General features: G+C 36.1%; 2 protein-coding genes across 2 annotated transcripts; both read left to right on the top strand.

Annotated features, from left to right (window-relative positions):
* Positions 1-34,457: 34,457 nt before the first annotated feature.
* Positions 34,458-38,636, top strand: LOC149196845 (uncharacterized). Its single transcript, XM_089408456.1, has one exon. It carries the CDS (start codon positions 34,458-34,460, stop codon positions 38,634-38,636), a length of 4,179 nt encoding a protein of 1,392 aa, XP_089264582.1.
* A 9,507-nt stretch (positions 38,637-48,143) lies between these two features.
* On the top strand, positions 48,144-50,082 carry LOC149196844 (36.4 kDa proline-rich protein-like). The gene is made up of 2 exons (XM_089403798.1): positions 48,144-48,668; positions 49,395-50,082. Exon 1 carries the CDS (start codon positions 48,248-48,250, stop codon positions 48,665-48,667), a length of 420 nt encoding a protein of 139 aa, XP_089259924.1. The 5' UTR covers positions 48,144-48,247; the 3' UTR covers position 48,668; positions 49,395-50,082.
* The last annotated feature ends 22,007 nt before the right edge of the window (positions 50,083-72,089 follow it).

The following is a 72,089-nucleotide window of genomic DNA, read 5'->3' as shown; positions in this document are numbered from 1 at the left end:
AGGAATCAAATTAGATCACCATGACTAGATATATTAATTGTACCTAAAGATGTATCTATGTATTAAACATTCTTATAAGGTAACATGTAGGTTGTAAGAATATAACCATACTACATTCATAGAAGATCTTACTAGCAAGATAGATAATATTGATGCACAAAGTTTCATAAAACCTATGTTTGAGACATGTTAATCGAGCAATTTTATGTGTGAGGTATAATAATCAAGCAAATCATTGCAGCAATTACATCAATGTAAAAAATTTTGTTTAATGCATATCAAGGTGACATAGGATTACTATCAAATTATAGTGACCACACATAGGAAATAATTAGATGTTTATGAAAATGAAATAATCTCATCTTCTTGAAATTTTTAAAAATAATGGGTATAGCAGACCTCAAAGCCTCAAGGCCTTTCACAAAGCCAACAAAGTGCTTAGGGTTAAACCTGCTTGTTCTGCTAAGGTTCATCTCCCGTATATCCAAGGAACCATAGATAGGATTTCCCATACTCTTAAGAAGAGTAATCTCTCTTCTTCATTCAAACCTCTTAGTACCATTAAAAATTCTCTTAGATCTGTTAGGGACCCTATTGATCCTAAGGACACGAAAGGGGTCTACCATGTTCCCTGCTCCTGTGGTATCCCCTACATTAGATAAACAGGTAGGTCTATTAAATAGAGGATTAATGAACATGTTGTTGACATTAGATAGAATCATTCCCGCACATCATCCCTTTCGGAGCATGCAGAGAAATCGAAACACCACGTCTGCATTGAGGAATCCAAAGTCATTGCTAGGATTGATCATTTCCACCACAGGAAACTGAGGGAAGCGATTGAAATCGAAAGGCATGTCAATAACCTTAATAGGGATGATGGATGGAAATTAAGTAAAAGTTGGATTCCAGCTCTCTCCTCATGACTCATCCTCCTTTTTTCTCCTTTCTCCGTCTGTTCCCTCCTATCGTTTTTTTTTTTTTAATCCTCTTCTAGTCTTCTTCCCCTATTATCCTTATTTTTCTCTCTAACTTCATAGGTCTAATATGATCAGTATATATATATATATATATATATATATATATATATATATATATATATATATATATATACATATACATACATACATACATACATACATATATAGATTATTTCAATTTTTCTTTTTTTTTTTTTACAAAAGAATTACACTTTTCGCCTAATAATAAAACTTATCCATTAATATTTTAGTTAACCTTTAGATTTATCTCTACTTCCCCTTCGCTTCTATTTAAGGACAAGTTATCCTCTAATAAGGAATAATCATATTAAATGGTCAAAATTAATAAATACTCTTATTTAAGAAATTTATTTATTTATTTACATTTTATTTATTTATTTATTTGTTTATTTTTATTTTATTTTATTTACTTATTTATTTATTTCTATTTTTATTTTTTTTAAATATATTACTTTAGTCTTGAATTATTCCCAACAACCAGTTTTCAATTGAATATATTCTATTTATTAAGTCAAACAATAATATATATATTAACTACTTTCATATAATATTACCATATAAATTGATATCATTAAATTAATATTTTATAATATCGAAATTAAATAATTAATTATCACATAAAAACTAGTTTTTTAACTAAATTTTGAATAATTAAACAGATAGTCCCTTACCTCTTTCTTAGATAATACTTTACCAACGGCTAGTTCCTAACGACTAACTCTGGGCAATGATGCATCCATGCTATTTATTCCTTCAGATCGATTGATTTCTCACCTTGTCTTGAAGATGAACCACATTAGTTGGTTTGAAACGTTGACCAAATCCTAACGATGTGATTAATCCAAAAGACTTATATCTACATTATGGATCAAAAAAGTCTTAGGTCTAACAATATATATGTGTGTGTGTGTGTGTGTGTGTGTGTGTGTGTGAAATGAAATACAAAGAGATTATTCTATACTAACACTCTTCTTGAAACGATCTTGTATAGAGGCCTCCATCAACCCATAGCAAGTGATCTGGATTAGATCATTATATTTTTTCATTCATCTTGATGATTTCAAGATGGAAAAATCAGAGGAATCGACTTACAAAAGCAGTTTTAGTGTCAAGACCTAGTTTGGAGAATTTGGGTCAAAAAACTTCGAGGGCTAGTTCAAGGCCTTAAACGACATTTTTTGGGGTAATTTTTCTTGTTTGAGGGAGTCAACCCTTAGTGTTATTCTACAATTTAAGACCTTTCCAATGGTGTAAAAATTGGATCAATTAGAATTCAAAAGAAAAATTTATACGTCCCAAAAGTTGACCTATCGTGTTTAACCACCATAATTTGAGAATATGTCATCTGAACCCCTGTTACTCCTGAAAAAGGGGCTAACCACACAGATACTATGATGATTACTCTATAAGGTTCAAGTTATAGCTCTTATCTAGGGTTGAATGTGTCAAATTTAACCCTTAGTTGGCTATTGATCTATATTATAATTGGGTCATTAAGATGAAAATGGTTCAATTCTATTCTAGTGCATTTTGTTCCATAGTAGAGAAAAGTATATGAGAATGGATAGAGAGAGGAAACAACATAAAAGGTTTGTCTTCTATAGCAACTCATGAGACATAGGTCTCACTCCTTTGTATTTGAACCAATTCCGTTTAGAGAAAGAGAGAGCACAGTAGCCTCATCTTCTAGTTGGGTTTTCTCCAAAAAATATTTCCTAGATTATATCTTGGTGTTATTATAGTTGTAGTTTTTCTATATATTCTTTATTTTTCACATTTTATATATTGCATGCATGAGCATAGAATGATAATTTAGTAAATCTAGAAAATGTAAGAAAAATTAACCCTCATAGTATAGATTTTGTATTTGAGTATATTTTTATTAGATTCATTCTGACAAATTTTCAAATGGAATATCCATGACAATTTACTAATCATCAAGTTTCTTGCAACCCAAGAATAAACGAGGAACACATGAACTAGGATTAGAATGGTTGATTTATCCATGTGACCTCACCTAGCTAAACGTTGCTACATGGCTTGAAGGTCCATCATGTTCCACACCACCATCTAAACTTTGCTCCTTGCATGATTAAGCAATGGATGTGCTATGTTGCAGTAAGCTCTAATTCAAATTGTAAATCAAGGTTTGGGCCTAATGAATGTTATCTTAAATTGTGGGCCTCTACCTAAGAGGTTGAGGCCTCTTAATGGGTTACACTTATATTTTATCAATCTTACATAGATGAATAACTTGCCCCATGGGATTCACTAATATCAAAGTAGATGATATGGACCTAAAACAAATTCAATGAATAATTTTATAATGAAATATAGTAGCACCTCCCTATTATTGGAAGGAGGTTTGTTGAAAATCATACACCCTTGCAATGGATCATGCCTTATATTTAATAAATTTCGCATGGATGAATGACCTAACACGCGAAATTCACTCATGTCAAGTTAGATGACATGGTGATGTGAAATACGTTCAATAACTAAATTTCTATGGAAATACAGTGACACCTCCTTGTTATTGCAAGTAGGTTTGAAGAAAACCATATACACCTATCCATCCAATTGTATATAAATGGTTTGTATCTCTAGCAATCCTAGTAAATACATCCCTTTGTCACATAAAGATATAACTTGGCTATGGGGGTCCATAAATAAGGTCATGAGATCTTGTTTTTCAATTTGTAGATCTCTCGCCTAGTATCTATCCAAACCCATCCTATAATATTCAAATATCTTATTCTTAAATTTGAAAATATTAAATAACTATTCCAAGTATGGGCAATGGAAGATACAATGGTTTCTATCTTAGCAAAAAGGTGAAAGGTGTGTGGGTAGTCTAGTGTCTTTAAATATGTTTCTCAATTACTCAAAGCCATTGTCAATTTTTGGATGTAGTGGTTGGGGGTGACGCTTGAAACTTTCTTGATTGGTGGGTTTTTATTCTATTAAGGCGTAGCCTCTATGATAATGTGATTTATATAGTACAAGAACAATCAGACAATTTGTATTTCTTTTAATAGTTTGAAAATTTTATGAAATAGATGGAAAAAGGATCTAAGTAAAAATACCTTAAATCAATGTAGAAAAGTACGAACATTGAAAATGTCCTTACTCCATCCAAAAACACTGAATCACTTGTCAAATAGTACCACCTTCACATAGAGCATGGTGTGTGATTTGCACCATAAAATAATCCATTATCCATTTTTTATTAATATATTCATGAATTTATAAGGAATTCGAAGGTCATGAGAGGGGTCAACCTATGTAAAATATGGCTATGAAATTATAATAAAAAGAAACAACTAATTTATTTTTGAAACACCCCATTACCACACCACCAACTACTTATAAATCCTTATTTTTTATTAAATTTAAGGAACCCAATTACCAAAAGAAGTACATTCCGTGAACTGTCATGCTTTAGACATAGATAGCCCAATGAGCAAGCTTTGCACTCCGTGAACTGTCATGCTTTAAACATAAATAGATCAATGAGGAAGATGTGCAACTCAAGCCGTGGGACCCTACTGTGCATGTCAAACATATGCGTCAGTCTCCACTGGTGTAAATCAATTGTAGAATAAAAATTCCATGATAACTAAACCAATTGAATGATGAGAGTATAACTCATTAAATTTTAAAATAAACTCTGTGTTTAATGGATATAAATAAAAGTTGCTAATATTTTGGTGGATAGCATTTTCACTATTAATTAATAATTGAGATAGGATAAGTTTTATCATTAATTATATTTTAATAAACCATATTAATAACTAAAGATAAATATTTAAAACTTACCCTTTTTTAAGTTCATTTTGGCATTCAATGGATGTAGATAAATGTTTTCCTTTGTTAGGCCCATTTGGCATCCGGTGGATGTAGACAATTGTTTTCCTTTATTAAAAGATTCTGTATGGAAATTTAACTTACTGTTTGTCATGTGAAAAGATTTCACAAATGAATACAAATTAGCTTTCAATGATTTGGTTCTAATTTTCTGTAAGAGGGAGAATGAGTGACGATATGGTTGATGTGATGGGGTTGTAGTGTCAGGGATTTGGTTTTGATGGGCAGAAAGACTGATGACATGCTTGACTTCATTGGCTTTAGTGTTGCAAAGTAACTTGATTTAGGTTTGAATACGAATTCTTTTGAGTTTTATCGTTTCTATATGGTATAGGCAATGCCATGATACGGAGTACCAAGGGCACCGTGGAATTCAGATTAGCACGTAAAAAAAAAAATGGTATTTATGAATTTTTTTAAGCCAAGTTGTATGAGTTTGGGTATTTATGGTTTTTTTTAAGTGAAATTGTACGAGTTATTATTGTAAGTTTAATTTTTGGTTTGAGAAATTATGATTTTGAATATTTAAATTATTTAAAAATAACATTCTATTAAACTTAGACTAATAACTTTCGCATCAAAAATAAGTTACTATTTATTCTACATTTCCTAAACATATATATATACTTCTTAAACATACATACATATATAATTTAAAAATATATATATATATTATTTAATTAATTTTTAAAATAAATTAATTAAATAAACTAAAAAATTTACTATTTTATATATATGGTTTGTTCTGACTCAATATACCGTTTGTTGACCCTCTAAAATAAGTGTAAATTACATAGTGTTTATATGGATGAGACTCCCGAGATGAACAAATATTGAACCTATAATATTGATATTAAATAAGTATGAAGAGCATTCATATTAGGTATTTGTGCATGTTAAAAAAGCTCAAGTTCATTTACTTCTCGAGTCACATTAATCCGTGTTAAGGTTGAAGGTTCAAATTTACATTTATGGATTATTGGTATGCTATATAAAATATAAAATATTAAATTATCAGATATTAGATTTAGATATTAAATTAAAAAGTTTTTAATTATCTAATAAAAATAATAATTATTATTGTTGTTATTATTATTATTATAATTATTATTGTTGTTATTATTATTATTAAGAAATAAATTTATTTATTATTTTAGTTTATAATTTGATATGAAAATATCCAATGCTCAATTACCACAGTGTTAATATTTCAAACACCACTATGTTTAAGCTTTTTAGTCTTAAAATGTGGGCTAAAAAGCTACATTCTTCTTACCCAATGCATATACTGTACATAATTTTTAAATACATAATACATTATATATAATTATTATTATCTAAAATATTAAAATACTTCAAATTTCTAATTAAAAATTCATTGAAATTTGTTTTAATATTATTTTAGAAATATTTGTTTATTTAATAAATTAAATCTTACTCATGAAAAATGAAATATTAAGGAATTTAGACTTCTGTGATCCATAACATTGTTAAGATAATCTTCGGCAAAATCACATAACCAGACTTTTGTCTAAAAATAAAGAAGACGCGTTTCGAACCAACCAGTGTGGTTCATCGTCAGGACAAGTTGAAGATCTAAACAGGCTTGGCTCGATTAAATAGAGTGTGCAGAGACTCCAACAGCTATAAGGTAATGGCTAATTTGACTTAATGAACCTGGTCAAACTACTCAAATATTTAATTAATGTTTAAAGAAATAGATAAAATAGGTAAATAAGGAGTTTATTTGTTAATTTAAGGATAATATTAATATTTTAATTATAATGGTCATTATCTAATATATATTCAATGATTTAATATTATTCAATTATTATTTAATTAAATTCGATATATTAATAATATTATTTCGAATATTAAGAGGATCTATTAATTATAATGGTCCTTATATATATGTTTTTAATTGATTTATTATTATTTAATTATATTACTAACTAATTATTATTAATAATTTAATAATACTAATAAAATATATATATATAATTGAATTCATTTGTTAGTTTAATATTATTTCAATTATCATGGTCATTATATAGTATATATTAAATGATTTACTATTATTCAATTGCTATCTAATTATTGTGTATTAATTCACTACCATTTTTTATATAATTTAGTTACATTGGATAATTATGTAATAATTTCTTAATGGTCCATTGGTAAGTTAGTTATTTATTATTCAAAATATAATAGTATTAAACTTATAATATATGCTTATCGAATAATCAATAACTCCTAAATTAACAAATTGTTAAAACATTATTCTTCCTAGAGTTTTGTTATCCTAGGAAATGCCATAATTAAGGGTAAGGTCCAAGTTAATTCATAATAGTATTATTCCTTTAATGGTCAACTAATCCATATCAGTTCAATATTTTTTATTCAAAAATATTAGAGGTAACTTAGCCCTTAGGTAAATTATTACTTATAGGGTTGAATGATTATTCTTAAGAATATAACTAAAATCATTGGTCAATCATAAGTTATCCTTAAAATCTAAGGTAAGGTTCTATTAATAGTCGATATTTATTCAAATATTATTTATCTAAAAGATATTAAAGTCAATTCGGCTATAAGGTCAACAAATTTATAAGGATTAAAAAAGGGGGGGGGGGGGGGGGGGGGGGGGGGGGGTCGTATTAGACAATAGTTAAAGGGAAACTCAATTAATCAAAGAATCAATTATCAAGGTATAATTACTAAATTTAAGAAAATAGAAATGCCTAATAGTATCATAAAAAGGTTAAGGTTAATACACTTATACGCCCGAGATTGATTCCACACTAATCAAAACTCCAGAATAATCAGACAAAACTGTTAAAAGAAAATCAAGGAAAGGGGAAGATAGAAACCTAAAACCAAAAGACAGGGGAATGAGGAGGCTAGGAAGATAAGGCTGGGACCCAGCAACTGCTGATCTTCCATCCATCATCCCTATTATGATTTACTGGCCTTTTCTCGATCTCCAGGGCCTCTCTGAATTTTCGATGGTGAAACTGCGCAACTTTGGCAATGACTTGAGCCTCCTCTATACATACATGATGCATAGTCTTCCCAGCATGCTCAGCCAGGGCCGAGGACTTGGTCCTACCATGTCTTAAATCCGCCGAATGCTCGCTGATCCGTTGATTGATAGAGCGACCAGTCTCACCAATATAAGGGGTCCCACAGGAACAAGGAATGACATAGACGCCCTTCATGTCTTTAGGGTCAATCGGGTCAATCTGGTTATGTGATTTTGCCGAAGATTATCTTAACAAAATGAAATATTTCTCTTCAAAGTATAGTGAAACAAAAAGTTATTTTGATAATTTTTTGAAAATAATTCATTATCATTTATAAAATTTCTAAATTTATATAAATAATCACGAAGTCCGACCTTATCACTAATTTTAATGAAGTTTATATAAATAATCACGCAAGTCCTATCTTATCACTAATTTTAATGTTTTTAATGTTTGGAATAGATTCGCAGGAGTCTCACCAGTCTGCTAGTTAATGACAGCAAATAAAATATTATACAATTTTGCTGGATATTATAGTCAAACTGGAATAAAAAGATGGTTCAAATATGACAAAACACAAAACCTATAACAAGCCTTGGAGGTTACATCATCTTTTGTTTTTTTATATATCAGGGAACCTTCAACCACTATACACAGTTCCAAGCAAGCTGTGCATCGTGGGAAACACTCATCAAGAATTTGCACGGTGCTTACGGATTGCGCCGAAGCTGCTCTTCATAAAACCGTACTATATTGTGGAAAACAAGGGGCAGAGAATCCACGGCGGTATTTAGGATAATGCTTTCACGGATCACACAGAGAGGTTCAATGGATTCTTCTATGCGCCATTCTGTAAAGTCATCAATGAGACAAGCTCTGAGATAAGTATTACGTTTGAATGATGACTGAACATGCATCATCGCCGACACTAAGATTCTCATTTCGAATCAAATATTTTGTTCCCTGATTCGTGCTGTACTATGAGCGGTATTTCACAGTTACAGAAGTTCCACAGTTTTTATGTCACATGATACCAGTACTGGCCACTGAAATTTTGTGAATGATAGTTCACTGTATGAACATGGCTGAAAATGGATTACAGCTAAAGGTGAGTGAGTATGAATATTAAACGTGGTTAATATTTTTAAAGTAGAGATATTACATTAGGGTAAAATATGCATTTGCTCAAACCCATTTTTATTTTAATATTTTTTTAGGTTAGGTTATTCCTGAAAAAGAATATTATAATTAAGAAATGTTTAATTAAAATATAAAAAAATTATAATTAAGAAATGTTTAACTAAAATATATATCATCATTGTTGGAATTTTTTTTTTATTATTATTATTGTAAATCCGTAACGATAACATGTGATTATTGTGTTAAACTAATCTTTCAGGAATATGTAGAATATTAACATATGATTATTGTGTTAAACTAATCTTTCTGGAATATATAGAATATTATTTAGTTTCTATTTTTGTTATGAGAGAAATTGTCTTGTAACTGAATTGTGTTATTATATATGTATTTTTTTAGTTTTTTAATAAATCATTAGTGTTGTTATGGTTATGTTGTTATGGTTATCTGAACTTTATGTATACAAATTCATGAATATGAAAAAAAAATGGAATTCATTGAGCTAAAAAGGCAATTCAATGATTTTAAGTCAAAAAAATCTCAAAGGCTAATTAGAAACTTGAAAAGGAAAACAAGATCTTTAACGATCAGGGAATAAATTTACAAAGCAATATGGAAAGAGGGAAACAAGAACTAGTCACATTGAAACAGAATTAGAGCAAGCTAAAGTGGTAGAGGAAAAAGACACGGGGACAAAGACAACTAAGAAAGAAATTCAGATGGAAGAGCTTCAACCAACAATTGCAAATCGGGAAATGAAAGAAAATAAAATAAGACAACAAATGTTAGAGGTTAAATCCTGGGCTCAAATAGTAAAGAAACCATCGGTTGAGCAAAAAGAAACCATAGAGAGACAAATAAGAGAAGAAAAAGATAGACAAGACAAGGCCGCAAATTTCATCGTCAAAGGTTTGAAGGATTATGGAGAGAAAGAAAGAACAAATATTTTAACAAAGGATTTTCTCAAGGATGAATTAAAATGGATAGGTTATATTCAGTAAGCAAATAGGATAGGTAGGAAAGCAAAAAGCAAAAGGAATAGACATGTGAGAGTTACTTTAAGAAATAACTATCCTAAAAAGTAGAGGGCTATTTAGAGGCACTCACATTTATCTAGATGATGACTTGACATGGGACCAACAAGAAGATGGAAGGAAAGAATGGGAGAATGTGAAAGTAGCAAGAGAAGCAGGAAAGTGGGTGTGGCTGAAGAATGGGAAATCCCAAATCAGCGAATGCTTAACAAATCACAAATAGCGATCTGGCCCCCCCGGGAATATCTAAGCATGGTAAGCTAGAACTGCAGAAGTTTCCCATGTAGGAAAGGACCGGGTTTGGGGCCCATAAAAAAAGGGAAAGACATCATTATTCTTTTAGAAACGAATGAGCATGAGGGAATGGTTCTAGAATATGAAGGTTTCAATAAAGTCTTAGTATGGAATGAAAGAACATGAACTAGTAAAGGGCACTGAGGGATCACAGTTCTAATAATAGAATTGTGGGGCATAATAGTAAAAGTGGAAAAAGAAGGTCCAAATAAGAAATTTATATGGTTGAGTATAAGTAATAACAAGGTATCATTCCGGTTGGTTGCATGTTACTTTTCCCCAAAAGATTCAAAGTTTTACAAGAAGACAAATCTAGATAACGAAGACCCTTTTTTTGCTTTGAAAAGAGATATCTATGCCTTCAGGATGTTAGGAGATATAGTGTTAATTGGGGACTTTAATGCTAGGACAACAAACAATCAGTCTATTCAATTGGGAAGTGTTGAAAATATGGACAACAACCTTCTTTGGTTAGAGGAGATTGAGGATCACGAGTGGACAAGGACCTCTTAGGGTGGGAATGGGAGTGTGTCCCACTTTGGCATTGAATTGTTAAGTTTGTGTAGCCTCTGCGACATGGTTATTTACAATGACATGAAAGCTTGGCCAAGATCCAGTGGTATCACATGTAAAAATTACAACGATCAAAGTGTGGTGGATTATGTGATATGCTCTAAGATCTTGATTTGCAATTTTTCAGATTTCAGGATTGGGGCTTGTCCCATCAAGATGAATTCAAACCATTCGCCTCTATTTATTAAGTTGGGCATGAACACAAGTGAGCTAAAAGAAGTGCAGACCCATCAGTCTTAAAAGGAAGCACATGCAAGTGGAAGAATCCTCATGAACGAGGAAAATTAAAAACTCTTTGCAGTGACTCTACAACAACACTTTCAGGTGACAAAAAAAAATTGATGTCAAAGAAGATAGTGCAGGAAAAGAGTGCTTTTGCAGCAGTATGTTGATCCCTCTAATCCATAAAGCCTTAGAGGGGGCCAAAAGATCTTGACCTAAGAAGAAGGGCTCAAACACTTTTCCAACTAATCCTTGGTATGATGAAGAATGCAAGGCAGCTAAAAGGTCGGTTAAGAACAAGACAAATAGTGAAACCCTGAAGAAGTATAAAAATTTGATTGCAACAAAAAAAGAAAGCTATGTGGTTGTGAGAAGGAAGGAATTAATTACTTTGGGAAAACACAACCCCAAAGGTTTTTGGCGGGAGCTACAACAAAAGACAAATAAAACAGTCAATAATATACCAGTTGTGCAGTGGTTAGATTATGTAAAGCTCCTTTATGAGAGAGATCAAGAGATACATAATCCCCCCATAATTAGCTCTACAATTGAGTTATTCTTAGTGGAGGATGTAAAGCAAGGTATAAAAAATTTAGCAAGTGGTAAGGCTCAAGACATTGATGGTTTGCAAGCATAATTTTTAAAGTGGGTGTGGATATCTTGGCTCCAATCATTAAAGGGATATTCAACAAAGTTACGCAAGGCAATTTTCCAATTGAATGGACTAGGAACATGGTTATCCCTCTTTATAAAAGTGGATACATCAATAATCCCACTAATTACCCCACTATTATGTTCAACCCTCTTCTTGTAAAATTGTTTGGGAGCATGTTGGAGCACAGAATCAACAACGAGGTAGAAATAAATGGTAAAAGAGCTAAAGGGAAAGTTGGTTTTAGGCCAAGTCACTCTACCATTGATCATTGCATCACTCTTGGGCACTTCATTGAAAATATTTGGGATGTCCAGAGCGAGGAGGACTTTTGCTGCTACACTAACTTCAAGAAAGATTTTGACATTGTCCCTAGAGATAAGCCCTCGAGATGAATGGAAGACCTTGGAATACCAATGGAGTATAGAGAAGTTGTGCATAAATTTTACGAGAAATTTAGTGTAAAAATCAGAACTAAAGAAGGCTTCTTTGAATGCTTTGGTAGTGACATAGGGGTTAAGTACGAGTGCCCTCTTTCCCTCGCGCTTTTCAGTCTATATATTGATATGCTGGAAGAATGAGTGAACAAAGATAGTGGAGAGGGTGTTCAATTAGTAGGATATGTGGTGAAATTTCTTTTTTATTCAGACGATATTATTCTAATTACAAAATTTGCTCAGGGTTTGAGAGAGCATTTGAAGGCATTAGAGCTCTTCTGTCAAGAGGTGGGGATGCAAGTAAACACTAGGAAAATTAAAGTCGTGATATTCACTTTGAATTGAGGAAAACAAGAATTCAGCTTTATTTTTTAGGGAAAGGCTTTGGAGTTAGTGCAAGAGTACAAGTACTTAGGAATTATTTTTCACAATAGGCTTAGTTGGGAGACATGCGGAACTAAAAGGATACAAGGGGGATGGAGAGCTTCCTACCTTCTTCAGAATAGATGTAGGAAAGTAGAATTATAGGACTAAAAACCCAAAAAAAACTCTTTTTGGATTCTTAGTTACCCCAGTTGTCCTTTATGGGTGTGAAGTTTGGGGGAGCAGCATGTTAGACAAAAAATGGAGATAGGTAGAAATAATTCAAAAACACTTAATCACTAGCAATATTAAATTCAAATCAACTGTCTCGTATGAGATCTTGCTAGTAGAGACCACTTTGTTTCCTATGGAAGCTTTAGCAATCATTTGTTTGTTAACGTATTTAAAAAAGGTAGATGGCATTGATGAACATTGGTAGACAAATTTGATTGTGGCAGAAGAGATAAAGCATAGGAAGAAAACTTGGAGGAAGCATAATGACAAGTGGATGGGAAAATGGGGAATCAATTGGTAGGATTGTCCTAATTCTAAAGTGGAAATAAAAAATTGGGTACTTGAAAAATTTAGGACTGTCATGTGGAAAAAACAGGATGGCTGTAAAAAAATGATATATGTCAATAATTTCAACCCTCCATGGTCGCATAATGAAAAGACCTATTTGAATGCCACAATCAAGGGAAAGGCTAATATTTTAATGGCACAGCTAAGGACCAGATCCCATCATCTTAGATGTGAAATAGGTAGATGAGTAGTTCCCAAGGAAGAGTGGAAATAAAGAACTTGTGTCTTATGTGAGGAGGGATCGGTTGAAACTGAATGACACTTCATCATGGAGTCTCCTGCCTATAAGGACATTCACAGTCAATTTGAAAGTGACCTAAAAGTGGACAGTCTATGTGAGCTATTTGTGGAAGGAAAGCTTCACAAGATGACAAACTTTTTTATCATGATTCATGCCAAGAGGGTTGTTGTAGAGACAAACTTCATTATATGATGTTTCTTTGATTAGATATCTGGGTCCCTTAGACCGTTTTGGTCTCGTGGATGTCATTAAAAATCCTTCACTTCACTTCACTTCATCATGGATTTTTATCACTTTCTTGTTTACAGTGGTATCAAAGCAATTGAATTATTAAAACTCCATGTTTGAAATTTATGCATGGGGAAGTTTCACTCCATTGGTGTAGGAAGAAGTGCACAGTGGTGAAAAGTTTCAATTGTCTTTTTGATGTTGTTCCCACGCACACATGATAGGAAGACCCGGTGGAAGCATGACAGGAGCCCGACACCACCAAATGCAGCAAAAGCGTGACAGAGGAGGACCCCATGAAAATGACTTGCAACGTTCTAGTGCACTCCATAGTGGTTAACATATTTTCTTGTTGATGCCACTGAGGTATATTTGAACCGTTGATCGCTCACTACACGGATCACCCAAACTAACTTCTAGGGGCACCCCACCGCATGACCCTTGAACAATTGAGTGTCGCCAAGTTAGATTGTACTGGTAGGCATGCATGCAAAATGTGTGGTGTTTAAACATCATCTTCCACCTTCTTATTGGTTGAAGCATCCTGTTTGAATCAAACCCATGACCATATTCAACCACTCTCCTCTTTGATTTCATTTTTTAGAAGGGCGTCTTATGCAAATTTGCTTCACTCAAGCACTGAGCATTGAGGTATACTATTTTTTATGCTCTGATTGTTGAACAATTACTTCTCTTGTTTCTTGTCATTTGCAGAGAAGAGGCGAAAAGGGAATGAGCACAGGCATGTCTACCTTGGCTCAGCCAATAAACACCATTGATGAGATTCAATGACAAAAGGAGCAGTGTGGAAATCTAGTTCTTGTAATTGGATTTATTTTATGATTTTCTTTTAAGTTTGTTACAAATAGTTTTCTATTACAAAATATTGAAGGGCTTATTTAATTTTGGTTACCTGATAATTCTACAAACATGCATTCTTTGGTCTCTATTGTTGGAGTTGTTCTCAGTGGAAAGGAAAACTACCATTAGTGGTTTTGAAAAATTAAAATCACACTTATTTTTAATGATTTATGGAAAGACATTTGTGAAGGAAAGAAAGCCAGAGATGGAAAAGAGGTTGAAGCCCAACCACCTAATGATGAAAAAAACTCGAAATTTGGCACACTAAGGACAAGAAGGTATATTCTTTGATTTTTCCTTCAGTAACTGAAGAGGTAAGCAAACACATTCTTCCTAGTTCTGCATCATTTGTAGCACTAAGGAAGTTAAAATAAATTTATGACACCCACTCGGAACTAGAGATCATTCAATTTTGATGAGATTATTTAATTTGGAATTAAATGATAATGATCCCATGAGGTTAGCATAAGGAATTAGAGTATTTTTTCATGATATTTATTCCATTGGAGTTACAGTCAATCTACAACTCACTGCATTTATTAAGGATGTGTACCATGCCTATTCACACTACTTGGAATCTCTCTAAGCTAGTGAAAAATTCAAAGATAAAGACTTTGAAAAGCTAGTAGGAAAAATTGATGAAAGAGAGAAAGATTTTGGAAAGAAAGAGCCACTCTCCAATCCCATTGTTGAGACTTTATGTCTTGCACAAAAGGAAGAAAAATCTAAAGTAGACTCTGCCAGAAATAACAAGATTAGCAGAGGTCATCGTAGAAGAAATTTTAGAGGCATGGGGGGTAATAATAATCAAGGTGATAGGAAACAACGTGAAAATCAAAATAATTTTCAAAATGATAAAAAAAATATCAAATGTTATAGATGTTGAAAAATTGGTCATATTGTTGTTAATTGTAGAACTCCTTAGGAGAAGGTCACTGAAAGGAGAGAACAAATTATTGAAAAAAAAAAAAACATCTCTGGATAAAGGAAAACCTTCTGAGTTTGCTCCTTACATTGCCGCTAATTATAATTCTAGCATTAATGATGTTTTTAGTACTAGATTTTCTTCATGGAAAGATAGTTGGATTTTGGATACAAGGGCCACTTGTCATATGACCTTTAGGACAATTTTTTTTTGAAACATTTAATGATCAAATTGATGGAGTATTTTATTTTGCTAACAAATCACAAATTAAGCCTTCATGAATTGGATATATTTGTTTGAAAATACTAGGACTTGCAAATTATGTTATGAATGATGTTTTTTATATTCTTCAGTTCTAAAGAAAATTAATGTCTCTTATACAAGTCATATAGCAGGGGAATTCAATACATATATTTGATGGAATTATTGAGATACATAAAGCATATGGTGAAGAAGTTGGCATGACTGGTGTTGAAGAAGATAAGCCTTTAAAACTGAATGACACATCATCTATTAAATTAAATAATTTTGTTCATTTCAAACAACAAAATGATGCTTTGTCTTCCATTTTATTGTGGCATCCACATTTTGGTCATATCAATTATGATATTATAAGAATTATGAGACACCAGGGAATTAAGGGGCTTCCAACAATTCCAAGAAAACTTCCACGCAATGATTTCAATAAGCATAGTAAATAGTCTTTCAAAGTTCTACTTCTAGAGCTTCCAGAAAATTGGGTCTCATACATTCTAATTTATGTAGACCCATTTCTGTTGCAACTGCATATGGTAATAAATATATGATGACCTTTATTGTTGATTACTCAAGGATGTGTTTAGTTTATTTGTTAAAAGACAAATCACAAGTCTTTGAAAATTTGAAATATTTTTGTTTAATGCTAAAAAATGAAACTTAGTTGGACATTGGTATACTAAGAACTAATAGTGGTGGTGAATATACTTCTCACGTATTTTAGAATTATTTAAAATACAATGGAATCAAACAACTAGAAATTATACCTTATAATCTGCAACAAAATGGTGTTGCAGAATGTATGAACAAGACATTACTTAACATGGTTATATCAATGATGTTTTTTAAAAATTTGAAATTAACATTCTGGGGAGAAACAGTACTTTGTGAAACCTACATTAGAAATGGTTGTCCTTCTTCTGTCATAAATAACAAGTCTCCTTATGAAATGTGGTACAATAGACTTCCACTTGTTCAACATTTCAAAATTTATGGATCTCCATGTTATGTTTTAATTCATACAACAGAGAAATAAGTTGACTGCAAGAAGTAGAAAATGTATTTTTTGGGGATATTCTAATACTTCAAGAGCTTATAGGTTATATGATGAAGGCAACAAGAAATTTATTCTTTCAAGAGATGTGATTTTTCTTGAGTCAAATAAGGATATTTCCATTGTTGACAAACAACTAGCTCATTTGGATAAATTTACATCCAAAAAGTTGTATTTTTAATTTGATAATGATGTTCCACATACTAAAGGGGGGGTTCCCATTCTAGATCAGTTTGTGGATTTTCTATCAGTTAATTCACCATCTTTAATGCTCACTGATGAAAATATTTATAATGAAGAAACAATAGTTTTTCTGCAAGGTTGGAAAGTGTTCTTGAAGACCCTGATCTTTAGGATGAGCAACAACAACTAGCACATCCACTTCTACACAGATCAACATGTGTTGAAACATTTCCAAGAAAATATGATGAATATAAAACATGAAGATCTTCTATACAAAATAGAGGAGAGAACACATCAAGTTCAGGTAACTATCAATTCAATTTTTCTATAATTAGTGGACCTAATTCTTTTGAAGAAGTTGTTGATTATTATGAGTGGAAAGATGCAATAAAAAAGGAATATGACACTCTCATTAAAAATGGCACTTTGAGGTTAGTAGATCCTCTTGCTGACATCAAACATATTGGTTGTAAATGGGTGTATAAAATTAAATATAAAGCAAATAGTTCACTTGAAAAATACAAAGCTAGACTTGTAGCAAAAGGATATGCTAAAAAGGGAGGTGTCGATTACACAGAGACATGTTCCTATCGAAAAATGGGGCACTATTAGAACTTTGTTTTCTATTACAGCTCAAAAGGGATGGAAGATACATCATATGGATGTAAATACAACCTTTTTGAATTGTGATATGATGGAGCATGTCTGTATGTTTCAGCCAGATGGTTTTGCTGTTAAAGGTAAAGAACAAAAGGTATGCTAATTGGTAAAAGAATTATATGGTATGAAACAAACATCCCGTGCATGGTATGAGAAATTAACTAAACACATTCTCAAGTTAATTTATAAGTTTTTTAATCTAGATGATGCAACTCTTTTTGTCAAAAAATTTGGAAAATTAGTTCTATATCTAGTTGTATATGTTGATGATTTGATGATTACATGGAATAATGAAAATTACATAGACTCTGTTAAAGAGGAGTTACAGAAGGTTTTCGACATAACATATTTGAGTTTGTTGCATTATTATTTATGAATTATAGTTGATCAAACATTTGAGCATATATTCATTTCACAGAAAAAAAAAATATTGGACAACTATTGAACAAGTTTGGAATGCAAGATTATAACCCAATTTTTACTCCAGTGGAACAGAATTTGAAGCTTACTTCAAATAACGGCAGTATTTTTTAAGTTCCAACAAAGTATAAACACATTCTTGGAAGTTTAAATTTTCTGATCATCGCTCATGCTGATATTACTTTTGTTGTAGGGATACTTTCCAAGTTTATGCATCAGTTGTACGAAGGTCATTGGATTGCAACACAACGAGTGCTCAAGTATTTAAAATTCACTCAATCATACGACATCAAATATTCCAAAGTTGCAGACTTCCATCTCACAGACTATTCTAATTCTGATTTTGATGGAGATAAAGAGCATGGAGTGTCTACATCTAGTTATTTGATGAACCTTGGATCAAAAACCATCACCTAGAGATCACGAAAGAAATCTATTCATGTTGATTCAACCATTGAATTTGAATATATTGTGGGAAGTAAAGCTACAAAAGAAATAATTTGGCTTCGGAAAATACTTGAAGATTTCTAGGAGAAATAGACTCATTGACAATTCTTGTGCAGTACAATTGGCAAGAATCCAAAGTTTCATGGTCAAATCAAAGACATCAACACCAAATATCATTTGATTCGACATAATGTAGAGGCCAAAATTATTCATTTGACACATTGTCCAACTTCAGAACAAATTACCGATATCTTCACTAAAGCATTGGGGCGTGAAAAGTTTGAAAATTTTAGAATGTACTTGGCATGTCAGATGTCCCTTCAGATTAAAGAGGGGATTTTCAACTAATATTTTGGGATTATGTAAAATATTATGTATGTTAGATAATTTGTTTCTATTTTTATTACCGACCAACTGTCTCATGCCTGTATTATGTTACTATATATGTATTTTCTTAATTTCTTAATTAATCATCATTGTAGAGTTTTATCACTTGTTTATTTACAAATTAAAGACACTATATATATATTACTATTTTAAAAATAATGATAATTTTATATAATAATTTATAAACTACACCAAATAAAATTAATTAGATACCAGGTGTGAGGGTTAGTTTAATTGATCTATAATGAGAAATAGAAAGTTAATTTAATTGATCGTCATTGCTTCATGATTCATCCTACCAATGAATCACAGTCTCTAATAAAAGAAAATATAATTAATTAAATTGCAATTAAAAAAAAAACCAAATAACATTATCATTACCAAACTATAACCAACCTAACCAATTTTATATTTCTTTATTGCTCCTCATCTTTAAAAAATAAAATAAAATATTATAAATTATATATATATATATATATAACAGTTTTGTCAGACTAACATAATATACCTTTAACATTATTATAATTTCCCTACAACATAATATACCAGTAACATTTTTATAGTTCCCTTCACATAAATTTATAATTTATAGACATGATATGATATAACATAACATTTACAGCTATCATCGTGTCTTTTTCACATAAATTTATAAATATGGAAAGTTTAAATCCATAGGTAGGGGAGATATTTAAAATTATGCATGTTGTTTAGATTTATATATATATATATATATATATATATATATATATATTATAGAAGTATAAAACATAATCTAAAGAAAAATAAATAATTTTTAAAATAATTAAAATTTATATAGTTTTTCTTATATATATATATATATATATAAATTAAAAGGTAAACAATTTTATTTTTCTTTTTTAAATTGTTCTAAGTTTAATAAAAAATTGTAGAAAATAAACTTTCAATTTTATTTATAGAGATAAAAATACACCTATCTTAAAATTAAATTATATATTACTCATATATATATATATATATATCTTTCTATATAATTCATGTCAAATAAAAATGTAACGTCGCCACCATAAAAACCATAAAAAATAAATAAATAAATAAATAAATAAATTATTTAAATCTACATCTACATACAAAGGACTTAATGCTCTAGATCTTACCATCCATACAGCTACAATGGTTTCCTTATAAATGGTTTTCGGTAAATGACTATGGTTTGTTTATTGGAGTGTGAACCATACTGCTTTTAATTAATCTCTAATCAATGTCACGCTGCTTCTGTCACGTGGCAAGCCATTCCAGATAGGTATGGCATTAATTTCGTCTACGTTGTCCTGTACATGGCTTGGGTGGACCATCCGGCCTCACCTGCTCCACTCTGGAACCCCACCCAGATCGACGATGCAGCTTACCTCTAGCGATCTGACGGTGGTGCCTGTGTCGTGGTTTTCCTCAACCTTGAATTGCTATGGGACTGTTCTCATTTGGCTATGCAACCCTCCCGCGAAACCTGCTCTGATGGGGGCATTACATTTCACAACTCTGTTCGTAGGATATGGTGGAAACTTCCATGGATGGTGCCTACTTGAGACCATCTTCGTGGTCTGGCAGTGGTCTAGTTTGTTACAGGTAAATTGTTCTTCTTTTCTTCTTTTTTTTCATTGTCGGCTCATTCCTCATTTTTTTTGTTTTGATTCCTTATTTCCTGCATCTAAAAACTCTCGATTCTACTCAATACACTAACCCGTCTCTTTTGGAATGGATTTTCTGCATAGGTTATTGGGTTTGGCTTGGCTCGACTGGCTTGGGGCAACAACTTATCTACAGTGCCTGTTACGGGTAAGAGCCTACCCTGGCTGGATATGAAAGCCTGAGGCGTGGATAAGGTCCTCGACAGCTATATGATGTTTTGCTTCTTGTTCAACTTCTCATTTTGGAAGAAGTTAGGGTTTTGAGGGTTTTACCCAGTTGTAATAACTATGGGCACGTTGTGACCTCAAATTGGTAAATCTTTCAGAGCTTTCTTCTACTCTTAAACTGAGAAGTTCTCTTGATGTTCTGTTTCTGCGTCAATTGAGGATTTTCCATATTTGAGACTAGTTGTAGCTTTGCTATTTGTTATGGCTGTTCTGCTATACATATTTTGTGTTTTCTGGGTATTTTGGACTTTCGTTAGACTTTCGGAATAATAACTATGCTGTAGAGAAAACTTGATCCCTCGTCTATTTGTATGAGCGATATGTCAGTATCAGTCCTGTGTTAAAGGAAAATTTGTGAAATAAATGGCTATAAATTCCTTTAAGATTGAATTGTGGCTCTGGCCATCTCCAGACTCTATTCGTTGGCTATGGCTTGAATGTTTGATATACAATTCCCCTTTGTCTGCAATAGAGTTATGGCTATAACTTACTTGTATGTATATTTCTATTGAGCATATGGGTTTATTACACAGAAGCTATATAAATTGTTTCCGCACTTTTCCTAATTCCCAATGGAAACTGTCTCTCTATCGCTAAACCCCAGGGGTTTACTACCAGGAGGGTCTTCTTTCTCTCGAGGTGGTTTACAACCTACGGGCTTTGGCAATCGAGCCCCCTAATCTCTAGGGCTTCTAGACTCAAAGACAACTCGCAACCCTTCTTGCGTACCCTGACTAGTTATCTACCGTGTAAATGAGTATTTTCTCGTGCTTGTTTCATGCATTCCAGATAATCTTTGATACTTTCTTAGAAGGAGGTTATTCCACATACCGTAATCTAAATTCAAAAGCCCAACTGGGTTCTGTTTTTTTCTCTTTTGCATAAACCTCAGAGTTTTGAAAATCACAATTAAAAGACACTGGGGAATAGGCATTTTGTTTCTTTTTTTTCTTTCCTTCTCATTGTCCTATCTTTCTGCGCTAGAACCCAAGATTTTCAACCCACCGGGAATAGTATTGGTTTAATTCAAGGCTCTACACACATCTATATATGGGTACAACATTTGTTTTCCTCACATTTGGTTTGTTAACATACCCTTAGGCGGATGTCCACGTTTTCTACTGTCTTTCTCAGGTTTTCAATTCATTTTTAAACTCTGTTTCTTGGAAACCGGTTGTTACATGAGGTAAACCTCTTCATGGAAAAATTACTTTGGCAGCCTTACCAAATACTATCGCTCATATCACCAGCATATTCTAGTTGTAAAACTGAGAGAAGAAAACTATTTAACAGAGAAAGTTAACTATGGAGTTCTGGGTTAAGTTTCTTCTTGATTACATGCTACCTTAGTTATCCATGCAACATTTTAAATAAATAAAGGAAGAAACTACTGACCTCCCTATTTTCTTCCCTCCGGTTCCATTTCGCACTACAAAATAAACAGAACTGCAACCTGTAGAAATAATCACTTTTTTTTTAATTCAAGTTAGAATTGCATACCTCGGTCACTTCCTATAAGTACTCCTCTTTCTATTTCCTGGTTAAGGCCACCACTACTTTCTGCAACTAGTCTTCCACCTGACCTTGAGACTGTCTTTCGAGACCAGTCTACCCCTAGCTTGCTCAAAGACTATTGTCTTTGCTAGTTGCACGTGCTCTGCGCCCTTACCATCTGATCCTCACCAGACATGGTAAGACCCCTTCCCTTCTCCTACTACCTATTCTCTACAGCGCAGTTCCCTTTTTTCCCTCCTCCTTTTCCTGGAAACCATTCCACGATTGAGGGAAAGGGCGATTAGGGTTTGCAACTATTTTTTTTAATCCGTAACTTAACATCCCTCCACAAAAGTTACATGATATCCCTGTTACTAGGAAATCTTTTTTTTTTTTTTTAATTTCCATTTACTGAAAAAAATATAAGTTTATACAACAGATAATGTTCTTTTCTTTTAATTGTGGTAAATAAAATATTTACAATAATCTGGGGATATGACATCTACCCCTCCTAAAATTAGACATCGTCCCGATGTCTTTCGGTTATAAACAGGTCTGGGTAAGCCTGCTTCATGAGTTCTTCATCTTCCCAACTAGTCTCATTAGGCCCAAAGTGATGCCACTGCACTTTAACTTGGGTAATATCCTGCTTTCGCAGCATGGCTTCTCTCCAGTCTAGGATGCTCAGTGGTTCGACTCGGATTTCTCCTTCTGGTTCTACCTGCAACATGCAACACCCTGAGTCAGTTTTCCTTTAAAAGAAAACATTTGGATTGATCTACCGGAGAGAATTCTCACCTGAATATCCTACCAATTAATCACATTTTTAGGATCATAAACATATTTTTTTTAACATGGAAACATGAAAGACATTGTGGACTCGTATGTGACTAGGCAGAGCGAGCTGGTAAGCCACCGACCCATTCCTTGCCATGATCTGGAAGGGTCCACAATATCAAGGTTCCAACTTAGTGCACCCAACCCACTGTAACATGCTCTTTTTTGCTCGAATTCTCACATAAACATGGTCACCGACCTGATACTCATTAAACCTCCTTTTCCGGTTAGCAAAGTTCCTTTGTCTATCCTGAGCTTCCTTTAGATTAGAACGCACCTTTTTAACCAATTCCTCCATCTCCTTGAGCATTTCAGGACCTAACATCAATCTGTCTTCCGGTCCACTCTAGCTTGAGGGGGTGCGGCACTTCCGCCCATATAGCACCTCAAAAGGGCTCATCTGCAATGATGTGTGGTAGCCATTATTGTATGCAAACTCAACCAAGTGAAGATAGTCCTCCCACTTGGTTGGTTGCTGCATCACATATGCCCTTAACATATCTTCCACCACCTGATTCACCCGTTCAGTTTGCCCGTCAGTTTGAGGGTGATATGCCGTACTAAAGTTCAGCTGAGTTCCCAATTCTTCAAACAATGTTTTCCAAAAGACCGATGTAAATTTTACATCCCGGTCTGAAATTATTGTCTTTGGTAACCCATGCAGCTTAAATATGTTTTGCATGAACACATGGGCGATCTGCACCGCTCTGTATGTAGATTGCACCGGTATAAAATGTGCTGACTTACTTAGCTTGTCCACAACCACCATGATGGAGTCATTATTTTTCTTTGACTTAGGCAAACCTGTTATAAAGTCCATAGAGATGGTTTCCCATTTCCATTCTAGAATGGGTAATGGTTGTAATAAACCCGCAGGATGCTGGTGTTCTGCTTTAATTTGCTGACACTCAAGACATCGAGCCAAGTACCCAGCCACATCTTTCTTCATGCCCAGCCAATAATATTCTTTCTAGAGTGTGGTGATCATCTTTTGATATCCTGGGTGTCCGGCATAATGACTCTTATGATACTCATCCAATATCAAATTTTTAATATTGTTCTGATTGGGTACGTATAGCCTTCCTTTATAATACAACATTCCAGCAGCATCCAAAGCATAATCTGGATATTTTTCCTTGCTGTTTGGTAGCTATACTTGCTGTTTTATTTGCTGATAAACAACATCTTGTTCGGCTGCCTTTTTAATCATTTCCCCGAAGGGGCTTTTCCCTTCACTGTAAGAAATCTCATATAGGCAATGCAACTTTCAACTCAGAGCATCCGCCACCCGGTTGTCCTTCCCTTTTAAGTGCTTGATCTCAAAAATCAAAATTTCTTAGGAAGTCCACCCACCGTGCTTACCTTGCATTCAGAGTGGGTTGGAATAATTTGTTAGGCTATGGTGGTCTGTCAATAACAGAAATTTCCTTCCCACTAGATAATGTCACCACATCTTCGGGGCGTGAATCACAACTGCCAACTCTAGATCATAAGTAGAATATTTCTACTCATGCTCTGTCAACTTCCTTGATTCGTAGGCTACCACTTTTCCTTCCTGCATTAGAACACCTCCCAATCCTTCTTTACTTGCATCAATACACACTACGTAATCTTTGATGGGATCATCTATACTTAGGATAGGTGCTGTGGTGAGTAAATATTTGAGTTGTTCAAAACTTTTTTGACATTCAGCGGTCCACCTGAAAGTTCTTCCCTTTTTCTCTAAGGATGTGATTGGGTAAGCCACTTTTGAAAATCCCTCTACAAACTGTCTATAATAGCCTGCTAATCCCATGAAAGATCAGATGTCTGCCACATCTTTGGGTACTGGCCATTCCATAATGGTCCTTATCTTTTCAGGATCCACGACAATTCCATCCTTAGTGATGATATGGCCCAAGTACTGTATCTGCTCCTTGAAAAATTCACATTTACTGAACTTAGCATACAATTGGTGCTCTCAGAGGGTTTGCAATACTAACCTGAGATGCTCTTGATGCTCCTCCATAGTCCGAGAGTAAATCAATATATCGTCAATAAAGATCAACACAAATTTATCCAGATACCGATGAAACACATTGTTCATCAAGCACATAAACGTGGCGGGGACGTTGGTCAACCCGAAGGGTAACACTACAAACTCATAGTGGCCATACTGAGTTCTAAAAGCTGTCTTAGCTATGTCTTCCTCTCTAATCTGGATCTGGTGATGCCCTGACCGCAAATCAATCTTGGAGAAAACTATTGCCCCTCTCACTTGGTCAAACAGTTTGTCAATGCGGGGTAGGGGGTACTTATTTTTAATTGTCAATTTGTTTAACTAACGGTAATCTATACACATGCGGAGAGTCCCATCCTTTTTCTTAATGAATAATATCGGGGCTCCCCAAGGGGACACGCTAGGGAAAATGTACTTTTTGTCCAAAAGCTCTTGTAATTGCATCTTCAGCTCTATCAATTCTGGTACACTCATTCTGTATGGTGCTTGAGAGACTGGGGCTGCTCCTGGCACCAATTCAATGGTAAAATCTATGTCCCTTTTGGGTGGCAGCCCGGGAATCTCTTCCGGGAACACATCGACAAATTCTTGTATCACAGGAATATTTTCCAATGTGGTTGTTTTATTTTTTGAATCAACGTTACCCACTTGGATAGCATAAATTTAGACATCCTTTTCTGATGCACTTGGCTAACTGTGAGGCAATTATGGGCCAAATCTATACTGGCCGCTTAATCCCCTACATCTCTTGTTTTATTCCAAACTCATCCTTATAAATGATAGTCTTGGTTTTACAATTAATTATGGACCAGTGTTTTTCTAACCTGTCCATACCAATCAATATGTCATATGAGCCAAGGGGAAGCACATTTAAATCTGTTGTCACTGACTGTCCTGTTATTTTTAAAGGGCAGTTTTTTACCTTAGCCACTACCCGCCTTTTCGCCCCTGTTACCAATTGAACTAGCCAGGGGTCCTTAAACTTAATAGGTTGCAACTTACAGTGCTCCACAATTCTGGGACTAATATAACTTAACATAGCACCACGGCCAATTAAAACAGTTATAGCAAGGTCTAAGATTTTACCTTCGAATTCCACCATGGTCAACTGGTACTCTGCCTGGCGATCTTCCAAAGCGGCATTAATCTTTGGCGGACTCCTTACTACATTTCCAACTGTAGAGGCTTCATAGACCTAGGAAACCTGTTCGGCTCCCTTATGCTGAGGACAATTTTTCACATAATGGGGGCCACCATAGCCCCAACGTTGCACTGGGGGCCTTGTTGTCCCTTTGTTGTCTACTTTTCCATATTAATCATTAGTTCTGGACTCATTGGGGGGATTTAATCGGAGTGAATTCTTTTGTGAGTTTCTGCTGATTTTCCCTTTAGCGAATCCTTTGTTACCTCCACCATAGTTACCTTTAGTACCACCAGCCAGCTTACTGCTTTTCTTATCGACCCATTTCTTACCCAAAAGATCTCCCTTTTGCTCGCTCTATTGGTAGCAAATTCAGGCTTTGCATATAGCTTCGTCCATAGTCTTTGGGTTGTCAAATTCAATTCGTTCCCTCATACTTACGGGTAGGCTGCTAACAAACCTCTGTACTTTAGCTTTCTCTTCCCGGATATAGGGCACATAGCGGAGTAGGGAAGTAAAATGAGTAATAAATTCGTCCATAGTTTGCTGCCCCAAACGCAGGTCATGAAATTCCCTTGCCTTCTTGTCATAGAAGCGCTCAGTCAGGTACCTTTCCTTAAAGTATCTTTGAAATTTCTCCCAAGTGACATTCTGTTCACTTACTCCTTTTACCATCTTAACCTCCTCCCACCACAGGGTGGCCTTTCCCTGTAATTGAAAGATGGCCAACCGTGCCTTAAAATTGTGGCCGTATTCGTATAGCTGGAAATATTTGTTCATATTGATCAAACAGGCCTCATCGGCTTCCTCTTTTTCTCCGTCAAAGTGTGGCGGCTTGATTTTACAAAACTCCCCTTGCAACTCTATCCATTGTCGCTTGGATGTCTGCTGTTCGAAAACATTATCTCAGCATTCCTCCTCCCTTCCTTCTGACTCTTCAGGATCGGTGGGGTGATTCTGCTCTCCTGACATTCTTTGTTGCTCAGTGTTGGTATTCAGTGGTTGCTGGTTCTGTCTGTCGGATAGGATTTTTATAATCCTCTCCTGTTCCATAGTTAACATTGCATTATCTTCCCGTAATCAGGCCATTTCGTTCTTCAACTCCTATACTGTCTCCAAAATTTCCAAATTGGTATTGCGCGCCTCCTCACCCAGCTATACCCATAATTTAGGACTATTCCTAGGACCCATTGCAGGTCCCTGGCCTGCCACAAACCTGTATGATGCATTGTTTGCTCTCCTCATGTTGTCAATCCTCTGCTTCCTTGTACTTACCACAGAACAAGCAACGGTAGATGGTTATCACATTAGTTGTTTCTTTTACTCATTAGAGAGATGAAATAAATTGTAAATATATAGTCTGTTGACTGTTTTTTTTTTTTCTCTAGTTCCCAGAGGCCAAAGTTTTGCAACTTGGCTCTGATACCACTTGTAATGTCGCCACCATAAAAACCATTAAAAAATGATTTAAATCTACATCCACATACAAAGGAGTTAATGTACATTGCTGAGCTGGCCTACCATACCATTTTATTTAGTTTTACGCAACTCTAGATCTTACCATCCATACAGCTGCAATGGTTTCCTTATAAGCAGTTTTCGGTAAATGACTATGGTTTGTTTATTGGAGTGTGAACCATACTACTTTTAATTAATTTCTAACCAATGTCACACTGCTTCTGTCACGTGGCAAGCCATGCCAGATAGTTATGGAGTTAATTACGTCTGCACTGTCTTGTACATGGCTTGGGTGGACTGTCTTGCTTCTCCTGCTCCACTTGAGAACCCCACCTAGATCGACGATGCAGCTTACCTCTAGGAATCCGATGGTGGCTTCTGTCTCGGGGTTTTCCTCAACCCTGAATTGCTACGGGACTGTTCTCATTTGGCTATGCAGCCCTCCCGCGAAACCGACTCTGATGCAGTCGTTGCATTTCACAACTCTGTTCTTAGGATATGGTGGAAAATTCCATGGATGGTGCCTGCTCGAGACCATCTTCGTGGTATGGCAGTGGTCTAGTTTGTTACAAGTAAACTGTTCTTCTTTTTTCTTCTCTTTTCGTTGTCGGCTCGTTCCTCATTTTTTTTTTTATTCCTTATTTCCTGCATCTTAAAACTCTCAATTCTACTCGATACACTAACCGGTCTCTTGTGGAATGGATTTTCTGCACAGGTTATTGGGTTTGGCTTGGCTCGACTTGCTATGGGCAGCGACTTATCTACAGCGCCTATTATGGGTAAGAGCTTACCCTGGCTGGATATGAAAGCCTGAGGCGTGGATAAGGTCCTCCACAGCTATATGATGTTTTGCTTCTTGTTCAGCTTCTCATTTTGGAAGAGGTTATGGTTTTGAGGGTTTTACCCAGTTGTAATAATTATGGGCACGTTGTGACCTCAAATTGGTAAATATTTCTGAGCTTGCTTCTGCTCTAGAACTGAGAAATTCTCTTGCTATTCTGTTTCTGCGTCAATTGAGGATTTTCCAGATTTGAGACTGGCTGTAGCTCTGCTATTTTTTATGGTTGTTCTGCTATACATATTCTATGTTTTCTGGGTATTTTGGACTTTCGTTAGACTTTTGGAATAATAACTATGTTGTAGAGAAAACTTGATCCCTCGTTTATTTGGTATGAGTAGTATGTTAGTATCAGTCCTGTGTTAAAGGAAAATTTGTGAAATAAATGGTTGTAAATTCCTTTAAGATTGAATTGTGGCTCCGGCCATCTCCGGACTCTGTTCATTGGCTATGGCTTGAATGTTTGATATACAGTTCCCCTTTGTTTGCAATAGAGTTCTGGCTATAACTTACTTGTATGCATATTTCTATTGAACATACGGGTTTATTACACATAAGCTATATAAATTGTTTCCACACTTTTCCTAATTCCCAATGGAAACTGTCTCTCTGTCGCTAAACCCCAGGGGTTTACTACCAGGAGGGTCTTCTTTCTCTCCAGGTGGTTTACAACCTATGGGCTTTGGCAATCGAGCCCCCTGCTCTCTAGGGCTTCTAGACTCAAAGACAAATCGCAACCCTTCTTGCGTACCCTGACTGGTTATCTACCGTGTACATGATTATTTTCTCGTGCTTGTTTCATGCATTCCAGATAATCTTTGATACTTGCTTAGAAGGAGGTTATTCCACATACCGTAATGTGAATTCAAAAGCCGAACTGGGTTCTATTTTTTTTTCTCTTTTGCATAAACCTCACAGTTTTGAAAATCACCATTAAAAGACACCGGGGAACAGGAATTTTTTTTCTTTTTTTTTCTTTCCTTCTCATTGTCCTATCTTTCTGCGCTAGAACCCAACGTTTTCAAGCCACTGGGAATAGTACTGGTTTAATTCAAGGCTCTACACACATCTATATACGGGTACAACGTTTGTTTTCCTCACATTTGGTTTGTTAACGTACCCTTAGGCGGCTGTCCACGTTTTCTACTGTCTTTCTTAGGTTTTCAATTCATTTTTACACTCTGTTTCTCGGAAACTGGTTGTTACATGAGGTAAACCTCTTCATGGAAAAATCATTTTGGTAGCCTTACCAAATACTATCGCTCATATCACCAACATATTCCAGTTGTACAACTGAGAGAAGAAAACTATTTAACAGAGAAAGTTAACTATGGAGTTCTGGGTTAAGTTTCTTCCTGATTACATGCTGCCTCAATTATCCATGCAACATTTTAAATAAATAAAGGAAGAAACTACTGACCTCCCTATTTTCTTCCCTCTGGTTCCATTTCGCACTACAAAAAAAACAGAACTGCAACCTGTAGAAATAATCACTTTTTTTTTTAATTCAAGTTAGAATCACATACCTGGGTCGCTTCCTATAAGTACTCCTCCTCTTTCTGTTTCCTGGTTAAGGCCACCACTGCTTTCTACAGCTAGTCTTCCACCCGACCTTGAGACTGTCTTTCGAGACCAGTCTCCCCCCTAGCTTGCTCAAAGACTACCGTCTTTGCTAGTTGCACGCGCTCTGCGCCCTTACCATCTGATCCTCACCAAACATGGTAAGACCCCTTTCCTTCTCCTACTGCCTGTCCTCTACAGCGCAGTTCCCTTTTTTCCCTCCTCCTTTTCCTGGAAACCATTCCACGGTTGAGGGAAAGGGCGGTTAGGGTTTGCAACTGTTTTTTTTTAATCCATGTCTTAACTTCCCTCCACAGAAGTTACATGATATCCCTGTTACTAGGAAATCATTTTTTTTTTTAATTTCCATTTACTGAAAATATATATATATATATATATATATATATATATATATATATATATATATATATATATAAGTTCATACAACAGATAATGTTCTTTTCTTTTAACTGTGGTAAATAAAATATTTACAATAATCTGGGGATATGACATCAAACTTGTACAATCAAATTTCTTTGATATAGAAAAGTTTTAAAATGTAGATTAAAAAAAAAAATAGTAAGTTTGGTAATTTTATTGATATTACAAAAATTTACATATTATTAGAGATGTTGTTTGTCTTTCATCTGTCACAAGGGAAATTAGACCAAAGATATAATAGTGTCAAAGACACTATCCAAAATTTGACAAAAGACATAATAGTGTCAAGTCACTATCCAAGTGTTGACAATGTAAGACACACTCAATACACATTGGGTTTGACAAAAAAATGTTGCCCCATAAACCAGCAACATAACCAAAAATCAGACTAGGAAACTAAAAATCAAACTAGGAAACCAAAAATAAAACTAGATAGCCCATGAACAAGAGTGTATCTCCCTAAAAAACCTAATTTGCAAAAGCAAAAGAACAACATAAGCATAATCATCAAAGAAAATATAAAATATATATATATATATATATATATGAAAAAGTAAACACAAATTTTAAATAATTTAAAATTTACAATTTTATGAAAATCGTACTAGTCAATTCATAAAGCTGAATATTTTATTTTGAAAATATCTCTATATATAGCTGAATATGTTATTTTATATATATATATATATATATATATATATATATATATTTCTTATTGAACTCTCTTAATATCACTGAAACCAAATTACAATATATATAACCAATTAAGATTAGTTTCGTTACGAAAAATAGTTATTAATTTTTTATTATTGTTATTAAATAATTAAAGTATATCTAATATCCTTATTATTTTAAAAGTAAGAACCATACTTCAACAACCACCTTCAAATTTTAACTTTCTTAGTAAAAATCTTTAATTCTAACTCTAATTCTTAATCTATAATTCTAACCTTAATTCTTAGTTAATTTTCTTATTGAAAATCTTTAATTCAAACTCTAGTTCTTACTTAACTTTCTTAATGAAAAATAATGTACATCATAAAATGCCTCTGGGCCTATAACATAATTTTTATTTTCAGCGCAAGATTGTAAACAAACCCTACTTTTTTCGCACGAAATCTAACGACACCTAATTCTCCGTATAGGGGACACTGGAAATTATAAATTATGAGTAAATGTAACTCTTAAGGTACATCACAGTTGCAGTAGATCTTCAGCTTCGAATTTTGTCGTTTCGATCGTTTCCAGCTTTCCATTAAAAAAATTCCGAAGCTTCATCATCAACTCCACTTATTCATATGATAAGTGGAAAAATGAACGGAACGATACACTTTATGATTTACATGCAGACATTTCAACTATATTTTAACTTTGTAATACCGCTTGATGGGACGCAGGTTACAATTCTAAGCTTGAGCATTCCGCAGCAATGGCTGTGAAGACATCGAAGTCGTTTGCTCGTGAACTTCGAAAGGTCGAAATTGTTTGCTCGTGAACTTCGGAAGTTCATAATGACACAAGGTGGCCAATTATTCTAATAATAATCTACCATTTCACTGCTCTCGTGATCTCCGAATCCATTGTAAAAAAGGATTAATAATGTCTTCCATAACTCGGGATATATGTATATAAACAATCTGTTTGAAAGATTATTGTTTCTAAAATAGGAAAAGATTATGTTTTTATAAGAGAGTGATTGATAAACCGACACATTATTATCGGTATTTATTATAATAATTGAAAATTATTATTCAATGGTTTAGTTAGGATATGAATTTAAGGGGCCATATTAATATTAAATAAGGTTAATTATTTAGATCACTTTTCGGAAAAAAAATAACCAAAAATTATTTTTGGCTTAATAGTCAATAACTCCTATTAAATTGTTTAGTCAAATTTTAAATTAAGTAAAGTTCAATCACATTAACTAATCTCAACAATTTAGATTATTTATCACAAGCTATTCATCATAATAATTTTAAAACATTATAATTTTTTAATTTAGACTTTTATGATCTATAATACGTTTGGAAAAGAATCTATAGGCTGGATTGATGAAAAAAAAAAATTTCGCTCTGCAACCCTACGGATGCCTGAGCGCCTGCCGCCATCTCTGAACCCTACCACCTGCTCGCCTTTAACAAAGATCGTTAAGCCGTCAATCTGCTACTGAAGGCTTTCCATGGTGCCGCCCGCAGGAGGGGTGGGCTCTGCCCCCCCTCCTTTGAATGACTCTGCCGCCGGTGGAAAAAAGAACAGCATGCCGCTGACTCCTCCTGACAAGAACAGTGAGAATGAGCACGAAGTACCGAAGACCTCAGATCAGGAGATTCCTGCAGATCAGACTGCAGCCACAGACCCAGCAAATGAAAAGGAGCAAAATGCCTCTTCGTCACAGCCAAAGGCGTCCTCGTCCACATGCATTCCCAAGTCGACGGAGCGCATCAGGATAGAACTGCCTAGTCATCGAATCAATGGCGAAATACAGTACATCTAGGACCATGCACTGATAGGCAAATTCTTGGGCTTCTGGCCGACAGAAAGAGCCCTGAATGGATGGATTGAATCAAAGTGGAAACCAAAGGGCCAAGTCACACTGCAACTGGGTCCAAAAGGCTTTTTTACAGCCATATTTAACTGCCTAGAGGACAAAACAAAGGTATTTGAGGGAGGCCCATATTTTTTCAACTCTTCAGGATTGTACCTCACAGAATGGAAGCCACGATTTGACCCGAACAAAGAAGATTTCAGCTAGGCTCCAGTATGGATCAGAATGTACGGGCTCCCTGTGGAATATTGGAAGGAAGAAACGCTTGCAGACATTGGAAACCGATTGGGAACTTTCATTAAAGTTGCTGAAGAAACTAAGAAGCGAAAATACACTTCCTATGCACAGATCTGCGTCAAGATGCACCTTGCCAAGACACTGGCAGAATCGGTAAGTCTCTTTCATGAAGATTTTGAATGGGAACAAACCCTTGATTATGAGCACATTCCTTTTCGCTGCCGTAAGTGCCATGCACATGGACACCTGTTTAGGGATTGCCCTCTTAATCAACAAACCAAAGCCTTCACTTCAGAAACTCAGACTGATTCGGAAGGTTTCACCTTCATCCCTAACCGCCGCCGGCATTCTAAGAAGAATCAGGCGGCCCCTGATATATCCACCAGATTAGACTCTCGGAACAAGTTTTCGCCTCTTGCAAATCAAGATCCTTCCAGTGGAGAGCCTTTCGACTCTGATTCTCAGCCATCTTCATCCCTTAAACCCCATGCTCCTAAGCCCCCAGTTAAACCCAGCGCTGTTCAACCTCCCCTCTCTCCCTCTGAAGATATTCCAAAGGCAGTTTCAGATACCAATGATACATTCGCTGACAAAGGGAAATCCAAATTAGATCCCACACAACTGGCATCTGACATGGATATGGATGCAGCATTAGCACTCAGCTTACAAAACACCATAGCGGACGAAGAACAAAATGCCCCAAGCAGCATGGAACAGGATCCGGAGAACATCATCCTCGAGGGATTAGACATTTTCAAACTTGAAGCAGCCTACAAGCAAAAGGAATACAATACTATTCCTCCCTGACAAATAGAGCGGCTGGAAGGAGTCCTCGCCAAGGTATAGCACAACAAGCATCTAGGTATACAGGGAGGAAGTCCATGGGATATCAAAAAGAGTCTCAAAGAAAACAAGAAGAGAGGGCGCAAAACTGACTTGCAGAGGACCATTGCAGTAGGGGAATTGCTTATGGAATCAGGACGATTCCCTAAGCTGACCAAGTTTTACAAACCTGCATCCCATTTACCATGAAGCTCATCTCCTGGAATGTGAGAGGGCTCAACAGCCCCTCAAAAATTAGGATGATCAAGAACTTGATACAACAAGAAAAACCCTCTATAGTTTTTCTTCAAGAAACAAAAAATAGCACAATAGCCATGGACAAAGTAAGAAATAAGATATGGGCTGGTAGCAGCTCAATGTCAGTAGACTCTTCAGGGGCTTCTGGAGGTCTTTCTATTCTGTGGAATCCACAGATTCTCAATCTTTACGACTTCCATGCCACCCATTTTCTCATTCAAGCCTCCTTTCATCTCATTGGAACCAACATCCACGGGCACCTTTCCAATGTATACTTTCCACAAAGCATTCAGCAAAAATTAGATCTGCTAAACACGATTTCTAGTTTAAATGAGCACAGACAATTCCCGCTCTGGATTAGTGGAGGCGACTTCAACATCATTCAGTCTCTGGAGGAGAAAACAGGGGGAAGAACAAGACTAGAAAACGACAGCAAAGGACTCAACGACTTTATACAGGACAACCACTTAATGGATATTCCGACCTCCAATGGGATTTTCACCTGGACTAATAAGCGTACTGGGGCCAACCATATTGCCTCTCGGCTGGACAGGTTCCTCCTCTCAGACAACGCAATCCATCTAGGAGGAGACTTCAATGCTTCAATTCTGCCCCACGGAGGTTCGGACCATTGGCCCATCGAGCTTCATTGGTCTCGGCCCGGTACAAGATGTAATAGGCCCTTCCGCTTTGAAGCGTTTTGGTTCACAAACGCAAAGTTCAGACAGGTTGTAGAGGAGGCATGGAAGTCTTACAGGCCATCCGAAGGAGCCAAAATGTATCAATTCCAGCTAAAGCTAAAAAATCTAAAGCAAGTTCTCAAGAACTGGAACAAAACTCAATTTGGCAACATTCAGGAGGATCGACAAAGGTTGGAGAAGCAAATGGAAGCTCTACAGCAAAACATCATCAAAGAAGGACGCACGGAGGAGCAATCCCAACATGAGCAAATTCTCTGGAATAGATTAGAAGAACGGAGAAGGCAAGAAGAAATACTTTGGCGACAGAAATCTCGAATCAACTGGCTGAAAGATGGCAAAAAGAATACAAAATTTTTCCATAGAACAGCTATACAAAGGCGCATGTATAACAACATCACATTCATCAACAACCAACAAGGAGAGCGAGTTGAAGCCCATGAAGACATGGAAAAGGAATTTACACATTACTTTCAAGACATCCTCAAAGAGCCGGAAGGAAACAAGGACGTCGAAATCAGAGCCATCACACAGCATATTCCCAGAATAATAACAGATGAGCACAATAACAAATTACTTCAGCCCACCTCCCTGAAAGAAATTGAAGAAGCAATGAACCAGCTCAAGGACGGCAAAGCCCCGGGGCCGGATGGCTTTACTGCCAATTTCTACCATGAATTCTGGGAGTTAATTAAAGAAGAAGTATGGGAGTTGGTGGAAGAATCAAGAAGCATGCACTGGATTCTGCCAGCCCTCAATACCACTTTCATAGCTCTAGTTCCCAAATGTGCGGAACCAAGCAAGCCGGAAAGCTTTCGACCCATTGCTTTATGCAACGTCATATACAAGCTTATCTCTAAGGTTATTGCAAATCGGCTAAAACCTCTCTTACCCTTGCTCATTTCACCAGAACAAACAGGTTATGTTGAAGGGAGGCAGATCATGGATGGCATCGTCTTATCAAATGAGGTGATTCACTCTCTAAAGATTCTAAAAAAGCCAGGTATGCTTCTAAAACTAGATCTTTCCAAAGCATTTGACAAGCTCAGTTGGAATTATATTCAAAAAGTGCTCATAGCTTTTGGCTTCAGTCATACATGGACAAGGTGGATTTTCAATTTAATCTCCTCTCCCAACATTTCTGTTCTGTTAAATGGTTCTCCATCTCATCCTTTTAGGCCTTCAAGGGGTATAAGACAAGGGGACCCCTTGTCGCCTTTCCTCTTCGTCCTTATGGCAGAGGGGCTAGGCAGACTGTTAAAGGCAGCGGTCGCTACTCAAATGCTCAAAGGTATCTCTGTTCATGGCCTTCCTCCCCAATCCCACCAACAATTTGTCGACGACACCATGCTCTTTGGACACCCATCCTCGCAAGAAGCCTCCGTCTTCAAGTCTCTGCTTTCCATATTTTCTAAAGCGTCAGGTACCTCCATCAATGCGTCGAAATCCCAGCTATATTTCTTTAATACTCCCCTCTCCACTCAAAGGAACATAGCTCGAATTTTGCAGTTTACCATTGCCAAGCTTCCGTCGACTTACTTAGGGGCTCCCCTGGCTGCTGCGGCCATCAAACATTCCTCCTGGCAGTCTCTTCTAGATAAGCTTGAATCCAAACTCTCCCTTTGGACCTTCCGCGCTCTCAACATCGCCAGCCGGCTTGTCCTGATCAAATCGGTCCTCCAAGCAATGCCTCTGTACCTTTTTTCTTTATTGGCTGCGCCCAAATGGGTTCTTAAATATATTCGTAATATCCAGCGAAATTTCCTCTGGGGGTCTTCAGGCCTGAACAGAAAATGGGCGCTCGTAAACTGGAAAGATGTCTGCAAACCAAAATCTGAAGGGGGCCTGGGATTGCGAGACCCTTTGCAGAGCAATAATACTATGGGTGCGCGCATGTGGTGGAATTGGATCACTAAGCCCAACGTACCATGGGCCAAACTTTGGCAAGCAAAATATGCACCAGGCAGCCAATGGAATGACTTAATCAGAATCAACTCCACAACTCAGGGATCACCCATGTGGAACGCAGCCAAACCTCACAGCAAATTCATTCAAGAGCATAGCTTCTGGGAGATTCACTCAGGTACTACAGCAAGATTTTGGGAGGACTCGTGGCAGCAGCTCCCCAAGCTCGCCACAATTTTTCACAGGCCTCTCTGGCAAGAACAAATGAAGCATGCACACCTCACGCAAGTCAATCAATTTTGGCAATCTTCGGCAAACACCGACTTCAGAACCTGGAAGAAAGCCAATCTCTGGCAAAGTAACTGGCAAGGAGAGACATATGAGGACATAGAGCGAGAATTATCATTTAGGAAAATTCGTTACTCCGCTTTACAGGATCGCCTAAGATGGGGACATCAGCATAAAGGCACATTTACTACTAAAGAAGCCCATCTGCTCAGATACACTGGAGACCAGCTCCACAAGGACCGGATCTGGGAAAAGATATGGCAACCAGGAATTTGGCCCAAAATCTCCACCTTCTTATGGCTGCTCAGCAAGAGAAGAGTGCTCACTTGGGACAACTTGATTAAGCGTGGATTCGTGGGGCCTTCTAGATGCCCGAACTGCAACATTAACTCTGAGACAATTGGACATCTCATGGAAACCTGCCCGCTCGCTGAGCAAATTTGGAGGAAAGTTGAGAGCTGTAACATGAGATCAGAGGCCAGAACAGAAGACATAGCTGAAAACCTAAGGAATTGGGCTCCCTCTCCTTTCAAAAGTCAGCTTCTCAATTTTCTGTGGAGACTCTTACCAGGATTCATATACTGGATTCTCTGGAAAGAAAGAAATCACAGAATCTTCAACAACTCCTCCCGGCCCACTGAAACATTATGGTTAATCCTCATCAAACAGCTGCAAGAAACTCTGGCCCTCAAATCCTGGACAGAGGAGGACATGCCAGACTCCCCTTTAGAATGCCTGATCCTGAAGTATTGGAACATAAACCTCTCAGTGTTAAAGAAAGAAGGCACCCGCTCATCCAACAGCAGCGCCTCGCCTTCTAGCTGGTCACCTCTAGCTTTTGACACATTCAAGTTAAACTTCGATGGGGCAGCCAAAGGTAATCCGGGGCTCGCAGGGTATGGAGGACTCTTCCGAAATCACACAGGGGAAATACTTCAGATTTTCTATGGCTCGTTGGGAAAAGATACGAATAATCTAGCTGAATTAGAAGGCCTATGGAGAGGCTTATGCCTTGCAGAGCAGAATAATTACTTCCCTTTGGAAGTAGAAGGAGACTCATTAATCCTTATTAGTGCTGCCCAAAGAATCCAAGCAGGAACATCTGCGATCAAGGTCGCCACAAGTTGGAGACTAATAAGCAGGATGGAATTAATGGAGGACATGCTACATACTCCCCAAAGTATAACTTTTAAGCATGTTCGAAGAACAGCAAACAAGGTCGCTGATAGATTAGCCAACCAAGGTGCTTCCCAGTGTATACCTTACTTTGTAGGCTCTCTGGACAACTCAGAAGATGACAAGCTCAACAATGACTGCATCTCTCTGGCGAAGAAGGATTTCAACATCCCGGATGTGGGTGCATAGGGGATTGGTGAATGGCACGAGCCATCACGTGGGCAGGTGGCATGCTCACGGAGGCTGGAGGTACCACGCGCTGCGGGGCTTTATTACGCTTGAAGGCAGAGGAAGGAAGGCATTAATGCCTGTCCATTCGGCTCGAGGGAAGGTGTTGGACTTCGGGGTGGCGATGTGGTTAAAGCTGAGCAAGATGGTATTGCAGGAGAGTATGAGGGAGCCGAGCAATGATACCCTGCTCCGCTCAGAAGGCATTGGGAAGGTGTATTTGAGAGGAGTGCCGCCGGTTTGCAAGTCTGGTATAGATACTTGGAGCTGGTGTGGGTTCGTGCAGCGGGTGTTGATTCTGGGAGTGGGGGTCGGGCCTTGGCGCTGTTGTGGGTTCTTGGGGCTGGTAACAGTTCTGTTCGCTGGTGAAATTCAGAGTGCCTGTGTAGGAAAGGGTGCAGTCATGTCAAGAGCAAGACCGCGAATGGGCAGCCGAAGAGGGGGAATTCAAGGCAGGGCTCTCCTGCAGGATGATTACTACTCGCCCTCTTCCTCCCTCGAGGTTACTTCGCGGCCACAAAGACTCCAGGGAAGCATTGAAGAAGAGAGGGGGCAGCATGGTAGCAGCCCGAATTCTGAAGAGGGGCAGCGGGAGCTCCCCATGCTCAGGTATAGGCTGCCCACATGTCAATTCCACTTTGGTTGTCTCGATTGCTGTTGAGCCTGGAGCCACGCAGAATGTGGAGGTCGAGCCTCTGCCGGAAGGGCAGCGCTCCAGTAGGGAGAATTCCCCTATTGCGTGCCTTCCGGTTGGAGCTGGAAAGGGCTGGACGAATTATGGTAGTGATCCTGGGCCAAGTTGGATGGCGCCTAGGCGTGACCGAGTGCTGGAGCTTGAGCGCCCTGCTATCAACCGTGAACGGGATGCTGGCCCTTCTACGCATGCTGACTTTGCCGATCCGAGCAGGCCAGCCCGTGAGGGAAGCCCAGATGCGGTCATCCAGCTTTCAGATTCAGAGGACGCGCTCCGCTTTGGGTATGAAATTGCAGAGGCACCCCAGACTACTGAGGAAGATTGAATGCGCCCCGGTATTCTCTGTTCTTTTGTTGGGATCTTGTTGTGTTTCTCGGCTATGTGGCGGCATTATATCAGTCAAGGTGTCGAATGTAAATGTTCAGGTGTAACCCGTAATGGTTCAGGTGTCTTTGGTCTGTGTCCACATGTCTGTTTGTCTTTGTCTGTGTTTGTCTTTGTCCGGGTCAATCCATGGCCCCGGTGTTTCAGTCCTTTTATGTTATGTAACTGTGTCGGCAATGTCCAGCTACAATTCCAATTTTGACTCCTTTCAATTTTGGAGCTGTTAACAGGGCAAGGCAAGAGCTGACAGGCAAATTCTCATAGCCTTGCCCTTTGTACTCTATTTTGTATTTTTGCTTTGTACGATAATAGAATTAAACATATTCAGAAAAAAAAAAAAAAATACGTTTGGAAAAAAAAATTTAAGTAAAATTCTTAAAACATTATATATATATAAATTTATATGGTTTAAATTTTAATAATAATTTTGATAAAAAAAAAATTTAAAATTTTAATTATTAATTTATATTTTACTTCTAACGTTTTAAAAGTTTTAATTATCTATTTATATTTTATTTTTAACATTTTAATAATAATTCTAATAAGATTTTAATTAGATTTATTGTGATGGGGAATAAGAACTTTTCCGAAAAATATTTTTATAAATAAAATTTTATAATATTTTTATAAGTATTTTAATTATAATAGTTTATAAAATTTAAACACGTATTCTATATATTCTTCGCATATATTCTTCGGTGAAAGAGTTACACACGTACTCTATATATTCTTCACATATATTCTTTGGTGAAAGAGTTCTGAGGCTCGGTGAAAGAGTTAAAAACATACTCTATATATTGTTCGCATATATTCATTGGTGAAAGAGTTCTGAGGCTCAGTGAAAGAGTTAAACACGTACTCTATATATTCTTCGTATATATTCTTCGGTGAAAGAGTTCTGAGGCTCGGTGAAAGAGTTAAAAACATACTCTATATATTCTTTGCATATATTCTTCGGTGAAAGAGTTCTGAGGCTCGATGAAAAAGTTAAACACATACTCTATATATTCTTCGCATATATTCTTCGGTGAAAGAGTTCTGAGGCTCAGTGAAAGAGTTAAAAACATACTCTATATATTCTTCGCATATTTTCTTCGGTGAAAGAGTTCTGAGGCTCAGTGAAAGAGTTAAACACGTACTCTATATATACTTCGGTGAAAGAGTTCTGAGGCTCGGTGAAAGAGTTAAACACATACTTTATATATTCTTCACATATATTCTTCGGTAAAAGAGTTCTGAGGCTCAGTGAAAGAGTTAAAAATGTACTCTATATATTCTTCGCATATATTCTTCGGTCCATGGGCTGCAGTGGGAACGGGCGATCTGTAGTCAGGTTTGTTGATATCAGGTGCACACATTCCTTATCTTTTTCTTTTTTTAATACATATTTTCTCATATAATTTCAAGTATGAATATTTCACCACAGTTACCAAAGATTACCAAGGGTAGACCTAGCACAGTTACTCTACAAGGCCTTTATGAGTATATAGAGTCTTTAGAGAAACGTAGAGAAGACAAAGAAGCCAAGCTACAAAAAGAGTTAGAAGCCATGCTGGAAAATAAATTTGCATCTCTTGAAGACACGATCAAAAAACAAATATAAAATAAAATAGAATTACTGGAGAATAAAATGGAGGCAATGGAGACTAGATTGCAGGTTGTAGAAAAACAAAACAAAGATACTAACCAACCATCCCAACAAGGAGATGCTGATACTTTAGAGAATCTTAAAATCAAAAACAAATTAAAGGACTAGAAGAAAAAGTTAATAGACGCCTCACCCTAAATAATATGGTAGATAAGTTAAATACTAAAACAATTTAAGATGAAATGAAAGAATTAATAGAATTAGACCACGAACGTAACAAAAGGGCCTTGAACCTTATAATATTTGTTTTAAAAGAGGAAGTAGATGAGGATACTTTAGCCTTAGCCCAGATAGAATTACATAATAGATTACGAATTGAAACAGTGTGTCTCACAGAAGCAACAAGGTTGGGGAAACTAACCGAGAATAAAGGAAGAGTAATCCGCATAAAGGTGAGCTCCACTGATCATAAGTACGACATACTTAGTGAAACCTCAAGTCTAAAAGGAACGAGAATATTCATAAATGAAGATCTCATTCCAGAATATCAGGTAGAATTAAGAAAGGAGGTTCAAAAGCTAAAAGAAGCTAGAATGGAAGGAAAAGGGGCAATAATTAGAAATAGAAAATCCTTTATTCGAGATAGAAACCAAAAAGATAGTAATCAATAGCAATTAAACATGCTCCGGATCCTTTGTTGGAACTTTCGGGGTTTCCCATGGAACAAAGGCCCCAAGCTAAGTTGGATTTCAAATGATGTTGATATTATTTTGCTTGTTGAAACTTGGGAGCACGAAGAATCTAAGGTCCCTAACATAGATGGCTTTACGCTATGGTCTACCTGGAACAAGCGATCCTCCAGTAGAGGCATTGGGGGAGTATCTTGTTACATTAAGAAGAACATATCCCCCCATGCTAGGATTTATAAAAACAACCCTCACAACCAGTATAGTTGGATAGAGATTAGAGACATTAATAATAAAGAGTCCTACATAACAATATGTTATTTCCTCCCATCAATTCTAACTCCTATAAGAAGAAGAATCTAGATAAAACTAACCCTTACAATGGTTTAGAGAATGATATTTCTAGCTTAAGGAATGATGGCAATATCCTTTTAATAGGTAACATTAATGCTGACGAAGAACCTACTTTGGCTAGTAGGTACAAAAGGAGCTCTGAAGACCTCGGGGAAAATTTGTTTGGGTCGGAGCTAGTCAAGCTCTGTAGTGCTCAGGATCTCATAATTTGCAACGATCTAAAGAAGTGGCCCAATTTAGTAAGATGACCGACATCCATGGACTTGGTAGCAGCGTGGTAGACTACATTATTTCTGATCTCCCATTATACAACGAAATAATAAATTTTGACATCTTAAACGACCACAAACCTGACTCTGATCATAGGCCTTTACTTATAACTCTCAATTTTGTCATGCATAGAGTTCCCACATAAAATAATACTTACAGCCAAAAGAACATAATATTTGATAGAAATAAAAATGTTCTCTTTCTAAATGAATTAAAAACTAATTTTCTTCCTTTATCTAGTATAGACAACATAGAAGACCTCTATCATAATTTTACTACAACCCTCTCATATTCTATTAACAAGTTCTCAATTGAAGTTTCAAATAATAAAAGAAATAACAAAACCAATCCATCGTATGACAAACATTGTAAAAGTGCGAGGAGAGCAATTGAGGAAGCTGTTGATGAATCTCTTAAAATGGAAAAGATAAAAATATACAAAGTCCTAACTAAAAGGGAAAAGAGGCAGTACATTCGTCAAAGACAGGAGAATCTCTTACACCTCTCTAAGGTAGCTCCTAAAAAATTTTGGAGGCAGATTTTGATTAGGAAGACTAAAGATAATAATAAAATTGCTCTTCACGATTGGAATTCCTACCTTAAAAAGCTTTATGAATCTCCAAATGTCATGGATAATTTTGAAACCCTGCTTATAACGAAATAATTTTTCTCTTTAGAAGACATTAAGTTTGGGGTTAATCACCTCGCTAATGGGAAAGCTAAGGACATTGAAGGTTACCAGGCGGAAATCTTAAAAATTGGAGGTCCTGTCCTCATCCCCCACATTCACAAGATTTTCAATCAAGCAGTCAAGCAAGGGTTCCCTAAACCTTGGACTGAGAGCCTCATTATCCCTATTTTTAAAAGTGGGGATACAAATAACCCCTCTAGTTATCTGACAATTATGATCAGCCCTCTCTTAGCCAAGTTATATGGTAGTATTTTGGAAAAGAAGTTAAGTATATGGCTTGAAAGTGAAGGTAAGTGAGCTAAAGGCCAAGCAGGTTTCAAAAGGCATCACTCAACAATAGACCACCTCATTACGCTTAGGATCATTGCAAAGGAATGTCGTAATGATAAATCCAATTTATTTTGTTCCTTTGTGAACTTTAGAAAGGCTTTCGATACAGTTCCTAGATACAACCTTTGGAATAGATTAGAAGAGCTAAAGGTTCCTCTCAAGTTAAGAGCCACCACTATAAGGTTATATGAGAATGTAATTGCCAAGCTAAAGAGCAATGAGGGGTGGTCGAAAGATATTAAGTGTAACATCGGAGTTAAATAAGGTTTCCCCCTCTCCCCTACCCTATTTGGCATTTACATCGATAAGCTTGAAGGCTATTTAGAGGAAGCAGGATGTGATGGCACGATCTTAGCTGGGATAGTTGTCATCCTTCTTCTCTATGCTGACGATATTTTTCATTTGGCAAGGTGCCCATCTAATCTTGATAAGCAACTCAGGCTTCTTAAGGATTTCTGCTCTACCATGGGTATGACTATTAACACTGACAAAAAAAATTTATGATTATCAAATCCAAGAAGGACACTTATGCTAATTTTATGTATGACAATATAACATGGAGGAAGTGTATTCTTACAAATACCTAGGAATTGATATTCATCACAAGATCAATTGGAACCATAGCATTGAGAAAAGGATTAATGGGGGATGGAAAACTTATTTTGGTCTTGAAAATAATTGTAAAACAACAAACCTCGTAATGTGGGATAAAAAGAAGTTCCCCTTTGAAACTTTAGTCACTCCTGTTATCTTATATGGCTGTGAGGTTTGGGGTTGCAGCATCTCCAAAGAATTATGGAGAAAGATTGAGCAAATTTAGAAGTGTTTTATAACTTATAACCTGAAAATTAAAAGTAATACACCATATCCTATTCTCCTTATAGAAGCAGCTCTTTCCCCTATTGAGAGCCTAGCTATGATTAGGTTTCTGTTGTACAAGCACAAACTCAATAACATAGACGATCATAGACTTCCTAAGCTAGCTTTAAATTCCAGCCAAAACCACCTAAGGCTCAATCGGGGTGGCATAAAGACACAAGGGCTTGGTTAAACTATTGGAAGATCAACGAGAATGATGCATTGCAAGACATAAATAACATTAAAGATATTGTTATTTCTAAGTTCAAAGAAAAAATGTGGTGTGAGAAAGATTTAGCGGCTAAAAGAAAATTAAGTTATTATAAGAAGGTCATCAACCCCACCATAGAAGATCAAAAGTATCTCTCTATTTTAACTAGCTCAAAGAAGAAAATTATTATAGCAAAGATTAGAAAGAATTCTTATGAGCTCCATAGTGAAACAAGTCATAGGGCAGTTCCTAAAATGCCATGGATGGAAAGGATCTGCCATATATGTGAGAATAAGAACATCGAGGATGAAAACCACTTCCTCTTAGAGTGCCCTGCCTATAACCACATTAGGTCTTAGTTTCACAATCTTTGTTACAATGCTGACCTTCCTAGCCTTTTACAATGTCAAAATTATAGTGAGCTCGGAAGGCCTCTCTCCAAGCTTTTTGAGCATAGGAATAAAATCTTAAATCAAAATAAATAATTTGTTTCTTTAGATCCGATAGACCAATATTTGGTCGGGATGTTAACCACCACCATCATCATCATCATCATAAATATTTAAGTTAAGAAAAAAACTATATTTAATTTATATTTATTATTAAATTAAATTATTTGTTCTTAAAATTTAATATTTAAAATTTTTTAAATATAAAACATTGATAATCTATAAATTTATCTAAATATAAATTAATTTAAAATATTATAGCTAAACTAGAAAGTGGGTAGTATCATTAGTGTTTTAAATTGATTGAGCTTATTGAAATATAGCCTATATTAAATATTTTTAAATGAATCGTAATTATATAACTAATTTTTTAATAATAATAATAATAATAATAATAATAATAATAATAATAATAATAATAATAATAATAATAATAATAATAATAATAATAATTATTATTATTATTATTATTATTATTATTATTATTATTATTATTATTATTATTATTATTATTATTTAATATATTAAAAGTATGTAATAAATATGATTAATCTCAGATGGATTATGGATTTCAAGCCAGGCTCAAAATAGGAATTTCTAAGTTGTTTGATAGGATGATAATAATTTTTAAGCTGTTTGAGATGATGATAATTGATGGTTTTGTTTAGGATTTTTCATTTATATAAATATATTGTTTTATTATAATAAAAATATTAATATTTATTTATTTATTTATTTTTAATTTTATTCAATTTTATTATTTAGTTATATATTAAAGTTATTAATATATTTAGTAAAATTAAAATTATATAAAATAATTTTTTTTATGTGCTATAAATATATAAAAAATTTAAGATGGTAAAATTAAAAAAACATACTATCATATATATATATATTAAAATTGAAAAGAAAATATATGATTTAAAATTTAATATTATTTTTAATTATTTTTAATATTATTAATTTTCATAATATGTTAATTTACCAAATTATAAAAAATTTAAAAGATTTTTCTCCAAATCTAAGAAAAAATAAATTCAACTTCATGATAAAAACTAATTAATAGTCCTCACAACCAAAAAAATTATTTAAAAATGTAGGGAAATATATTCAACAATGCTAAAGAAAACACCCACATTTCCCTTACTTTATTTAAATTCCATGATAAAAAAAACAAAATTAATATATTATTAACTTCCCTTCTTATTCTCAATTACTTTTTTACTTATTGTTTAGTGTTAATTAAAAATATATATATTAATGTCAATTGACAAATTAATTAGGGTTCATGACATATATTTATATGAATTTTTTTAATTAATCAATTTAATTAAAAATGTGAAAGTGACATAAATACTTTTGAGATTGTAACAACTATTTAGAATATTTTAAAATATTTCATGTAAGTTAAATTCTTACCATCCACCTAATAATTATTAATAATTAAAATAAAATTCTGGACACCTTATTCTAAAATACACGTGTATTGACATAATTAAAAAATTATTTTTATCTCAAATTTACATTAGTTTGCATGTATAAGTTAAACTTGATTCATTTCTGAATTACAATTTAATGAAGAATTTTTGAAGAAATACTGTATTCAAATAGAACTTATTTCTTTTAGGAAATGTTCTATATTCATGTTCCAATATTCCTTTATCAACTTTTTTTTTAAATCATTTTCATTTCTATTTACATAAAAATTAATTTACCCTTAAATATTTTAGTTTTAATGTAAATATATATTTTTGAAACATTTTTTCTTCTAGAATATTACTTAAATAAAACTCTTACTTTTGATAACTAATCTAAATTTGAATTACTACTATTTTATGATTTTTTTTTACAAAATTTATTTATTTTAATAAAAAATATTTACAACCATTATTATATATAATATTTAATAAATAAAATTGAATCATAAAAACCAACACAAAACCTAGGTTAAGTTAAATTCAAGCCAAAAACTCATGCTAAAACAAATACCAAATATAAAATATACTAGGCCATCAACTTTTGCAGATAAAACCATTTTAATTTAACATTTAATAAAAAACTAAACTTAAACCATAAAAGCCAACCCAAAACCTGAATTAAATTAAATCCAAAAACTCATCTAAAACTAATACCAAATATAAAATACACTATACCATAACTTTGGCTCATAAAACCATTTTAATTTAATTTAGAATAATAAATATATTGCACTTCAATGTCAAACCCACACTTCATGAATACTTTCATTGCTATTGTAAGTTTGTTTGTAATAAATATTTTCATTGCAATAAGTTTTGTTCTCATGAATACTAATCATTGCACTTGGTTAGAACCAAGGTGACTTAGAAGTTAGAAAACTTTATTTGTTGATTTTGTTTGTTTTCAATGTAGTAGGTGAAAAGCAAGGTGACCCCAAAAAGGTTAGATAATTTTCCCTTTTCGTACATATTTATACTCACTTACTTGTTTTAAAGTAGTTGATTGGTTATGTTTTTCGTTTTCTTACTTAAAACCTCGTCTCGTTGATTGGTTTTGTTTTATTTTCTAAAAGATCATAGACATCTATTTTGATCACACCTTAGGTATATGTCAATAAAATGGAAAAAACATTAAAGTTTGGGGAAAAAAATAATTTGTTCCAATTCACGCAACTTCCTCTTGATTGCCCAACCTGTCAGTCGAACGCTATACCTAGCGCTTTATATTTTTTGTGGGTCACTGAGCAGACGTCCACCAGTGATTATTTCAGAGTAATCGACTCCGCAGTGGAAAACAATTGTTAGTGATTGTCATATGTCAATCAGTGCAGTACAACAAGCTGCTGGACCTCATGACAATATTTTAATAATTTTGAGAAACTGGCGAAGATTGTCGGAAAGAAAAAGTTTATTCCACTTACGGATCACATGCATCATAGAGATGTGTTCCCTCGAACTCTATAAATCGTTATTCATGGCTCCCATCTACTTCATAGTTGCAGGTTGCCCTATTGCATTTTCCTCCAATCCCTTGCACTGATACTGCGTATCAGAGAAATTAACTAGGGAATCATTCAGAATGAAAAAGGTAGCAGCCCTATGTTTTATTTTCATGATTCAGGTAGCAACAAACATGGCTCCTATAATGGCGGCGTGCAGCGGCTATACTTGTATTCTCCCGCCCGTCATACCGGGTGTCCCTGGAAGTGGAGGCTCAACACCCGGCGGCTCTGCAGGAAAGTGCCCGTTGAATGCTCTGAAGCTGGGAGCCTGCGTTGATGTGCTGCAAGGCCTGGTGCACGTAGGGCTTGGAGACCCTGTGGTAAACCAGTGTTGCCCACTCATACAAGGCGTTGCGGCGTTGGAGGCAGCGCTCTGTTTGTGCACAACAATTCGTGCTAAGGTTCTTAATCTTAACGTACTACTTCCAATCGCCCTTTCGCTCGTTGCATCGTGTGGCCTGAGCGTTCCTCCAGATTTCAAATGCCCTGCTAATTAAGGTGATTATTTATGCTTAAATATTGGCGCTCTTTTAAATAAAAGTGTAGTTATGTTATGCATTGAGATTTTTAGTCTTGTATAATGTTTTGAGTGGACATTCACTCAAAGTTTCTATTCTCTGGTCCCTATAATAGATAGAGTGTTTACTCATCACAGATAGAGTGTTCACTCATCACTGAACACTTTATCTATTATTAGGGACCTCAACCTTTCTATTCTCTAGTCCCTGACTCTTTTAAATAAAAGTGTAGTTATGTTATGCATTGAGGCTAATTTTTAAGATGGGATTTTGTAGAGGATTTTTTGTTTTGTCTAACATTTTGGGTGGACAGTCACTCAAAGTTTCTATTCTTTGGTCCCTGATAATAGATAGAGTGTTCACTGATCACTGAATACATTATCTATTATCAAGGATCTCAACTTTTTTGTTTTCTAGTTCAAAGTTTTTATTCTCTCCTCTCTGATAATAGATAGAGTGTTTACTCGTCACTGAATACTCTATCTATTATCAAAGATCTCAGAGTTTTTATTCTCTAGTGCTTAGTAATAAATAGAGTATTCACCCATTAGTGAACACTCTATTTATTTAAAATGGAATGTCCACCCCAAAATATTGGACAAAATTAAAAATCTTCTAAACAGTTTCATCCCAAATATTCTCACGTGTGGAAATCTACACCCTCTAGTGCTATGCATTTTTAAGGTTTAATGTTTTTGGATTGCAGATAAGTTTCTGACAGCAAGCGCCATTGCTGAAATCAATGCAACTTCTGCAAGCTTGCCAGGCGCAACGAAATAAGAGAGAGAGATATTAGATATTATGATACTTTGTGGTATTTTGGGTCATTCATGGTTATTGTAGTTGGAATGGGTGTGACTAGATTGAATTTACCATTTGCAGACAATGGGGGTGAAGATTGTTGTTGTAATGGGTCATTCATGGTTATTGTAGTTGGAATGGGTGTGACTAGATTGAATTTAGCATTTGCAGATAATGGGGTGAAGATTGTGGTTGTGATGTATTACTAGAAGCTTGTCATGCAGTATTGTTTTAGGGTTTTCTTGCATTATGATAAGCTTTGATTGTGATTTCATCATGTGTATGACGACTAGCAGTCACAAACAAGCACTTTGTGCAATTCATTGGGTAGAAATCATTCACTGTCACTGTCACTGTCAAAATTCATGTGTTCTGCCCCTGGGTACTGTGAAAGAGACATTACCAGAACATCGCAGCGAGGTATCTGGTAAGTCAGATCGTCACAGTTACTCAAGATTGTTATTGGATAAATTAAGACTTTATCATAAAGTTCATTGCGGTAAAAGACTTTGTTATTTGGGTAAAAAGCTCATTTCCCATCATGTAGTGATTTTGGAAGTGAAATGAGAATATGCGTGCTTTGATTTTGATTTCTTGATGTGTATGACGGCTTGCAGTCACATGTTAAGATTCATTAGTACTTTCCGCATTCATTAGATCCAAATAATTGTGTTCCTGTCTAAATGTATTGAAGTCAAATCATCACACTTAAAGCTAGGTTGCTTATTGGGTAAAGGGAAACATCCTTAAAATCATTAAGGAAAAGGAGAATTTATTTTCATTAACTATTTCTTAAAAATTTTCATAAAAGTGCTTTCAATTTTGGACCATTTTATATATTATTGTGTGATTTATAGTTTAGTTAAGATAAAGATAAAAGTAAATGTAAATGGCAAATAACTGCCATGTTAAGCTGCTACAACAGTGATTAGAAAAAGAACAACTCTCTCACATATATGAATGAATATTCTTAGTTTCATATGGTTAATGAATATTCTTTGTTTCATGTGGTTAATGTGGACGAACCAGGTTTATGAACAGCTATTTAATACACCGTTTTTAGTGGCAGTTATGCACACTTTTAATGGGAGATATGTTTTTTTGGAAGTTATAGACAATTTTAAGGTGCAAGCAAGCAATGTTTGCACACCATTAATATATTTTTTAATTAGAGGTATTTTAATTATAATAATTTAATAAAATACATGATCCATGGTATTATAAGTAATGTTTAGAAATTTGTCCATTAATTCAAGATACAAAGTAATAAAATAATATTTTAAAAGTGTATGTTGTGTATGTTTTGTCATTATAGATTTAGGGTTCTGTGATAAGATTATGTTTTTAGTTATTTAAAATATATTTTTAAATATATAAATAAATTTAATATTTTGAAAATGTAAATTTTAGTTAAAAAGTGTATTATTGTATATATTTTTTCATTATAGATTTAGATTTCTGTAATAAGATTATATTTTTAGTTATTTAAAATATATTTTTAAATATATAAATATATTTAATAGTTTAAAAAATATAAATTTTACTATTTAAATTTAAAATTCACACATTTTCATAAAATTCCATGAGACCCACTATGTATAAACCCACTATGTGTTGGATCTTTTCCTCAGTGGCTTCATATTGGCAAAGCTGCAGTTGCATTGCTAGTGTCCAGTCTGCAGGCTCTTCTGATTTTTTTAATTTGAGAGGCTTTTTTAGTTTTATGTTAAGGTTTGTTAACTCACATTGTAATGATTGACTACTTATTTCTGAGGTCATATTTAGATTTTGGTATTCTATAATTTAAAGTATATAAAATATATTTTTGAAAATTATGCAATGAGTGACTACTTATTTCTTAGGTCGTATCATTTTTTTTGGTATTCCATAATTTAAACCATACGAAATATCAAATATATTTGGAAAATTATGCGTTAGTATGGTTTTTATATTAATAAAAGTTTATCCTCTTTAAGTAAATGACTTTGATATTAATAAAAGCTTGTCCGTTTGTCTTTTAAGGTTAGATGCTATTTAGAAAAGAGATACAAAGCGAAACAAGTTTGCTTTCTGTTTTCTTTTTCACTTTAATTAAATCCGGAGATATATGTCAGAATCCGTGTAACGATGAAAAATTAAATTTACAAATATTCATTGACTTTAGAAAGGTTCGTGAGTACTTTTTTCGGCACACAAGCGTCATCCAGCTTTCCATCTTTTATCATTAATTTAAGTACTTCTAAGATTTTTGATACCTTGTTTGCTGATGGATCATTTATCCAGGTACTTTAATATTTACTTTATTCATAAATAAATCATGATTAATATAAATTTTGTCTCTATAATAATTTACTTTATATTAATAAAAATAATTGTTAAAATAAAATATTAAAATCGGGAAAATGATAATACTTACTAAAAAGATGAAAGTTATAAAATGATTAGAATCTTGAACAGTTATAGCCATACAGTAATTTTGCTTTTATGTTATATATATTCATTGAACCTAGAGCCAGACATATTTGTAGAAGTCATATGATTTTTGGGAAGCCAATATCCATATCCTATGGAATTGTATTCATTGTACAATTTAACCACATTGATCACTGTACACACTGTACACAATTTTAAAATGTTAACATGTTTTTCTGATAATATCTATCTCTGGTGCATCCTTTGATAGCAGTGTATGTTTATTGGGAACATTGTACATATTGCTTAAACTACTATCTATTTGGTTTAGAGCCATCATCATCAGGTCCTTGCCACCATTCTAATCACTACCTCGAAGAGAAGGACCAGGAAGGAAGTCGTTGAACGTAATTCATCGCTTTTATGAAGAGAATTGTTAAGTGATTGGTATAAAAAATTGTTGTATTTTATATTACACTGTCCAAGGATGTCAATTTTTTTTTGAATGATTCATATTTAAACTAATCAAATAAATTAATTAAATAAGAAGAATGATGTAAATTGCAAATTCAAGTTGTAAACAATAATGGAAAGATGCAATATTTGACCAATTGTATGTAGATATTAAAGTTAAATTAATGATAAGTAATAATTTTAATAGTTTTATTGCAAGATGAGGAGGTTCTTTTAAGAATGTACATGGAGGAATGTAAGATATTGCAAGAAACATGGGAGTTATTTAAAGGTTTGTATGAGATGACTAATATAAATTAGGTATTATTTTTTAAAAATAAGTTTTTTTCAATAAAAACAGAAGAACATGAATGTATTAGTAATTTTTTATCCATAATTAACTAAAGGATACATGGAGTGATATAGGTGAGAATATATCAAGCACTAATTTGGTTATTACTACATTAAATATTATGTTAAATGAATGTCAAATATTTATCACAAAACTTGCAGCAGGAGAGAAAGCACATTTGATTTATAATTTGGCAGGTATCTTATTGCAAAAAGATAACCCATGGGAATCTAAAGAACAAATTTTAGAGTTCAAATTTGGAATTAATGATCAAAGCCAAAAAATCATACAAAGGAAAGCCATGCAAAGGAATGATAAAGGCAAGTTCAATGTAAAACTACATCAAAGTGGGGCATCATTAAGGACAAACACAAGGCTGAAGAACAATGACTTGTATTTTTTATTATGGTAAATTAGGACATTATGCTAGGAAAAAAGAAGTTTCATGATCCCATATATAGAAAAAATTAAGGTAATTTTGTTGATAGAGAATCAACCGTGAGTGACGATCTCAAAATCTCAAACAAGTTTAGTTTTATCAACAAGAATAGATGATTGTAATGCACAATTTATAGATTCAAGTGCTTCTATTCATATGAGATATCATAGAGAATGGTTTGAAACTTATCATGAGAAGACCAATGATGCTCAAATCTAGGTGATGATAGATGTCATGAAATAAAAGCTTATGGTGACGTATGTGTGACTTTGTCAAGTGGTCATATGAAACAAATTAAAAATGTAACATATCTTCCAATGATTAAGAAAACATTAATTTTAGTTCAAAAAACAAAGATCAAGGCTTAGAAGTTTAATTTGTGAAGTTAGGTTTTGTTGTGAAGGGCATACAAGATCACTAAAAAGCTATAGAAAAATGTATCTGAGTAGGATGTCTCTACAAATTTGATGTTGCTATTAAAGATCATCAAATATTATCATCAGAAATTATGCCTACATAAGAACTATGGAACTTGCGGTATCGTCATCTAAGTTTTAGTGATCTACTTTTACTTCAAAAGAAAGAGATGGTGAATGGGGTTATACTTTTTAATAATGAAAAATTGAATACATCATTGTGCACTCGAAAAATAACATACAAATGAATTTCCTATAAGTACAAATAAATGTAATGTCCACAATTGTAGCATCAGATAGATACTTTCTAGGGGTCTAAGTGTATCTAAACATGTGGAAGTCATCTGAGACCTTCAACCTGAGCAAATTATATAAATTAAAGGAGTAACAAATTAAATCATTTTTCATAAGAAAAGTGAGTTTAATCTAATTAAATGCAAAGGTTATTTGCATTAGTAAATTAGATGAATCCTAGCCACTAATCTAGGTGAGGTGAGGTATAATATCAATCATTAATTACTTTGGAGATTGTGGTTTTGGATTCATTCAATAACTCAAGCTTATAAAAGCAAAGCTAGGTGAACGAGGAAGACACAACATATGAGTGAGTTTCATATAAGTATATATAAAAGGAATGTTGATGATTGTAGCATTAAAGGTGTACTTCCATACAACTATAAGTGTCTAATCATGTGGAAATCGTCTAAGACATTCAACCTTAGCAATTTACTTCAATTAAAGGAATAATTAAAGTGATTTTAATAAGAAAAACGAGTTTAATCTAAGGAGATGCAAATCTTATTTGCATTAGTAAATTGAATGAATCTTGGTCGCTAGTCTCAATTGAAGTGAAATGTAATCTCAATTGTTAATCACTTTGGAGATTATGACTATGGATTCGGTGAACAACTCAAGTTTATAAAAGGAAGGCTAGGTGAAGGAGGAAGATAGTGAGATAGTGAGGCTCTCAATGATTGGTGAAAAAAGAATTTCATCAAAGTGTGCATATTAAATAGGAAAAGTGCAAAGCTGTCGCAAGAGAAAAATACCCCACATCCAGGAAAAAACGGAATTATTTTTTGAAATAGTTTATGGCATGTAGGTATGATAAAGTGTTCCACATGTAGTGAGATGAATAGTACAACAATCGAGCAAGTTGCACAACACCAAAATCAATTCACACAGGTTGTACATGCCATAAGTACAAGAGCATATGTTGCAATAAAGTTCTACGAGCCACAAATAGGTTGTACAAGCCAGAGGTAACTCACACATACATGAGAAGGCTATACAGGTTACTAGCAACAAGTCATGTAGGTTGTATGGACCATACAATAGGGATTTTATTAACTGAAAGAAATTGTTTTTGTTGTAATTGCATTTTTCTTAATGAGCAATTTATTTTCCCAATTATGAAAACCCTTGTGTGCTGAAGATATAATTTATGAATAACAAACTTGAAGGGTAGAAAACTATGTGTGCTTATGTGAGATTGGTTTTGTTTTTATTCACATAAAACTTATTTTATTTACTACTAAAATCCCAGTAGTGTTTTTTATTTAGTAAGATGAAATTTTAATTAACTTATAGCAAGGAAATTACTAGAAAATATTTTTGCTAATTATTGGGGTTAAAAAAATTTAACATGGTATCAAATCTTACTGTTAGGGTCCCACCCTAACCCCCTTATTTATGTCTTGGGATCACGTCATAGTCAAGAGTCAATAAAGCCCATATTAATATTTGTAAGTGGTTAACCCGCAATTAATGACGGGACCACAGTTAGTTGCAAATGGGCGGAAGTATTACATAGATGGTAAATGGGCGGTAGTATTAGATAGATGGTATTAATAAAACCCACGATATTGGCCCGTGGTATTGCATGTATGAGTCATATATAAAGGATAGAGACTCCCTGCGAGGAGCATCGTGTCTTGTTTTGTAATCGAGCTCTGCTCTATTGGAGGTTTCCCCCTCGAAGAGGCCTGTGAACATTTCTCTCTGAATAATAAAATCATTGCTATTCTGTGCTCTGGGTATATTTTCTTCGCATATTTTGTGTTCTCGGTATCTTTTCTTCGCAAATTCTATGTTTGGGTATTACTTTGAAGGTTAAGAGCATAACAAGTGGTATCAGAGCACTTTCCAGGGCTCGGTGGGATCTCCAAATTTTAGCAAATTTTTTTTTTGGCTAGAGACGTGTTCCGGTGTCTTTAAACCACAGGATCTGTCGTTAAGCGCATAAACCTGCGGATTTGGGGAGGCATGCACACAGGAAATACAAGAGGTGGTCACGTCTGTTGGACTCCCTTGTAACCCCTGTGGATACCCCTTCGAGTAGTAGCGCATTAGACAGAACCGCGCACGGACTATCTTCCACGTACCCTCTGGGTATATAGGAAGCCCCCTAGCTCCCTTGAAACCTCGCCATAGATAAACCTTCGGCCGTCTTGTGGCTACAGTACACCGAGAATAGCACTCGGAGAGATTACTCGCCCGTACGATAGGGTAGTCGGGTTGTACGGCTAAGGGTACGGTCAATCCTCCTTAGTTAGAGCCCTGAAACATTGGGCCGAGTACTACTGTCAGACCCTTATGTATATTGCGATCTGTAGCACCTGACACTCCTCAAGATCATAGTTCCCTTTCTATCGGAGGATCACACATCACCTATTCCAGATCAGCAAGGGCAGCAGTAGCAGACATCAGTCCCGCAGCTCCATCAGATCAGCATCAGCAGTTCTTCCACCATTCAGATCTCTCAGATCCACCCGATCAGAGTAGTTGTGAAGGGTTCCTGTCCCTGGATATAATTTTCGCAGGACTTTTGGCGGCATTGACATTCTGAGGATTTGGCAACTGCAGTATTGATCAAGAAGGAGTAAAACTCCGTTAGGAGTTTTCCAAAAGAAAAAAAAAAAGTCTGAGATCTTCCGGGGCGCTTATTGGTGACCTAGCCCATCAGAATCAGGACGACGAGCTGAGCAAGGTGGTACCATTCAATTTCTTAGTAAAAAAATTTTAGGCGGTCCCAATTTTTGTCCTCAGGTTGGTGTATGGTAGAAACTCACGCCCAAGCGATGGCCAATGAAAGGATCGACAAAATTGAAGAGCATGTGCACTCCCTCCAATCGGCGGTGAAGCTTATCGAACTTGAGCTTAAAGGAATAAGTAACCAGATAGCTGATGCACTCCCAAAGGGCAAGGAGCCAGCCCACGAGGAGGCATATAATGGCCATGAATACCATGAGGGTGAGTCTAGCCACTCTCATCACGTCTGGCACACCCATCCACCACCTAGTCAGCGACCTCCCAAGTTGGATATGCATAAATTTGACGGTTCTCACACGTCCGCATGGCTAGCACAAATGGAGCAGTATTTCCAATTGAATCATATCATAGATGACGGGACTAAGCTTATGGTGGGCACCATGTACTTGGACAATGAACGATGGCAATGGAAGGAATGGCATCAGCGCTGCAATGGACAGTTTCGGGATTGGGCCCAATTTGCCAAAACTCTTCGCAGTCGCTTTGAACAGGAAGACTCTTTCTTGGGGCGTCTCACTAAGCTCCGACAGACGGGTACAGTGGAGGAATATATTACTGCTTTTGAAGCCTTAGCCTTCTGCACTAAGGGTCTCACAAATGAGTTCTACATGGAATGCTTTATCAGCGGTCTTAAAGAAGCCATCAAAGCTCAGGTTCTACTCCACCACCCTCCCACATGGACAGAGGCTTGCCAGGTAGCCCATAAGGTGGAACGTGCATTAACAGCCCAATCCAGCCACCCCAACTTCCCCGCTAAAGGTCGTCCCTCACAGGCTCCCAATACCACTCAGACACTTAAGATTCAAAAGGTGTCACCTGCGGAAATGGCCGAAAGAAGGAAGCAAGGACTATGTTACTACTGTGATGAAAAATATTCCCCGGGTCATAAATGCAAAGAGCACAAGTTTTTTCAAATAGATGCCACTGACTACAGCTCCACCGAGGAAGATCCACCACTTGAGGAACCGGAGGAGATCGAAGAAGATAACCAAAAGGAAATTGTATCTGATGAACCAATTATTTCGCTAAATGCATTGGCAGGAATTTCTTCCCCTCAAACTCTCAAAATCAGGGGTTTTCTTAAACATCGCCCAGTAGTAGTCTTGATTGATAGTGGAAGTACCCATAATTTCATCCATCAAAAGATCGCTGAAGCAGCACATTGTTTCGTCCGGGCAGTTTCTAACTTCCAAGTCTAGATTGCAGATAGGGGCACAATGAAATGTGAAGGTCGTTGTGAAAATGTCAAAATTCAAATGGGGGATTATCAATTGAAAACCCACATGTTTGCAATACACATGGGGGGTTGCGACATTGTCCTAGGCGCGGAATGGCTCCGCACTCTTGGGCCAATCACAATGGACTTCCAGGAGTTATATATGAGTTTTAAGCAGAACAACTCCACACATACCCTCCGTGGACTACAGGCGGGAGCCTCCTCTATCATCAGCTCGCATAGAATGGAAAAATTGTTAAAAAAGGGCCATCATGGAGTGGTAGCTCAATTTAATGCCATCCAGGTAGTAGACACCATGTCTCCGCCAATTCATCCTGAGATGCAACAGATTTTAAATAAACATTGGACGGTGTTTGACAAGCCTCATGAGCTTCCACCCTCGCGAGGGGAACATGATCATAGCATCACATTGGTTCCAGGGGCCCAACCCCCAAATGTGCGGCCATACAGATATCCGTTCACCCAAAAGAATGAAATAGAAAAAATCATCAAGGAATTGTTGGAAGCAGGTGTCATTCGTCCCAGCATTAGTCCTTATTCATCCCCAGTGGTCATGGTCCTCAAGAAAGATGGGGAGTGGTGGATGTGTCCCGACTTCAGGGCCCTCAATAAGTTAACAGTCAAAGATAAATTTCCCATCCCAGTGGTTGACGATTTGCTGGACGAACTCAATGGGGCTCAATTCTTCACTAAGTTGGATCTTCGCTCAGGCTATCACCAAATTCGCATGAAGGAAGTCGACATTCCCAAGACAGCTTTCAGAACTCATGAAGGCCATTATGAGTTCCTCGTCATGCCATTTGGTCTCTGTAATGCCCCCTCTACTTTTCAGAGCCTTATGAATCACCTCCTCAAACCATATCTCAGAAAATTTGTCCTTGTCTTCTTCGATGACATCCTCATGTATAGTGGCACTTGGGCGGCACATCTTCAGCATGTAGATCTACTCTTGCAACTGCTCCGAACGCATAAATTATTTGTCAAGATGTCTAAGTGTTCGTTTGGCATGGACGAAGTGGAGTGTTTGGGCCACATTGTGGGGCGTGAAGGTGTCAAGGTGGACCCTAAAAAGATCCAGGAAATGCAAGAATGGCCTCAACCTAAGACCTTGAAAAGCTTGAGAGGATTTTTGGGTCTCACAGGCTATTATCATAAATTTGTCCGCAACTATGGCTGCATAGTGAAGCCCCTAACGCAACTCCTAAAGAAAAATTCCTTCTTCTGGAACGAGGAAGCACAACAGGCATTACCGCTCTAAAAACCGCCATGTGTTCCACTCCTGTCTTAGCACTACCGGACTTCACCAAATCATTTGTCATTGAATGTGATGCTTCGGGAACAGGTATTGGAGCGGTCTTAATGCAGGAAGGGCGACCATTGGCCTTCACCAGCCAACAACTAAGTGGGAAGCATCTGGGCCAATCTACCTACGAGAAGGAAATGATGGCCATCTTACATGCAGTCGAGACCTGGCGACCTTACTTATTGGGGCGACGTTTCCAAATCCGCACAGATCATCACAGTCTTAAATATTTTTTGGAGCAACGCCTATCTTCCCCACAACAAATTAAATGGTTAGCCAAAATGCTGGGATATGATTATGAGATCATTTTCAAGAAAGGGAAAGACAACAGGGTAGCAGATGCATTGTCGCGCCAATTTGAGGAGGAAAGTACTCTGCTAGCAATTTCCCTCCCCATTCCCGACTGGATTGAAGAGGCTCGCAGGGAATGGTTTTCACATCCCGGGCTCTCCCAACTCATTTCTCAATTACAGGTAGATCCTAATTCCAGCAAGGGCTACTCATGGCAGAATGATATTCTTCGCTACAAGGACAGAGTCGTAATATCGCCAACATCCACCCTCAGAAGTCGCATTTTGGCAGAATTGCACTCATCTCCCATTATGGGACATTCGGGCTTTCAGAAGACGTATGCTCGCACCAGAAGATCATTTTTTTGGGCCGGCATGAAACAGGACATCCTTACTTTCGTAGCAGAATGTGACGTCTGTCAACGCCACAAAGGGGAAACCATCAACACACCAGGCACATTACAACCATTGCCCATTCCGGCGTCAATTTGGACAGAGGTCTCCATGGATTTCATTACAGGTCTTCCAAAATCTGGGAACAAGTCAGTCATCATGGTGGTAGTAGACCGACTGTCGAAGTATGCTCATTTCTGTGCCCTACCCCACCCATTTACGCCAACCTTGGTTGCTCAAACTTTCATGGATCAGATCTTCAAATTGCATGGCATGCCCACTTCTATTGTGTCCGACTATGACCCAATCTTCACCAGTAATTTTTGGCAGGAGCTCTTCAGAATACAAGGCACTCAACTCAAACTCATAACTTCATATCATCCGCAAACAGATGGTCAAACCGAAGCCGTCAACAAATGTCTAGAAACCTACCTTAGGTGTTTCACTTCAGAAAAGCAACACCTTTGGGTACAGTGGTTACCTCTGGCGGAGTGGTGGTATAACACCAACTATCATGCCACCACCAAAATGACTCCCTATGAAGCAGTCTATGGACAACTTCCGCCTTCCCCTACTTCTTATCTAACGGGGAGCTCCAAAGTACAAGCCGTGGATCAACTCCTACAACACAACGCAACCATGCTTGCCCATCTGCGCGAGAATCTTCATCAAGCTCAGAACCGCATGAAGCAACAGGCTGACCAACATCGCTCAGAGCGCCAATTTCAAGAAGGGGATCAGGTCTTTTTGAGGCTGCAACCATATAAGCAAACATCACTCAAAGACAAGGGTTGTCAAAAGCTCTCCCCAAAATTCTACGGACCATACCAAGTACTTCAGCGCATTGGAGAAGTGGCTTACAAGTTGGCTTTGCCACCTACAGCAAAAATCCACCCAGTTTTCCATGTATCGTGCCTCAAGAAAGTGATTGGGAATAATTGCCAAGTTCAAACCAGTCTACCTGAATTGGACGAAGAAGGGTCAATCTGGCTTCAACCTGAACAGGTTCTAGACACACGAGACAAGCACCTGTGCGGCCGCATGATTAAGGAGGTCCTCGTCAAATGGAAAGACACCTCTCCGGAAGATGCAACTTGGGAACCAGCCACTATTCTTCAGCAGTTTCCGCAGCTTCAGCCTTGAGGACAAGGCTAGTCTTAAGGGGGAGGGCATGTTAGGGTCCCACCCTAACCCCCTTATTTATGTCTTGGGATCACGTCATAGTCAAGAGTCAATAAAGCCCATATTAATATTTGTAAGTGGTTAACCCGCAATCAATGACGGGACCACAGTTAGTTGGAAATGGGCGGAAGTATTAGATAGATGGTAAATGGGCGGTAGTATTAGATAGATGGTATTCATAAAACCCACGATATTGGCCCGTGGTATTGCATGTATGAGTCATATATAAAGGATAGAGACTCCCTGCGAGGAGCATCGTGTCTTGTTTTGTAATCGAGATCTGCTCTATTGGAGGTTGCCCCCTCGAAGAGGCCTGTGAACATTTCTCTCTGAATAATAAAATCATTGCTATTCTGTGCTCTGGGTATATTTTCTTCGCACATTTTGTGTTCTCGGTATCTTTTCTTCGCAAATTCTATGTTTGGGTATTACTTTGCAGGTTAAGATCATAACACTTACACTCTAAGAGGGAGGTCAATTTAAAATGTGAACACTAGATCAGCCAACAGTGATATTGGTGGAGGTCATACACTTCAGAGGAAGAGAAGGAGGTCATACTAGTCAACTAATTTAGCAGCGGTAACAAATTGTGTCAGTGTTTAGAGGACCAAACACATACCCATTACCATTTGCAGTGGATCTATCAAATCTATAAGGAAATACTAGTAGATCTATAAACCAACAAGAATTAAATTATTGTGGGTGCTACAATAAATTATCACATCGCATTTTTTTTATTAGATCTAAAAATGGAAATGGCCCAACCTCAGGTTTGAAGATAAGTGGGATGGGGCTGCAAACTTCCAACCATAATAGACAAAGGTTAACTTTCTATTCAAGGAAAATGACATATTTTTTTTATAAGATAATTCCTTCACTAGAAAATCTAGTTGAGTTAGCAACTCATGAAAAGAAGGATATCAAGACTTTGTGGGTTATTATGGATGTTGTGAAGGATCATTTGATCCTTCACAGAGCAGAGAAGAAGTCAACCAAGGAGATGTTCAAGGCTCTAGTGGATTTCTTCTAGAGTGACAACATGAATAGGAATACGATCTTGAAGAATAAGCTCAAATTCCTACAAATGTCAAGATCTAATAATGTTACCAGCTAACTCATGAAGATCACATAGATACATGATTAGGTTGTAGTGGTTGAGGAGAAAGTGGCAGATGTAGAACTCACAAATGTGGCAATGAATGGTTTCACTAAGCCATGGGTATCATTTTTCAAGGGGATCTATGCTTTAGGGCAGATTCCCCACTAGGAGAGGCTTTCAAATGATTACATCCAAGAAGAGGCTTGGGAGGATTCTAAAGCAAGAAATCAAGGAGATGGAGAATTGATGAATCTTCCAAGAATAATTGGATCTTCTTTATGAATACCAAGGATTAAGTCTTTAGTAAATTCTAGGAGTTCAAGTGCTAAATGGAGAACCAAATATAGAAGAGGATCAAGGTCTTGAGGTTGATAAATGAGGGTGAGTACACCTCTGATAACTTTAAATGTTTCTGCAAGGAGACATGTATCGAGAGAAGTAATTGATCTATAACTGGTTATTCTAAGGCTATGACACATGAACGAGATTTACCTATGTTCCTTTAGGTAGATACGCATGTAACATGACATCATATGTGGAAAGCATGAATCCGCATAGGATATTAGGGGAAAAGACTCTTAGGAGGCATTCACAAGAGTGAAGCCAAAGATAGGAAATTTGAGGATCTTTGGTTTTCAAATATACATCCATTTTGATGTGGAGAAGAGGACAAAGTTGGAGCCTTCAATAAACAAGCAGATATTTTTGGGATACAACGAGACTTCAAAGGCTTATAAGATTTCCATACTATATTAGAGGAAGATGGTTGTGAGAAGATACCTTAAGATTCAGGAAAACCTAACATCTAGGAAGTCATATGAGCTGCCACCAGTAGTGGTAAAGGATGAGGAGATCTGAGAAAGAGGCTCTAAAAGGGTGAAAATTTTTCAAAGGCATCCAATTCATGTAGTCAACCTTCAAGTGGGGAGGATGATTCATTAGCTCCTTCCACTTCAATCAAGAGACCTAGGTGGTTTACATAGACATTTAAGGATGCTTAAGAGCATGTTCAAACTCCTAGGAGCACATTTAGGGAGAATGTGCCTCTCAATAAGTTTCCAAACTATATGGAATTGATGGTTAACGTAATTGATGAGGGAATAGACTAGGATGTTTGGAGGAATTCCATGGTGAACGATGATGCATGGGACATGAAGCCAAGACAAAAGGGAAAGCTAATTCCAAGTGGATATTCAAGAAATACCTTCCTTAGTAAGAGGGAGTGATGATGATTGTAACGTCGAATAGGTATTTTTGCATAGATCTGTGTCTAGATGTGTGTAATTTGTCCAAGACATTCAACCTTAGCACTTTGACTTTAATTAAATGAATAATTAAAGCTATTTTTATAAGAAATGTGAGTTTAATTTAATGAATGAAAATATTATTTGCAATGGTCAGTGACATGAATCCTAGCCATTGATCATAAGGGAGGTGAGATATAATCTTAGCCATTAACCACTTTGGATATTAAGGTTATGGATTTGATAAAAAACTGAAACTTATAAAAGAAGGACTAGGTGGAGGAGGACGACATAAGACAATGAGATAGTGATGATCTCAGTGATTGGGTGAAGAAGGAATTTCATCCAAATGTGTATATCCTACTTAAAGAGTGCAAAGGCTCGGTAATAGAGGAAGACCCAATAACTAGGAAAAATCAAAGGACTAATTTTCTAAAGCAACCGACAACATGCAAGGACCATATAGTTCTTTTCATGTGGTATGTTGAGTAGTACAATAGTCAGGAAATTCATACAACACCCAAATCAACCCACACATTCCATAGGATAACAAGGAGAGGTCACAGGTAGGCTCTACATGCCATAGATAGGTTGTATGAGCCATGGGTAGCTCACACATGTGTAGGCAGGTTGTATAGGTCGCTAACAACAAGTACAAGAAAGTTGTACAAACTATATAGTAGGGTATTCCTCGGCTAAAAATGTTAGGTTTTTTTGTAATTGTATTTTCCTCATTGGGAAATTTATTTTCCCAATTGGGAAAGCCCTTGTATGTTGAACATTTAATTTATGAACAATAGATTTGAAGGGTAGTAAATTCTATATGCATATGTGATCAAATATTTTACTCCAAGGATTAATACAGAATTGCATTTAAAATAGCATTTAACGATGTGAATCATACACACAAAATAAGAGGAAATCAAAAGCAACCATGAGAACAAGGGCGTAAAACAAATTCATAACAAAGTTCACCCAATGCGGCCTACATCTCTGGGCCCTTCTCAATGTGAGAAGGCCTCTTTCCTTCACCTACAACAAAATCAAATTACATGAAATTACAAAATCAGACCTTATACCTCCACTTCTAGGGATGGCCTAAAATTGTAGACCTCTACTATAGAAATAAACTGCACCATCGAATTCTTGGTGAAAAATCATGAAAAATGAATATAAACTCGACCTTGTTATATGTTAGTGATCTATGGGGCTCTAGGGAATCTTTTAGATTCCCTCTCAAGAATATTCCTAGCATATACTAGGGAATATTGCCCTCGTATGGCATGCCATAGGGTTATGCTAGGTAGAGTTCCGTGCACCAGATGTCGTAGTGTTGAGTTCTGTCATGCTCTCTCCCCGTTCGACACCTTTGAGAGGAATTTTATATGTTGTAGTGGACAGAGTTACCAACCCGTCGGGCTAGCAGGTCGATTATCATAGAGGTGTTAAAGTGTTGGAGGGTTGGAGGTAAGACCTACCAGCCTGACGATTATCATAGACATAAGACCTGCCCATCATTTGATTAAAGGTGAACAATGCTTTAACAATGTCCGCTCAATTTCCAACCGTTTGCAGTTTGGGTTAACTGTTGTGTCTTTACATATACAATATAATATACACCAGGCTAGTCTGGCTGGCAAGGTTTGACTTCCCACTAGGCGACAACCATTATTTTTAATTTTATTCGAATTAGCCTTAACGAGAGGTTTTCTCGCTGATGGTTTCGGTGGTCACTAGAAAATTAACTAGTTGACAGTTTGATCATCATCAGCAACCAAAATGGTGTAAAACATTTCCTTGTTAAGAAATATTGGCAACTACTATCTGGGCAACACGTGGCACATTTTGATTCACCCATACTGTCGAATCGGCTGCTGACTCGGTTGTTGATGCCATGCTAACATCACTTACCACATGTCACCTCCCGATTGGATCCCTGTCAATTGTACTGCCAAGTAATGATGTTGATGTCATCATCTATATGGATGATGTCAGCATCCGTACTATTGACATCAATGCCACTTGTCGTCTTATGGGTCATACCTACAAAAATTTTAGTTGTTTCTCAAAAACTTCAATGGGTCATAACTTTCTCATACAATGTCGGATTGAGGTGTCATTCACACCTTTGGATTCAGAATGACAAGCTATTCTATTTGAGATTTGTTTTCATACATTTCTATGAATTTGAAAATTTAGCCTTTTAGGATCATCATGGATCACTCCTCCCCACTAATGAGCTTTTGGGCTACGTTACTCCACATCTCCCTATCATGAAGTCCTAGTTCTCATATCAAGGATGACATCTTCAGGTGGCTTGTCCAAGTATTCAAGTGCAAAATTATCCATTATATGAACCTATCCAACCTCTTCGATTTCCATGATCAAACAAGACTCATAAAGTTTCAATTTTTCAATGTTCACCACTTAGAACATCTGCATGTGAGCTGGAAAATCGAGCTGAAAAGCATGAAAAACATTGTCTCCAATATTCTCTAATATGGTGAAAGGACCATATCAGATTGGTCTCAACTTCTTTCCTTCCCCTTTCATTCTGTCTTTGCTGATTTTCAGCCACACCCTATCTCCAACCTAAAATTTTTTATCAACACGGTGCTTGTCATGTTGACCCTTGTAGTGAGCTTGACTTTTCTCCAATTTCTCTTGCACTTCCTCATGAATCATCTAAATCTACTGAATGAACTTCCACACCTTGTCCCTATCATTTTTCTCACTTGAATCTTCCTCTCTCCCAAAGCCCATGTCTAAGGGGTCCTTTAGAAAATATCCAAAACATGTCTCAAACAGTGAGCTCTGAGTGGATGAATGCAGAACCCTATTGTATGCATGTTGTACATAAGGAAGCTTCTTGTCTCACTACTTGGGATGCTTTCCACAATAGCTTCAAAGTAAATGTATCACTGTTCATTTGAAAACCTCTATTTTCTTGTCGGTATGTGGATGAAATGTGTTACTCCTATTTAGGTTAGTGTCCATCATTCTCCACAAACTCATCCAAAAATATCCAAGGAAATTTGAGTCTCGATTAGACACAATGGATGTGGGAAACCCAAAGTGGACCCATACAAATTGGAAGAAGAGACAAGAAGCATTCTCTGCAATGATCTGCTTTTTACAAGGCATTAAGACACAAATTTTACTAAATCAATCCACAATGACATACAAATAGTCATGACCTCCCCTTGACAAAGGAAACCTCCAACAAAATATATCGACACACTTTCCAATGGATGAATTAGAATAGGGAGTGGTGTGTAGAGCCTCAATTTTCTATTAGTGGGCTTGCAAACTAAACACAACACACGTCCCTCTAAATATATTGTTACAATATTTTTCATGTAAGGCCAATAACAGAGCCTTTGCAAATGACACAAATTGTTCCTATACCAAAATAATCTGACACAAGAGAGGCACATGTCTCTCTGATTACATGTATCCTCTCACTGATGGGAATACAAACCTTGCCAAGGTGGTAAAATAGTTTTCCATGCAAATGCTAATTATCTACCTGTGATGCATGAGATATTTTTGGATAAATCTCCTTAAAACATTCATTGAAAACATATTTTTCAACATAACTTTCAAAATATAATGAAGCATTTTACAAAAAAATAGATGCAATAATAGGAGGATGAGAGAGCATATTTTCCACTTTGTTGCTAATTCCCTTCTTGTATTTTATTACCAAATGAAATTGATGAAGAAAAACCATCCATATGAAATGGCGTACCTATTGAAGCTTTGTCTATGACTAGAGGTACTACAAGGTTTGGTGATCTGTGTGAATGATGGTCTCCTTACCAATCAAATAGTGCTTCCAATTCTTCACACCTTGGACCAAGGCATACAACTCCTTGTCATATCTGGGATAGTTCACAATTTCTTAGGAGAATGTCTTTGAATGGTAACATATAGGTTTCCTTTACTGCATCAACATGGCTCCCATGGTGTACCCACTGACATCTATCTCAGTTTCAAAAGTTTGTTGGACGTCAGGTAAGGCCAAAACCGGTGTGATATTGATCTTCTCTTTCAGTTTATGAAAGGATTTCTATTATTTTTCTCCCCACTTAAAGGTTGCTTCACACTCATCAAAGCATGAAAGGGAGATGAAATGATGGAGAAGTTGGCAATGAATCTTCTCCAATATTCTACTGCACCCAAAAATTTACAATCCTATTTAATGTTGGTGGATTTAGGCCACTTTAAAATCACATCAACTTTAAAAGCACCTATTTTTAACTATCCAAGTCCAACAATGTGACCCAAGTAAACTAAAGAGGTATTACCAAATTCACACTTAGACATTTTGACATAGAAGTTTTCTTTTGTCAAAAAGTCAAACACCTTTTTAACATGACTCACATGATATTTCCAAGTTTTACTAAAAACAAGAATGTCATCAAGACACACAAGTACAAAACCATCAAGAAAATGTCCGAAAATGTCATTGGTCACACTCATGAATGTGGTTGGAGCATTACACAGTTTGAATGGCATTACCAGCCATTGAAACAACCCTTTTTTTTTCTTGAATGCAGTCTTTCATACATCCTGTTCTGTAATCCTGGCCTGATGATAGCCATAGGTACGTCTAGTTTTGTTAAATAGACAACATTTTTCAATTGGTTTAATAAATAATCAATGTGAGGGAGAGGGTACCAATTCTTCACCATTATTTTAATTAGTTCCCTATATTCCACACAGATCCTCCATATGCCATCCTTCTTTTGTACTAACCTGATGGGTGAGCTACATGGAGAAGAACTTGGCCTTATGACTCCTTGGTTTAGCAACTCCTACACTTGTTTCTTTATTTCCTCCATTTCAATGGTTGATAGCCTGTACATACCAATATTTTGTAAAGGATCATCTTGTTGCAAGTGAATTTCATGTTGAATCTCATGATTTGGAGGCAATCCACTTGGTTTCGAGAAAAACCCCATTATAGTTAGAGACAATTTCATGCAATATTTTTTTATGAGTGGGATCACAACCTTGGAAAGCTTCATATGTCTCTGCATCTTTGGCACTCACAATGATGAGCATGCACCCTTTACTAGAATTGATCAATCTTTTCATCCAACCTGCACTTACAAGACTTGAATTGATCTTGGTACAATGAGCCCTAACAATGTATTCCACCTCATCTTTCTTGATATGGTAATTTTTTTCATGGTGAAAGAAAATTTCTTTCTTGCCATACAAATATGGATTCCCTAAAACAAAGCCATAGATATTCAAAGGTACAACATCAAGATCAACCTCATCTACAAGTTTGGATGCAATAAAAAATCGAGCTCTACACTGTTTGGTTACATGCAATTTTTCTTTGTCACACACCCAACCAAGAGGGTATGGTTTTGGATGAGGCTTGGTCTCCAACCCTAGTTTCTTAACCAAGGATTCTGAAATCAAATTTACTTGAGAGCCCAAATCAAACAAGGTTTCCACTTTAGTATGTTTCATCACAACTCTAATATGGAACAATTAAGTCCTCTTTCATTCATTAACAAGAGACTCATTTGAAGAACTTGTACTTGCTGTTAGAGCCTAGATTTGCCTCAGGTTGAAAAAGGCAAGGTTCTAAGTCCACATCAAACCACACTCAGCCTCGTAGCTAGCCCTAGGAGGACAAGAGAGGGCTCTCTCCAGGTCAATCTCAGCAAAAGCTAATTAATGGGGCTTGAGATGACTGATTTAGAAACTGATCTTAGGCTAGGTATGAAGTGAAAGGATTTGATTTGATTTTTGGGGGTTTTTTGTTGGAAAAGGGGAAAAGCAAATTTGGGTCCAGGGATGAGGCCTAGTTTTTGCAGAGTTCTGATTGGGGCAAGGAAAGCAATCGTTTTGATGCTTTGGATTGAATGAATGGATGGATCAGATTGGTGAGGGGCTAAGGATGGAAAGATGGTCTCAAGATTCCTCCTCAAATAGATGAAAACATGTAAAATTAAACAAAATTTCAAGGTAAAGCATAGCAGTCCAATGAATTCTATCTCAATAACTCATTTGTTTAATTTCAGAAGTAAAGGGAAGGGAAAATGATACACATAAACATTAGTGAACTTACAATTACTTATAGAAAAAAAAAAACACCATCAAAACACAGAGCCACATGGATCCCAACAAGTGCTGCAAAAGCCTGGTCTTTCCTTTGCCAAAATTGCAGAAATGAAATGTACAATGAAGTGCCAAGCAATCCCAAGTATCCAACCCTGAAAACGACTGAGAAATTACATGATATAGACAAGCCTAACTCCTTCCCATGCCTCTAGGGGTCGAGCTCATCATTCTAGGAGCTGTTTGAACCAATTCTAAATAAGGAACTAAAATCTAGGCAATCAAACAACTTACCCCTATATGCTAGGAAACTGATTCATTCATTTAATTTTCACTTTTTAGTGAATGAATCCTCTAGAACAAGTAAAAATGTGCCAATATTACATCATGGTTAACAAATTACATCGTGAAAGATCAAGAGTAACATAAAAAATAAAAACTGGTCAAAACTGGGCGAATTTCTGAGCTGAACAGTGAAAAATAGGCAAAAATCCTCTATGTGTCGTGCCTGATTTTCTATGCATCGCGCCACTTTGGAGCTGATTTTGAGGCACTTCATGAAGTCCAAATTGAGCCCAAGATAGCTTTCTAGAAATCCCTGCCTGTCTAATTTCCAATTCAAGTGGAATTTCTAAATTTGGATGTCATTTGCCCCTCCAAAACTTCAATCTCCCAAGACTGCTTCCTGTATGTCAAAATAAGGGCAGTGAGGTCATTTTTTGAGTGTTTTTGGCCTCTTGAGGACTCAAAACTTGCCCAAATTTCTTGGTCATGCACAAGAAACCATAATTTATCATGAAAAATCCAGAAATGCAAAGTTTTTTGGATTTGGAGCCCTCTAGCAAAAGCGAGTGCCATGTGGTGTGGCGCATAAGGAAAGAAAACCTGTTTTTTAGTGCAAAAAATTTCAAAATGCCAAAAATTGCTCCAAATTTCTTGAAATTTGGGCTGGACCTTCTCTATCAAGTTTCATGCTGGGCTAAAAAGGCTTCGGCCAATATCTGAAGATGATCATGCTCCTTTTTCCTCTTTTGTTTCCCTATTGCCTTCTTTAATTTTGCCTTTAGATTCCTTATTTGTGCCTTGCAAACCTTGTTCCGTGCCATGTAGTGGAAAGCCACGTGTCTCAACAATGCTTTGTCTCTATCATCCTTGTCCAGTAGTCCCTCTATGTGGATTTTGACTCTTTCGAGCCAAGACTCCCGATCGGCATCAATCTCTTGCTCCAATGAAGTGAATTCAATCCTCCTCCTTTGAGCAGCTTGATGATTCTCCCTGATGTTTTATAATTCCATAATCATCTACTGATCTTCAAGTTGCTTATTCCTTCACTCCAAGTATTTTATATTCCACTTATCCCTCTCCAAGTCGAGGGACAAGGCTTTGATCTCTGTCTGCTGCTCCTGGATGATATCTCTAAGGTTGGCACTTTGCGGGCCCATGTCTGTATCGTCATCCTGAATGAGAATGAAGTCAGTCTCTCATTCACCTAAAGGCCCCTCATCCTACATTAGCCTCTTGCTTTGTCCTGTACCTATGGTGCTGATGTCAGAAGCAAGGTCCCTTCCACACCGGATGGAGATAACACTCACTTTTCTACCACAAACAATTGTCTGGTACCCTTCTAATAAGTAATGGAAACTGGTATAGTAGTAGTGTGTAGATCATGGCCTTCATGCTGATGAGAAGGTCCTCCCGTCACATGCCCAGCCTCTAAATATCCCTGTGAATCTCTGAAAAAGTCATGGGAGATAAAATCATCCCAAGTGATGCCCTGTAATCCAAGATGATGAACCACCACAATCTTGATGATAAACATTGTTAAGTTGTTGCTAAGGGGTCGTATGTTGCACGAGGGTGGTCATCCTTTCTATATTTCGGCATATGAAATAAGGAATGTTCATCATCCATACCTGGGTGAAATCCATGAGAAACCTGATGCGATAAGCATACAAGCGGGAGAATTGTCCTTCACGACTGAAATACTTCATGATTAATTTCATTAGTGGAGCATATTCATCTTTAAGATATCAAAATGGAAACACTCTCTTGAGCTGCCTCAAGAAACCGAGTTTAATATATGGCTCATAATGTTGTCGGTCAATCTTCTTCCTTTTGTTCCATAGTTCTCCAATGTTTGGTATGTCGATTGCCAATGAAATGGTTTCTAGTGTTACTGTGAAAGTGACACCAGCTAAGGTGGCCTAATCACCATGTAAATGTAGTACAAACAAGCGAGCCAACTCATGATGAAATTGAACATTAGCAACCTTCTCACAAAACTCATAACATGACTGACACTTGAAACAAGATATGGCAAGAGGGCAGGCCTATAATTCAATGAGGGTGATTGGTTCTTCTGTAATATGTTTGCCACCTCTATGAAGCCTCCGGGGCCCATGTTCCTCCATGGGTGAGTCACTTTGGGTTTCCACTTCATAATCAGATGAATGCTCAGATGCCATAACTGCTGATAGACAAAATGCCTTGGAGAAAACTGGTTTTTGATGTATGAAACTGCTTTGGACTGCATTTTGGTGATGTACTTGAGCTCTCCCACCAAGGGGAAAAAAGTGAAACAAGGAACTACAAAGGGAGGGGAAAACACTGAGGGATTAGGGACTGCTGGGATAAAAGTAATTAGG

This window comes from Pinus tabuliformis, chromosome 2_2 (genome assembly GCF_031772625.1).
Source record: "Pinus tabuliformis cultivar Carrire ecotype Pingquan chromosome 2_2, CPIR1, whole genome shotgun sequence".
In the NCBI taxonomy this organism is placed as follows: Eukaryota; Viridiplantae; Streptophyta; class Pinopsida; order Pinales; family Pinaceae; genus Pinus; species Pinus tabuliformis.
This window is presented reverse-complemented; position numbering and strand designations above follow the sequence as displayed.

Excerpts from the sequence above, each read along its gene's own strand:
- LOC149196845 (XM_089408456.1), top strand. The coding sequence starts at position 34,458 with ATGGACAAAGTAAGAAATAAGATATGGGCTGGTAGCAGCTCAATGTCA.
- LOC149196844 (XM_089403798.1), top strand. The coding sequence starts at position 48,248 with ATGAAAAAGGTAGCAGCCCTATGTTTTATTTTCATGATTCAGGTAGCA.